Here is a 60,948-nt window from a genome sequence, read left to right as displayed (position 1 = left end):
AAGGATGGGGACTACAGAGGAGAGAGACGTGGTGGCCAGGTCAATGTATGTGAGTTCGGGAACCAACGTGCAGCGTGGGTTCGATTCAGTATGGGCGAGAGAGTGGTGAGAGTTCACCTCGCACGTTTTTATGACGCACACGATTTAAGGACGCGTGGCACGTTTTCTTGCTACGTGAACGATGCGCACATCAAGTCTACCTGGGCTGCGCACCGCTGCTGTTGTTATAGAAAATAGCGTCACATCAATGCCACGTTGCAAAAAACAGTACTCTAGGAAATAGGCATTTGTTTAGAACGTGTTCTAAGTTACGTCTTAAAAATCGGGAAGGCATGGCTTGGAGTAACACTGAATTTGGCATTTCCTGGAGTTGCAACTCGTTACTACCAACAGGGATGTGAGGTGGCAGCGATGTGGCATTGGATAATTGATACCAGTGTTGAAAACGTTTCCTTGAGCATTGGTACCAAATAGAAATAGTTGTTGTTACTCTAGGGAATGTCCTACCTATTAGCAATGATTCCAAACAAAAAGAATACACCATTTTCTCAAAAAAAAAAAAAAGTGCTTCCAACCCACACATCAACAGCATTGTTTTCTGAGAAAATGATGTTGTATCTGCAAGATCGATGCCACATGATTTTGTGGGTGAGTTGTGTAGTACCAACATGTGGGCTTGGGTGGACCGTGCTTGCTTGACCCAGAACCCTTTAAAGGTCCGGCCTGGTATGGCCTATGACATTAGTCCACGAGAACTCGGGCTGGGTCGTGGGTGGGGATGTGAAAGACATTTAGGCGGTATTTGGAATCGGTGCTATTGCTCCAGAAAACGGTGACAAATCAGCATCACATTGGAAAAAGCAGTGCTCCAAGAAACATCAATATTTTTGGAACCATTTTTCCATAAAAAATGGTGCTCCAAGTTATGTCTTGGAAATCGAGAAGGCGTGGTTTAAAGCAATGCCAAATTCGATGTTTTTCTCATATTGGAGCTCGTTACTATCAACGAGGACATAATGTGGTAGTGACATGGACTTCCTATAATGGGTACTAGTGTTGAAAACATGTATGGAGCACTGATATCAAACAGAAGGTGTTGTTGTTGCTCCGAGAAACGTCCTACCTGGCAACAACTTTTCCAAACAAAAAGAAAAACATTGTTTTCTCAAAAAACGATGTTGTATTTGTAGCACCAATGCCAAAAATATACTTAAATTTTTGAAAAAATAATGAAAATTTTAAAATAAATAAACAAAATAGACAATAAATTTAAAAAATCTTAAAATCTTATTCTATATGAATTTTGATGTATATAATTGTTTATATATGAAACAATAAAATGAAATTAAAAAATATAATACAATTGAAATAAAATAGTATAATTAAATTGAAAAGTTAAAGATACAATACAATAAAATTGAAAAGTTATAATATATATATGGTATTTTCAAAACTAGATTGGAAAAACTGGGAACTGGTCACCTAACTAGTTTTGTTTCACCCCCAAACTGCTTTTTGGCCAAAAACCATTATTTAGTCAATGAACCGTTGACCTAGACAATTGTTTTTGGCTTTTTTGTCAGAATAGGTTGTTCGTTTATACCAAATGGCCAGACCATTTGACTCAAGAATTGGTCCCCTAAATGGTTCCTAGTCCGATCCATTCCAGCCCGTAGGTCTCAAAAGCCAATCCCGGCATGGCCTAGGGGTATGGGCCAGGGCGCAGCACGACTCACTCTACAACTCTAATCAAACAACTTATACCATTTTAGGGTTGTTAATGGGTCGGGTTTGGGTTGACACTAGCTAGAACCGGAAAGCCGACCCAACATGAAATATTGGGGACTTGGAATTGAGTTGGACCCGATAGGGTATGTAACCTTTAGACCCAAAACCAAATTGATCGGTTCTTGAGACAATCGGGTCGAACTGGATGGATCCGATTATAATAAATAAATAATATAAATATATAAGTTTAATAAAATTCTCTCTCTCTCTCTATATATATATATAATATAGCTTGGGACAGGCCTGAATCGGTTTGGGACTAGGTGGAACCGGTTCTGGATTGATAATAACCAAGACACTATATCAGGACCCGAAGCCGATCCATTGGCTCTAATTCTTGAAACCAGAACCGGCCCAATCAGTTCGAATCCATTGAGTCCGTCGGATTGGACCCGATCCATTTACAGCCCTAACCTTTTTTCCGCATTAAATATGTACCCTTTTATCCACCAGAATGGTTGAATTATTTGGCCTGTAAGTCAGGCTATCAGTTCCGTTTCAACCCCAAATCACTTTTAGCCCGTAAATCAATCGAGACTCGGGTCGAGTCCAAATCGGATCAGGTTAAGGCTTTCCGGGTCATTCAAATCGAGTCAGCTATTGGGTTGTGACAGCAGATATTAGACTCAAACCTTAAATATTCAAGTTAGAATTGACTCATGGGTCAGACGGGTTAATGGTTCCATCGCCGGAGTCACTGGTTTTTAACAATCCAACAACTTTTTACCAAAAATATGGGTTTAAGTGTCCAGTTTCAATGATCGCCTAGGTCAATACCGGCCTGAAAATATTGAATGGAAAATAAGTGACCCGGGAGTGACCCATGGCATGATCAAACCCAACCCAAATTGTTTTAGGGTCGGGTCAGTCACCATCTAGTTTGTATGGAATATGGCCCGTTTTTCAGTTGGGCCGGATCGGGTTGACGTTTGCCAAGTGTATAACTAGGTTCTATTTATTGCAAATAGAGAGAGTTAGATAAATGGTATTAGATGATGATGGTTTTGTAACTTTGTTTAACGTGTTGGTCCTTGTGGTTTTAAAGTATCCGTGTCCGCGTAGGCTGCGTAGAAATAAGGGAATATCCAGTTCCATGATTCCACACCTCCACCCATCCATCGCCCACTTGTGCCGAATTCATGGGAAGAAAATAGAAAGCGCCCACCGAATTGCAGCTACAAAAACTACAACTATCATCCTTCAAACCCCTCTTCACTATGTGAGATACCTACAACTTTTGGGGTGATAGAGATGGATTTATGATTCCTACAAATCGATAAACAACATGCCACATCTGCCGGCAGTTCTCTCTTTTTCCTGATGGCAATTTGATCCATTCCGGTACGATTCTACTCCATTCAGATCTGCGCCCCACAGGGGGACGCCGCACAACGTTCTACAGTACATTCCCGTTGTATATTAAAAATATCTCCCCATAATAATATTAGTTATTGGGAGATGAGATATTTTTAATACACGGCGGAAACGTGCTATCTGTGGATTGTTGTGGGGTATAGATGTGAACTTTCGGTTTATTTTTACCACTTATCAAGTTTGAGTGGGAGGACCAAGATGAGAGGAGATGGTATTTGTTGACCCCACTTTAACTCTAGCTCCAGACCTGCCCCAATTATATTATATTATATTATAAATATAATACAGTTTTAAGTGAATTTCAAAAATTAAAAATAAATAAATTTATAAATATATATATATATATATATATATATATATATGTCAATGACCAAAATAGGAAAAAAGAAATTCGAGAATTCCATCCCCATACTCCCGTTAAAAAAAAGAAAAGGGATTGAAATTTATAGCCCTAATGAGGTTCAGGGTTTAAATTCAGGATCGGGGACGGGGCATACAAAACCCGGCCCCACCCTTTACCATTCATAAAGCCTTGTTATCATCATATCATTTCTTTAGTTTTAGGGGTTGGCTGGCTCGGGACACACACCACCGAGTCCGAGTGAAGGGTTTAATTAGTTGTAGCTAATTATGGATTTAGGACAGCTACTAACCGCTACCTCATCCTGATCTACATCTACATCCAGCGGTTAGCATTGAATGTTCTAAAAAATCAAAGGCAGAGGTGTCATTGCTGGCAGCTTCCACACCATTCTGTTTTTTGCTGTTTGTTAGTGGTTCCAGTTCCAAATCCAAATCAGTTTGCACTGGGTCTGCTAATCTGGTTCTCTCCCCCTATCTTTGGCATGCGGATATCATTCACGCCCTCGTCACTTCTCTCTATATATTCATCTCATTCAATTCTCTCTCTAATTCAATTTTTGTTTATAATTTTCTATTTATTTTCTCATTAGAAAAATAATAGAAAAAACAGGAATTATGGATTTCAGTAAGAAGACCGTCCACTCTTTTCTAAGCTTGTCCAGCTCCAATGACGAACAGTGGAGGAGAGAACCCCCCACCCTCCGCCGGAGTATCTCCTTACCCATCGGCAGCCTTTGCCTCCTAGCTGGTGATATGGGAAAGTCCCTTAATCCCACGCCCACCACCACCGTTGCCCATGGCAATAAACAGTCGGAAGGGATTGGGTTTCTTCATAATGATGTCGTCAATGGTGGTCTGGATAGGTTGACGTCGTGCACGGAGAGTTTGGGGTTCGAGAGCTTGGATGAGAGAGTTAACGATTACGATATGGATATCCAGGAGCCCTCTAGGTTTGTTGCTAGATCGCCGGCACCACGGTGGAGGAATACGGCGGAGAAGTTTAGGAGCAAGAGTATGAAATACCCACCACCTTTGACTTCCTTGAGCATGAACGGCCAACCTACTTTCTACCTCAAGCCGGTGAGGAAGGACGGAAGATTGGAGCTCACTGAGGTTAAGATCAACCGTCCAGAGATTCTCGTGGCTTCCCGTCAAGACGGTCGGCTGAGGTTGCAGTTTATCAAACCAGAACCCATCGATCAAGAGGAGCAGATGGTGGAAGAACAGAACGAAGAGAAGGAGGAGGAAAAGGGAGAAGCGGAGGATGAAGAAGTGAAGGACGACGAAGATGAAGAGGAGATTAAAGAAGAAAAAGAAGAAGGAACAAAAGATGGGGAGAAGAGTTGTATTGGGCAATGGCAATTTCCGGTTGGGAGTGGAGAAGGTTTCCGAAGATGTAACAAAGAAATCAACTATCACCGACACCGACACCACCACCACCAGGTGGAGCAACACCTGCCCCTCGGAGCCACCATTGCGTGACGACCAGGTGAAGTGTCTGCACGTATTTTGGAGGACAAGAGGGGTAAAGAAACAACGTCATCATCTTTTCACTAGACCACAATGAACAATCTCCTCTCTTTGCTAAATTTAGCCGACAAACCAGCAAATACAGAAGAAAGGATCAGGCTAAAATTACCAGGGCTTGAGAATATGGTCTCCATCTGGCGGCAAACGGTGGTGGAATTCGAATCCGACTTGAAATGGTGGATGGCTGCATCCCCATAAACATCAATCCAGAGCGCGGAAACAACAGACAGCAGTAGCCCAAGAAAGAAGAAGTTGGAACACCAAACAGTTTTTAAAGGCATTCATTCATCGACCAAATTTTGGGCTGCGCCGTCCGCGGACCGTGCTTGGCCTCGGGTTTCAGGTCTCCGGGCCGGCACTGCACGGCATGACCACGGGCAGGCTGGGCTCGGCCCGCTTGATGGACTAGTTATAAACAACTATATTGTATTTTTTATATTTTATTAATTTATTGAAATTTTTAATTTTTATATTTTATTTATTCATTCAAATTTAAATGAAATAAAATTCCTAATTTTTTTAATTTATTATTCATTTTGAGTTTTTGTTCTTTGACTTCTTATTTGATTAAGTTTTTTTTTTTGTTTCTTTGTTAGATTTCTTATTTTTGTAAATAGTTCTTAAAGAAAAATTAAATATTTTAGTTTTATTTAACAAAAAAATTAAAAAATAAAAAAAATGTCAAAAAAAAAAAAAAAAAATCAATCTAACCCAATTCGGCCTATGGCACGGCTTGCAGCCTGCTCGACCTAAGCCCAGGCATTGCACAGTACAACACGGGCCCGCATGAGCTTAAGCCATGAGCCATGCCAGGCTGACCCCCAAATTATCCCTATAGAGAGTAGCATGGCTGAAGACAGCCCATGACACAACCCGCTTTACACCTCCAAGCTGGAGCATGGTGGCTGACTGGTTGGTTGTGACTTGTGAATGGTGACTGAGTTGTGATTTATGAGCTGGGATACGGTGGTTGAGTCTGGACCAATAGAGAAAACAGAGAAAGCAAAAATTGTTTGGGAGAGAGACTTTCCTCATGAAACTGGAAAGCAACAAGTAATAATTGAAGTAAAGAAGCTTTATGGAACAGACTTTGTGTAGACCTGGAATTGATCTCCCTTTTTTTTTTCTTATTAATTCTTATGAACGAAATTTGAAAATATGAATATCGGATATTGCATTAAATATAAATAAAAATGAGTGAGTAGTAAAAATTTGTAAGTGTGCTTTGCCATACCTATCAGTGAACAGTGACGTTGGTTTGATGAATCATTTGGTGGTGTTCAATAATAACTTGCGTCATTGATGTATAGATGATGAGGCACTGGTCTTCATGCTCGGTGTAGAAGCATTATCCATCCCGCGTTGCGTTCGGCTTGCCAAATGCCAACCCCACCTCCTTACACCTTACTCCATATTACCTGCGTCCTCAAATAACTTCCATATAATAATAATAATAATAATAATAATAATAATAATAATAATAATAATAATAATAATAATAATAATAATAATTTCTGGATAAAGGTTAATATTTAACCCTCCGCTGTAGGGGCTAATTAAAAGACAAAGAAGCCTTAAATAAATACTTTTATTTAGTTAGGGGTCACAATATTATAAAACAATAATAATATTATTAATTACTTGAGTTGTTTATTTAATAATTTTGTTAGAAAAAGAAAATAAAAATATTAAATACTTTTAAAAATAAAATCCACGCAACCTCTCTCTCTCTCATATGACATTGTGCCCTATCGAATCCCACACAATTCTCTCTCTCTCCAACCCAATTGTGCCATTGAGTCTCACACAAACCCTCTCATCACACTGGGTCTCATATAACACATCTCTCTTTCTATCTCTCTTTCTATCTCTCTTCCCCCCTCCATTTTGGTCCATGTCTCGCCTAACCAAAACGGGTCTTTGGCATTGAAGTCTAAATGATGGAGTTCAATAAGTTAAAAATAAATAAATAAATAGAAATAACGAATATTAATTTTCTTAAAAATGCAAAAAAAAAAAAACAACTTCAATAATTTTCTTAAAAAAATCATTACTTCTTTTGTTTACATTAAAATACCATTTCTATAAATAATATCTCTCTCTCTTTCCTATGACATTGCACCCCACCAGATCCCACACAAACCCTCTCTCTCTCTCTCTCTCTCTCTCTCTCTCTCTCTCTCATTACACTAGGTCCCACATAACTTCTCTTTCTTTCTATCTCTCTTCTCCTCTCCATTTTGGTCCGTTTCTTGCCTAACCAAAGTGGACCTTTGGCATTGAAGTCTAAATGATGGAGATGAATAAGTAAAAAAAAAAACAAATAGAAAAAAAATAACATTAATTTTCTTAAAAATGGAAAAAAGTTAACAGCTTCAATAATTTTCTTAAAAAAGTAACTCCTTCTTTTGTTTACATTAAAACACCATTTCTATAAATAATCTCTCTCTCTCATTACTTTTACTCACCTTAGCATGCCTTGCACCTCAACTCGCCCTTACTTCTTTACTGACTTGATTGTGTCAGAGACTCCACCACCAGTATCTACCTCAAACCCACTATCATCTTCTTGTGATTTCAAGCTTGACCTTTAGGACTAGCAATTTTGACCTCAACCCATTTGACCCACCCAACCCACCCACCTTAGAATCCATCCATACCCACCCATTCTTTTGGCGGGTCAATATGGGTCGATTAACCCATTAGGGTTAGTGGAAAAGGATCAAAGTGGGTTGGGTCGAGGGTATCCATTAGGGTCAGGATGGGTTGATTCTATACTCGCCAAATCTCAAAAATACAATAGTTGAAATAATTCAAACCTAAGTCTCTTTGTGCATACATATCTATTACAATTCTAAACCACCATGCCACATTTCATTTTCTGATAAAAAATGAAATAAAATAGATTTGATCAACTTTCGTGTTCAAATGCAATTTTACACGAAAACACTTTTACAAAAGCAATTTTATAAAACAATTTTACAAAAAGTACTTTTACGAAAATACTTACAAAAGTACTTTTACGAAAGTACTTTTATAAAAGTGCTTTTACATGAAAGCACTTTATGAAAGTATTTTTACGAACACACTTATGAAAAGCATAAAAGCACTTTTGTAAAAGTACTTTTATGAAAGCATTTTTACAAAATTACTTTTACAAAAACACTTTTATGAAAGCATAAAAGCACTTTTGTAAAAGTACTTTGATGAAAGCATTTTTAAAAAAGTTCTTTTACACAAAAACACTTTTATAAAAGTACTTTTATGAAAGCATAAAAGCACTTTTATGAAAGTACTTTTATGAAAACACTTTTACGGAAGCACTTTTATAAAAGATATGCATTTTTTGCATTTTCTACAAATTTCTGCATTTTTGTAATTTTTTGGTATTTTCTGCTTTTTTTTGCAATTTTTTTTGTATTTTTCTACACTTTTTTGAAAAATTCTGGATTTTGTCTACAATTTTTGGTTCTTTTCTACATAATTTCTATATTTTTTTGTGTTTTCATGCATTTCCTTCAATTTTCTAGTTTTTTTTTGCATTTTTTTTGCAAAAGTTCTGCTTTTTTTGCAATTTTCTGGTTTTTTTTTAATTTCTACATTTTTTGGTATTTTTTTCTTCTATTTTTTGCATTTATCTACAATTTTTTCATTTTTGGGTATACGAGTTGACCTCACCCGTTTTTGTCACATGGTAGTCTTGAGAGATGATTCTCTCAAAAATGTTTTTCCAGATATACAAGTCAACCCAACCCGTTTCTATCACGTGGCAGTCTTAAGAGAGATGATTTTCTCAAAATGTTTTTTTTTCTTTTTCGGGTATATGTGTCGACCCAACCCGGTTCTTTCACGTAGCATCCTTAAGAGAGATTATTCTCTCAAAAATTGCTATTTTCGGGTATACAAGTTGCCCCAACCCATTTCTGCCACGTGACAGTCTTGAGGGATGTTTCTCTCAAAAATTTATTATTTTCAGTATATGGGTCAATTCGACCCATTTCTTCCACATGCCAATCTTGAGAGAGATGTTCCTCCTAAAAATTATTATTTCGGGTATACCAGTTCTCCCGACCCATTTTTGTATTTATAGGTGAGGGTAGATGGATCAGTATGGGTGAGGGTGGTTAAGGATCAATATGGGTGGGTTAGGGTTAAGGTGGGTTATGACCCTTTAACAAGGATTAATGATGGGTCATGGTAGGTTGGTGGGTCAATATGGGTGGGTTGGTATTACAGGTGTAAAACAGGTTGTGTCGCCCTCCCCAAGGATAATTTGGGAGGTCGGCCCAGCACGGCCCATGGCCCAAGCCCGCGTAGGCCCGTATAGTGTCATGCCAGGCCGCTGGCATGGGCTAGGCGGGCTATAGGTCGTGTCGAACTGGGCCACAAGTTGGGCCTTGGGCATGGGTTGAACTAGTCTAGACTAGTTTTTTTTTACATTTACTATTATTATTATTATTTCTTTGCTAAGTAAAACTAAAATATTTAACTTTCCTTTGGGAACTATTTGAAAAAATAAGAAATCTAACAAAGAAATGAAAAAAAAAACAACCAAATAAGAAGTCAAAGAAATAAAGACTCAAAGTGAATAACAAATTAGAAGAAAGTAAGAATTTTATTGCATTTAATTTTGAATGATACAAAGCATACAATGATTGGATGAATGAAATATGAAAATTGGAAAATGGAACAAATTAATAAAATATAAAAAATACAATATAGTTATAAATTGAAAATAAAAAAAAATTATGTTATTGAAAAATGTCAAATAAATTAAATAAAATTAAAACAAAATTTACAATAATTTGAAAAAATGTTATACAACTATTGAGTTTACAAAAAAAAAAAAATATTGATTTCATCATTTTCTCCTATTGTTCTTGACTTTTGGCATGCCCTCCTTTGTCTTGTAATTTATCTTCAGCATTCAGTCAGTCTTTAAAGTAGATGCACATCTCTAGATTTTCATCATTCATACAGTTTCTCTTGTAGTCCAACACATGGTACCCGCACTAAAACAAGGCTCTGATGAAATTGTAGACACTAGAGGGGTTAGTAAATCACGTGCCATGGCGACGAGAATTGGATAATCTTTTGCATATTCACTCCACTAGGCTAAAATATCAAAATTATATGTTCCCTCCGAGGTGAAGGAATAATCACCTAAAGTAGAAAAATTTGCTTGTAAATAAAAATTAAGTTCAGTAAATGAACTTGTTGTCGAGGTAGTGGACTCAAGTTCAGAAGCAGAATATGCAGCTATATAAGTTGTAGAATTTTTATTATTCCTTGTTACTTCAGATTCATATAAACTATACATTTCAAATAATAAACTATTAATTTCTTCTTTTTTATTTCCAATTTCAATATTCATATTTTCACAATATGTTTCAAATAAAATATCTAAACCATCTTTCCTAATCCTAGGATCTAATATTGTAGCTAAGCAATAAAGAGGAGAAATGTTCTCTCAATATTTTTTAAATTTATTTTCTATTATTTAAACAATACTTTTAAATTGTGGATTCTTTTTATATTTTGCAAAACATCACTAATCATTATTATTTGATAAGCTAAATTACAACTAGTTGGATAATAAATACCTGATAATTCATTAGTGCATCATAAAAACGTTTTTAAAAATCTTTTATACAAATTGCCATTTCCTAGTCATCCTCAAATATAATATTAGGCATTTTTGCTTTATAAAAATCACTAAGAATTTGTTTGTGAGAAATACAACTTTCTAACATAACATAGGTAAAATTCCATCTATGTTTAACATCTAATATAAAATGTTTATATTTTAAACCATAATTTTGACATAAATATTTAAATTCTTATTTTCTTGCTTCATAATTTTTAATATATATAATACAATTTTTAATTTAAACAATATAAGTAGAAATAATATTTAAAGCATCTTGAATACAAAAATTTAAGTTGTGATATGCACATCTGATATGAAATAATTTACCATTTAAACATGGTTTTAATTGAGATTTTAAAATATTTATTGTTGAATCATTATTAATAGCATTATCAAAACGAATAGAAAATAATTTATTGTCAATTCTATAAGCATAGAAAGTATTTAAAATACATGCAGCAATAGCTGGGCTAGTATATGGCCATTCAAACCTAGTAAAACTTAAAATCCTTTTATTTAAAGGCCAATTTTCATCAATAAAATGACAGATAACACAAATATAACTTATGTTAAATTTAGAAGTCCAAATATCAGAAGTAATTGTAACTTTAGAATTAAGATTTGGTAACATATAAATTAAATTTTGTTTATATGAATAAAAAATTTTTAAAGCATATGATCTAATAGTATTCATAGAAACCTTTTTAAATTGTGGATTTACAAAACTACGTAACCATTTTTCAAATTTAATATCTTTAGATAACAATAGCTAAAGTCTTTTCTACATTTTTGGCAAAAGCTCTTTTTCCTTTCCTTTGAACCTTTTCTACTTTAAATATTTTCCAAACCGGGCTAATCAACTTAGTGGCCTTCTTTTTCTTTCCCCTAGTATCAGTACTAGGGGCGGAAGTTCCATCAATATCAATAGCATCCATATATGTACTAATACTACCATGCTGCAACTAAATATCGTTGACATTGAACATGTTGGGGAATTGGTTTCAGGAGGAACTGACCATTTTTTTAATTTCTAAAAAAAATAAAAATTAATTTAATTGCACTTACCTGGATTTTCAACGGTTGAAGCCTTTCAATTCCAAGAATCCAAGCCTCCCAAATTGATAATTTGAAATACTTTAGTTATTGGGCAAGCATTCTTCTTGTTGAAACTTCAATAAAGTTGAGAATTAGAGATTTAGATAATGTATGAGAGATTGATAGATTGAGACTTAAGAGAGTATGAGAACTAGAGAAGAGATTAAGAGAATTGTTGAATTGGTGTGGTGAGAATGGTGGAAGATAGGGCTATTTATAGGAATTGAAAATAATTCAATTTCTCAAAATACCCTAAAAGCTAGTCATTTTTTTGTTGTTGGGAGGGGTATTTTGGTCATTGTAAAGTTATTTATCACTTTACCCAAAATGCCCCCCAAACTACCTATTGAGGGGCATTTGTGTCATTCTTTCCCCTCCAAACCAAAATACATAAATACCCCTATATAGTTCATAGTTGTGGGGGGGTATTTTTGTAAACCCCCCCAAAAAAGCTGAAACTAGCCGTTGTAAAAAAAAACCCCCAACAACTAGTTCATCGGGGCGAGTCGTGCTGTGTTGGCCTATGATGCGTGTCGTGTCGCGGGCTGGCCATGCTAGCACGTGGGCCGTAGATACTGTGTCATGTTGTGCTGGCCCGTAGACTTGGATCCCTAGGCCCAACATGGCCCGAACCATCGTGTCGGGCTTGGCACGGCCCGCTTCCGTCGTCCTGTGTCGGGCTGGGCTGTAGGTGGCATGGCCCGATTTACACCTCTAGTTGGTAATCAACCCTTATCCAACCCAACCCACCCATTTGCCACCCCTAGACCTTGTTGTGAGATTTGACATCAACAGTTAATTTGTTGGGTAAATTGCTGAAATCTCCCCTAAGTTTCTGATTGTTGATGAAACCTCCAAAAATTTGATAATTGCAATCACCTCTCCTATACTTTTTGACATTGTTGCAAGTAGACCCCCTTTATAGAACCTTCTAAAAAGGGGCATGAAAATGTCCAAAATACCCATATAGGTACTTTTGACTGAAATGTTTATTTTCTAAATTTTCTCTTCAAATGAATTGTTAGCCCAAACCCTTCCAATCTCTTTCTTGAAATTGATTTACTTTTCAAATTGTTCCTTTGACTCGGTTTGGAAGGAGTACAAATGCAAATTTGTAAAATGCAAAACCTTATATTTTATATTATTATACATGTATTTGTACTATACATATTTTGTATTTGTACTCTTTCCAAACTGAGCCTTCATATCAATTGCTCAAAGGTAAAGTTACATATTTAAATTCTCTCTTTTTTTATTGTTTCTAAAGTTTTGTATTGCTTTGTTATATAGAAGCCAGCTTCAATATTAATTGCATGGTATTTTGGGCACTTTGGTACGTCTCGTTAACAAATTCTAACAAAAGGGGTCTTCCTGTAATTACCAAACTTCAGAGGTGGTTCAGCAACAGTCAGGAACTTCAAGGGAGGTTTCAGCTATTTACCCCAATTCGTTTGCATCTATAGGCCAATAAAAGAAAGTATTCCAAGAGATTTGTGTTACTTTCTCACGCTGTGAATAGTTTTTCTATTTAATTTCTCTCTTTTCTTTGTGTTTGTGGCGGGGCGCGGGTTGAAATAAAAGGGCTTTGGGGTTTTAATCAGTTTGAGGGGTAGGCAGGCCTAGGACGGATCCTCCTTCAAAGCCGGAAGCTGCTGTGTGAAAGACTGAAAGTCATACCCAGAAGCTGAAAAAAAAAAAAAGATTTTTCCAATAAGCAGCTCAGTGAAAGTAGTTCAATCAAAACTTCAGCCGCCCCCCCCCCCCCCTAATTGGGCCCAAAATTTCAGCCCAACCCAAATCCGCCCAAATTGCACCCCTATAGTGTAACCAATAATTAAGGGTGTAAACGGATCAAATTCGAATCGGATCAGGCAATATCTGAATTCGAATCCGATTAAATATTTGAATATTTGATTTAATTCGAATTCAATTAATAAATATCTAAAATAAATATTTTATTGATATAAAGTATATAAATATATAAATTATTTATATAACTTAATTATTATATATATTATATAAAATATTTTATATATTATATATAAGAATTAAATAATCGGTCGAATTTGGATATTTATCGAATTGAATAAGGTCATATCCGAATTCGAATCTAATTAATTATTCGATAAGAATATAAAATAAAATCCGAATTCGACCAATTAGATATTCGAATTATCCGAATTCGATTTGATTATGTCGAATATCGAATTTGAAATCGGATTTTCGAATACCATTGACACCCCTACCAATAATAACACCCCACATCAGTCATACGTGCAAGTGAGATTTAGTGGTCGTGGGGTATGTACACTTTAGGGCTGATTAGGGCTTTTGTTATTGGTAGGGGTGTCAATTGGACTGGATTTGGTCCAATCCTATCCAGTCCAATGTGAATCCATTACAAATGGAACTGGTCCAATCCAGTCCAATGAATATTTTGGACCATTTTGGACCATTTTGGACCAGTCCAGTTCAATGTGTGGACCATCCAATCTGTTCAAGTTCATGTTAATTTAGATTGGTTCCAACTTCCAACTCAAACCTGGTCCATTTACACCTGTGTTCTTATCTTCTACCAATGGACCAGATATTGGCTCAATCCGATATAAATTCATTAGGGATGGACCAGGTCCAATTCAATATGTCTTATTGGTCTGTCCAATTCGTCCAAAGTGATTTTGATTTGGACGGAGTCCAACCCAAAAGTGGTCCATTGACACCCCTAATTATTGATTACACAGCCACCAGGTCCACCAAAAAGTAAACAACTAGGCACCCTGTTGTGTTCCCATTTCTGAAGATCACTAATGTGGTTGGCACATGCAACACAACAGTCATAAATGTAGCCATATACCAAGCTCCACTCAGCCCTGCTCATCTCCAACCATGACAAAATAAATGTTTTAGATATTCACAGGGTTTTGCTTTTAACATTTTCAACTTTGGAATTTTTAGGCTATTTATTCCAATTCTGATAAAATAGAATACATATACGTGGAAATATTTGGAAATTGAGAAGATCTCTGCTTCACAGCATTGTCAAAAACTTCCTGGTGTTTCATAAGGGATTCATTTTTGGTCCAGTCAAATAATCAGGAAAAGAAAAAAAGAAAAAAAAATGGGTCACTTAAAGTTGAACCAGAAAGAATTACCCAAACCTGTTATATTTAGCATTCCAGCATGAGGCACCAAAATGGCAAAATATTTCAGTCCCCCTAAACCTTTATTTGCATTGTTTGCATGGCATGAGACCTTGCCAATGGCACAGTAGAATAACACTCTGCACAGCTTTACTTACATAGGTTTTTCTGTTTGTATCCCGTCGATAACAAGGTTCTCATAATTCTTCTGCTGGCTCAGTGGGAGTTTCACTCATGACTTACTGTAATGCGCTAAATTGGGTGATTGGAAAGTTTCGAGGTAGGATCTCATCAATTCCATCCCATAAGTCACTTGCTGCTGAACATGCCACTTTCAATGATAATATGAAGAAATATACAAAATGCAGTATGAGAACTCATTAACAAATTTTTCGTTACATGGCAGTTGGAAGTGTATCTTTGCACCTACTGTTATACTCTCTTTTTATTCATCTGAGACTCCTACTTTTTCATCCTAGAAGAGGCTCAAGTTCTTTCAATTGAATATGTTTCAGTTATATTTCTATAAATTTTGCAGTGAAAACTTTGTTTTCTGGCCCATTTACATGGAAACAAATGCAGTCTTAGCAGACCAAACCAGAAAATGTGGAGCAATGTACTGATCTTCACAACTGGAAAATCCCCATCTCCAGATGAGTTTTCTTTCTTTCTTTCTTTTACACCTCTGCAAGACCTTTGACATAATTGGTGTTGTAGGGTGGGTACCTTTTCTCCTCGGCTAGTATAACCAGTTTGTGTGTGGACAACACTGTGTAGCAGTTGCTTTGTCAATTAGAATACCTCCCCTTTGGTTGGAGATATCTTGTCATATGATTCTGTTGTACTCTTTAAAGCTTGATTATGCAAAACACAGTAACAAAAAATAAAACAGAATTAAGTCAAATAAATATGGTGTAACTTAAGATGGCACCAGAGTATTTTTTTTCCTCTCTGGTCAGACTAATTATAGCATGGAAGTGTAAGCTTTTCTCCCTTTAAGAGGTGCCTTTGTGTGTTTTCTAATGCCATTACTAGCAAAAATGTACCAGAGGAAAACCAATTTGATTCTTAGGATGAAGCTAAGATTTTAGAGAGGCTATATTATGCTATAATTACAGGACTCTATAATCTAGAAATATCCATTCAATCATAGGAGACAGCAACTCAAATAAGCCTAGTCCCAACCATATGGGGTCAGTTACATGAATCCTGTTCCACCATTTTGCTGCCATATCCATTGTTGAGTTATGAGCCCTTGAATTATTTCTTACTACTCAACCTACATCTTTCTTCTGTCCTCCCCTAGCACTTCTATCCCTTTAACTTGTAACCAATCACTTCAAACTAGTATTCAAGAGAAGCAAGATGAAAATAAAAAGAGAAGATGAGTGGGCAAATAACAGATTGTGGTATTTTGAATGATGTTCCTTGATGGGGATATATTGTTACAAGAAAAGGTAGGGACTCTGGGAAAGAAAACTTTATGAATACTGCATACTCATAAACAACTGCAGAAAACCAAAAATACAAACTGAATCTCCCCATTCTTTAGTCTCTTTAAAAACCAATTTTATATGCAATATATGATTATTTACAAACAAGGTATGCAAGGGAAGAAGGAAGCAGGTTCAAATACATCCAGACTCCCCACCTCAACCATTCTCAAAAAGGAACTTGACCAAAATTAGAAGAATCTGTGCCTTGTGTATTTGTTTTCTATTTGTCTCTTGATGAAGAAGGGTTCGTCTTTAATACCTTGTGTTTCAGTTGCCTCTGTTGCATCACAACATTTTCTTGAGCATTGCACTCTACCTTTATGATATCAACTTTAACTATATGGTGATCAGAGGTCCCTTTTGAAGAAATGACCGAGTATGATCCAGGAACAAACTTGTATGGAGAGTCAGGTGATGCCAATATGTAATCTACTCGTGTCCCATACTTGCAAGTCCCCTGCACATCTGCATGATGAAATTCTCATTAAAACATTTATGGGATAACATAGTTTAAAACAACTGAATTTAGAATCAGTTAATCTTGGGTGGATTATACCTTGGCCTTTGGCAATCATGACCAAAGATTCACATTCCCCGGAAAAGTCCTTGGCATCTACATACTGCTTCCCCTTCAAGAACGTCATTACATCAACTTTGGGAGTTGGCTTTCCTATCTCTTCATAGTACTGAAATACATTCAATTTCTTGTTGTTATTGGAACTTAAAAGTAGTAATCCAACTTCTAAGAATTTGAATAAAAAATCAGAAAACCTCATTGTGTTTACCTTTACAATATCTGTCCATCTCTCTGTCGAGTAATCTGTTTTATCAAGAGAATTGAGACCTCCTGCTAAGATGTGGGGCCCATCATTTGATTGGACTATTGCATTTATCTGCTTCATTCTCCAGTTCTCATCCAAATGGTCAAGATGGGTGCAGTTGAAGTTCACTTCTCCTGCTTGGGGTACATCAACTGTGGCCTTCAGCACATTCCTATATCCCATGTGAAACACAACAAAGGCATTATAGTCTGTTCTGTTTAGCAGTCAGAAATCAGCAAGCACTGCCAAAAAGGGAATTTATGATAAATCTAAACAGAAGAGAACCAAACTCCCCATTCTTTATAGAATTATACACATTTGGTCATTATAATTCTTTTATGCATACCTATAATTTCAGAATGGTGGAACAGAAGCAGAATATCCAAACTGAAATAGTTGGAACAGGGTTGAGAAAATTATGACAGTTCGTAATAGTATTTATGTAATTTCCACTTAAAATATCAAGGGCCAATTTTGTCAAGCATAAGGTGTTTTAGATCAAGCAATCAGGGTGTACCCATGATTATTCTTTAAGTTGGTGAAATGAATATAATAATGTTAAAGTGAGATGGTGTAGTAACATTAAATGATTTTATTTGAATCACAGACTACTCTAACTGCATGTAGATTTGGGAGAAGTGTTTTAAAAGCGCAAGGCACAAAAAAAGCGCAGGGGGATATTTGCGACTGAGGCACAAGGCAAGGCGTGCACCTTTTTGAAGCAAGGCACAAAAATACAAAAAAAAAAGCTGAAAAATAAAAATAAAAAGTAAGAAAATTCCAAAAAAAAATGCAAAAAATAAAAAAGATTAAACATAAAGTGCAAAGGACAATTTGCGACTAAGGAACAAGGCAAGGCATGCGCCTTTTGAAGCAAGGTGTGAAGATACAAAAAAATTCTAAAAAATAAAAAAAAATTCAAAAAATTAAAAAAAGTGCCAAAAATTAAAAAAATGCAGAAAATAAAAAATATATTAATAAAAATATAAACTTAAATTTTAAAATAAACGTTTTAAAAAACCTATTATCTAAATTTAAAATACATAAACATAACATGTAAAGCGTATTCAAATGAAAATTTAAAAATAAAATAAAAAATATAAAGCATTTTCAAGCATGTAAAACCCACAATCTCTTTTTTTTCTTCAATTGCATTACTTCAAACAGCTAATGTGATGTAAAACATATTGTATTCCTGATTCTACGAGCCACCTTTGTACCATGCCCCTTGCGGCAAGCTGAAACAAATCCATATTAGGATCTTAAATTCTTAATTCTCACATAAAAACTTAATGATTTTATAACTTTAATTTCCTTTTAAAAAGATATTTTATTAAAATGAATGAATGAATGAACAACATTAGCAAATAGTGGGTTCTCGAAGCTTCAGTGAGTGAGCGAAGCGAGTGAACCGGAGAGGCGTTGTTAACTTGCCCCCTAAACACAGAAAAGACCATCCAGACTGAATTGCTTTGGCCAACCCCAAAAGCAAATAACATTCTTTGGAGACTGATGGAGTAAGGTTAGTTCCATTTCTACTTGGATGCATATGGCTATTTCCCAGTCAGAGGTAGATCTCAAGAAAAGTAATCATCTACTGCATAATAAGAATTACATATACGCAATAATGAATCCTTATAAGGCATCTGTTAAATCTTATTGTTTTAAAATATAATTGATCATGGTTTAAATAATCATCTTGTGCTTCTCTTGATTGGCTTGCTAATACCACAGTAAAATAAGAATAGCCAAGCAGAGTTTGCAGGAAAAAGACAGCAGAATTATGTGCAGAAAATCTATTCCTAGATTTAGTTTCCCATTGATAACATTATAAAATGTGTTACACATCTACACAGATCTTCAGTGATTCATCTGATGAAAAACAGAAGTTGGTGATTAATGGGAGTTTTTGATCTTCTTTTCTTTTCCAATGGATCATGATAGGGAAACGATATGTAATTACAACACAGTGGACCATAATTGAATAGCATGTTCAAACAAGATGGTTCAGAGATCACACCAGGAATTGACAGTCATATAAGGCATATTGTGTTTGGAAAGTGTTCTTTCCTTCATCCAGGATACCATCTAAAAGGGGAACCAACTAAAGAGACAACCCGGAAGACTATAATAAATTTCAAACCAATTTTACATCTAAGGATAAGAAAGGATGTGCACCTGAAATCTGTATCGTCACATATTTTCTGAACATGACACCTTTTAATTGGCCACTTGGACAGGACAGCATTCCCATACTCAGGAGCCCAGCTCTCTGCAAAAACATAATTCATTCCCAAGGCATCAGCCAAATCAGAGAGAGGTTTCATGCCCTTCTCTTCCTCTGCCTTGACATCTTGCAAAGCCAGGATATCTGCATCCACCTCTCTTAGGACTTCCAGAATGGTTCTACTGCTCCTCCAGCTCTCGCCATCTCTACCAACTGTCACACTGCTAGGGAGGCTCTCACAGTTCACCGCGTCCTTGCCTCTCTGGCTCCTGATTGCGCTCTTGCTCGAAGACCCCTCACCTTCTTCATCCAAACTAAACCGTCTACTCCGCTTTAATGAGATCTCATTATCAGGGAGATTGATAGAAACCCTTAATTTCGACCTTGGAAACTTCTGTTGCCTGGAGAGATGCTCAGGACTACTCATGGAGTTGGACTTCAGTGGAGATTGTTTAAGTATACTCTTGGGTCGATCATTAACAGACTTCGCTCTGATATCAACCTCCACAACATGCTTAACCTTCATGTAATCTTCTTCTCCATAGTCAAAGACAATCGTTTTCTCAGCCTTCAGGACAGCGGGAGCCATGGAGAACATGGCAGCATTGAAAGTCGCAATTCGAATTGGCCTTTCAGATTTACAACTACCCATCTGGCCATTTACACGGATCATTGACCCACTGGTGTTGGATTCTTCTTTAGGCGCCTGAAATTTCGAGTCTGAGTTTCCAAACTTCCTGATTACGACTTTTGACTTGGAATGCCACCGAACTGGCCACCGTAGTTTTGAGCAGAGGCGTCGGAGCTTACAATTAAGAACACTAAGCATTGCAGAGAGCTTGGGGCTGCAGGAAATTTCTTGAGCCCCTCTTGATTGCATTGCGAGAAGAAGAAAAAGTAGTTGGAATGCTATCGTCAATTCTCTGTTTATCTCCCAAATCTCTTTGATTGGCATGAGCTTGAAAGTAAGAGAATTTAGAATTTACATCTGATTTTAGTTGGAAAAAGATGGAGTGGTAGGTTGTGAAGAGAGAAAAAAAATCACAGGAACATGAGAGGGATAAGGGATTGGACTGATGAGTCTGAGGGAGGGAGGTCCCAACCGCTCCAGGCAGAGTCTGCAGAGACGAGGGCACCATGCAACTAGGAGCAGGATTCTTGCTTGGAACGCCACGTCACTCAAAACACGCCGTATCCAGCTCCCAATGCACTTAAGATGGACCCCAAAAGCGCACTAGAAAGATTAGTTGGCTTCTGCATTTCTTTATATCTTTCTCAGTTTCTCTCTCTCTGGTCTCCGCCCAAGTAGCCATTAAAAAAGCATAAAGTTTCTCTCTCTGAAATCCAATCTTCAAAGCTTGTACTTGCCATCAAGTCTAAACCTTAAAGCTCAAATTTTTATGAGTATCCAGCACTCCTTTTACTTCGTAACTAATCCCCAAAACAACTTTTGTTAAAAGAAAAGTGAAGGGACCAGGAAGGTGTTGGAAAATGAAAACCCATCTTTAGACTTGGTTAATTTATGGATTAAAGTCAAAGCATTGATGGTTTACTGGGCTTCACAAGATTCCCCTTTGTTATTTTATCATTTCTCTGAACGCGTTTCATGGGCATAGCTGGAGCTAGAATTGCAGTTGAGAGACTTCAGAGCCCACCTTGGCTGTTGTCTTGATTGTCAATTCTACTCTCATCACGTTTTATATCAGAAGGATAAAGGTATAACAGGGCAACGTCAAGATGGTTGACGAATATTGTAATACTTTATGCCTTTAGTGTCTTCTTCGCTGTGTATAATTGTGTCGGGTGTTGATCTCTTTATGCTTCAACTGGATGCGGGTCGAGCTGGACAAATTTGCTTTACCACATAGTCTGCCGCAAACCCAAGAAACAGGTAGAAGGACAGCATTCCAGTGATAAGGGTCCCATGGGATGCCGGCGACATGAAACCAAATGCAGCAAAGAGGATGGTGACAACCCCCATTCCAAGTATCTGAACACCATCTCCTCCAAATACACACAAGAGATCAGCATTTGAAGAAGCACGAAAGACATCCCCAACAACAAGTTTCCAACCAGATAGTTCCACATTTATATCAGCCTGAGCTTCCCTATCAATCTCCTCATACTGTGACAGATCGCGGCGGACTGTCTTCAGGAAGATGACTAGAACGATCCCGGCAAGTAAAGCCACAACCATCAGAGAATTCAGAGTGGAGAACGGTGCATCATTGATCCTCCCATCTCGATAGCCACTGTATGTTGCTCTCCTCAAAGGAAACCTCATAAGAGAACACAATGGGCTCTCCTTCCTTCACTGTCTTGGCAAGAGACAAGGGATCACAGATGATTGCTGAAGAGAACCTGTTATACATCTTGAGCTTGTTGGGGTGCTCCACATTGTGTTGGTAGCTGCAGGGGACAACTTCAAAACCGACCACCATATATTCAGGAGGACTATTCTTAGTCTTTTTTGAGCCAGGGATATGATCAATTGCATCTCCTGTCGACCCCACCACACCAGGGGTTAGTGCAGATTCATTGTACCTGTGCACCAAAATCTTGAACTTGAGATGGTTGAAGACATAATGGGCATTGTGAAAATTGAGACCAATTGGATACCCAGTCCACCGGAGATTGAACCCATTCTTTTCTGTGTATCGTATAGCCGGTAGATGATCAAGAATGAGATTCACCTGGTACAGTTGATCAATACGAAGCTTCATCAACTTCACCTGTTCTGCTGTTAATGGGCCCGTGGAGCAGAGAAAGATATCCGTCTCATTCACATGGGTCCTGAACCGGTAAGGAGAGCTTTCAATCCTGTCGCCCATCAGAATCTCACCAAGATTTTCTCTGCTGTTCTTGATGCTACCCATTGGCCTGCAAAAGGGAAGGGTGTAGTAACCAAAAGGCATCTCTGTCTCAATTGATGTAATAGAATTCACCTTCACCCAGAGAGATTCTCCACCGGCATACCGATGTGGGTGGCTACCAGGGAGATGGAAGCAATCGATGGGTAATGCAGTCAGCAGAATACCAGTGAACCCAGACAAAGGACATGTCTCTGATCCATCCTGTGTACTCAACTCACAAATTAACCACCCAATTCGTCTCTATCTATTTACCTTGGTATGATTATGATAAAAGATAAAACTCAATATTGATGGACTAGAAAACCAGTTGGGAACCAGAGAAAGAACAATGATGACATGTACAATAAGATTCACTAACACTAACAGAGTAACAGATCTTTCAGTTCAATCCATACGAATTTATGTGAGAGAAAATGAGGGGAGAGGGAATGTATTTTGTTGTAGTAAGTTGAGAGTTTACGTGGAAGGGAGGCCTGGTCTACATTCCGTTTTTGAATCGAATCAAAACGAAGGACTGCATGAAGATGCAAGCAAGTGGCGCAGCTCACATTTTCTGATCCGTCCAAGCTCTCATCGTCATCGCTGGTTCTGGTTCTCACTCCACAACCTGCTGTTCTCTCCAGTCTTTGGTAATGTGATAGTGGGCCCACCTTCAGTGTACTTATGTAAATTCTAATTGACTTATTTACTCTTACCAATGTTTTAAAAATCGACCGGGAACCGGAACCCTTTTGGCCACCAGTTTCCCGTCAACGGTTCGAATGGACGGTTCATTCTAAATTAAATAAATAACGACCCAAACCGTTGTTTAGCTCATCGCAATTATTTTGGCCACCAGTTTTCGGGTCAGCGGTTCGAATAGACAGCCCATTCTAAATTAAAAATATAGTTAAAATAAAGAACGGCTAAAACCATTGTTTAGGTTAAATGGGTTGATGGTTCGATCACACTGGTCAATAGGTTGTTGACCAAGTCAACGGTTTTTGGCCAAATAATGGGTAAACGGTGAAACAGAATCAATTACCTGAATAGTTCCTAAGTCAAATGGTCCAACCATCCGGGTCAACTATGGTTGAAAACACTGACTTTTACATCTATGACAAAGTTATTCTTGTCAAAATAATATTCATTTTCCATTCATGTATTTAGTTAAGGAAAAATTCCTTTATCAGTACCCTGAACTTTAGGGGTTGTGTAAAGTCAATCCCTGAACTTCATAACATTTCTGAAGTACCCCCAAATTCTCAAAACTTTTAAAATATCAAAACTACCCTTGAAAGAAAACACTGTTCATTGTCTTCTACCTTGAGACTGAAGATCTGCACCATTGCTATGATAATGTCAAGGACTGATGATGATGGCAAGAATAGATTTGAACAAACCAACAATGGTGTCGGGAACTGACCAAGTTTCTGGTGATGGTTGAAACAGCCATTGCTACAGTCATGTATATTCTTTAATTTCTTTTAATTTTATGTATTTCATGAAAATTTCCTGTATATCTTGGATAATTGCTGCAACCTTCCTATCTCAACTAGGATGCAAGGGGAAATCATGTTGATCTTAGCATTTACAAGGGAAAGGTTTTGTTGATTGTTAATGTTGCATCACAATGGTATAATTTAGTTTTTTCTTTGCTTATTTCAGAATTTACTTGTGTTTGAGTTTGACTTTATTAACCATAGATTCATCATCATTAACTAGTAATCTATCACTCCACAAGCCAGAAAGCAAGATTGCTTGCAATCAAGGTGGAATGACAGCATCGATTACTAGAATCAAGACTTAAACGGAAGGAATTTTGTTTAAATTGGTTTATGTGTAAGTGGTAGATAAAGAAAATTAGATGATACCTTATGGGTAGTTTTGACATTTCCAAATTTAACTGACAGATTGTTAATGGCAGGGACCTATTAGACACATTCTGAAACTTCAGGATACTGCATAAACACATTTTGAAATTTGGGGACTGATCAGAAATTTTCCTTTTAGGTAAATTGCAAAATTTAATTTAACACCCTTTGGCCATAGAAAAATGTTATGGATGTTTGAAATGAAAGGGTAAAATAGTATAGACACTACTTAGGGTCCCTTTTGATTTGCAATCAGAATTGGAATCAAAATCTATCAGGATCTGAATTAGAATGGTCTATTCCCATAATTTGTTTGGTGCAAACAAGAATAGGAATGGGAATTGAAATCAGCTGAAATAGGATTTCATTCCCGAGGAAGGGGGAGAGAATGACCATTTCCTCAATGGGAGAATGCCATTACACTAGGAATGAGAATGTGATTTTGATTCTGCTCAATCAAACAATTGGAATCAGGATGGTCGATTCCAATTCCAAACCCCTATTCATGCAAACCAAACGGACCCTTAATGTCAAAAATTCAAAAATAGGGCTGTCAATGGTCTGGTTTAACCCGACACAGCCCTTCGATATACATTTTTAGTATTTTTGAGTCCTAATCAATTATGGTAGAGATGGGGACTTATATCTTTTTTTTTACGGCTAAAATGCCCTTATAAACACTACATGTTTAATGGGAAAAAGGAGATATGTCCTTGTTCCTTAATGTGTATTAACTATTAACACATGATAAAAACATTCACATTTAAAATTTTTTATACATGTTTTTCACAATTCACTTCCAATAACTTCACATAAGATGCCTAAAATTGTTACTCTATGAAATTACTGAAGATTTTTGAAAGAAAATAGAGCAAGAGAATTGAATTGTTCAATGTCAAATTAAAAAAGCATGTGTTTTATTTTGTGGACATTTCGTAATAGGTGTTTATCAAAATATTGATATATTATCACTAAATCAGCACTTTTCTCATCATGTTCATCCATACACATTCACAAATTGGGTTTTGATTTATATACACACCATTAACACGTTTCCCAACGATTGAGTGTTTTTTCATTATTCCGCTGATGTGACACCTAATTGTCAATAAACAGTTTATCAAGTACTTTTCTCAGCTTTGAAGGCAAATCAAGTACAAACATTTATTTAATAAGCATAAGTTATATCAAACACATCGAGATAAGCATCTGTCATCTGTTTATTCATTGTTCCGCTGATGTGGCGTGTAATTGTCAATAAACGGTTTATCTACTTTTCTTGGTTTTGAAGACAAATCAAGTATAAGCGTTTATTTAATAAACAGAAGATATACCAAACACATCGAGATAAGCATCTGTCATCCGTAATTGGCCCCCATCTGGTCTGACTCGATGAACCTGAATACCCGATTTATAGCTAAGGTCATTTCTGGGCCTATTACTTAGGAGCTGAGTTACAGACACTAATCCTGAAAGGGTCTGAGTTGGGATTGGCCGTCAGGTTTATTTTGTATGGTGTCTTATTGATCATGGCCTTGTGGGATCAGTTCAGAGTCTACCCTGACCATGACCAGATCCAACCCATTGTTAACCCTCATTATGTTTACTATAGTTGTTTCTACAATTTTTTTTCTTGACCTTGCAATGATATATTTTCAGAAGTGATTAATTAGGAGCATGGTTTCAGCAATTAAAACTGAAGCAGCCTCGGTCAGGGTACTAATTCTAAAGTCTGAAGTCTACTAATTCTAAAGGTGATGTAACAACACTTCACACATCTCTCTCACCAATTTCAATTTGTATTGATGAACCTAATTAGTTAAAACGTTTCAGCCTTTCAGGTAGAAATAGCAATGATACCAAACTTCACCATTGATAACAGAACACAGCAGGCACCATAAATGATAGAATCAATGGTCTATACTCTATAACAGCCTTTTTTTGAAAGATATGACAGCCATTGATCACCTGCATAATTATCACATATTAATAGTCTATAACAGTAAAGTTACAGAATAAAAACAGAATTGCTATTGTATCAAGTCATGACTTGATTACCAAAAAACAGAAGTCACAACCTAATAAATTTGACATTGTGGAATTGGAAATCAAGTATGCTGTTTCCAGCCACTGGCTACTAAGTCAGACCTTGCCAGTGACACCGGTTTTTTGTTTTTAACATGAAATATGGTCTGATCAAACCTCCACGTCATAATTTTTATATGGAACAGAAAATTTCATACAGACGGTTGTGATCACAACAATCACCATGATGAAACCTTTAAGGTCCAGGATTCCACATGGTAACCAAGGTGATTCTCTCAGCCCATGGATTGAAAACAACACCCTTTTTTCCAGCATCACTGCTGGCTCATAGGCAGTCATATCCCTCTTTGATAGGAAATTAAATATGGAACCCCAATGCTTGATAATGTCATATGTCAAAGGCCTCCTTCAAATTTTGAGAAAAGTCAGAAAAATGTCACTTGTGCCCTTCTAATTCTATATCTAACCACCAAACAATGTATCCAGCATTGATGAGGAATCATCACTTCCATTCATATCAAAGAAAGTATGAGAAGCATTTTCTTTCCTAATTTTTCGCTCCTCAATAACTGACTCAGCTGTATCTGCACAGTAGTTTCGTCTAACCTGTTTCGCGGGTTTCTCAGCCACCACAAACTTGTTTCCATCACGAGTTCTTTCAGGGAAGCCTGCCCAGACTGAAAAAAAAAAATGAAAGAAAATGAGAAAGGCCATGCACTTGGACTAGGGGATCAACTTACTAAAACTTAACATTGTACCTAGATGGTTTAGTCCATGATGATTCCAAGCACAGAAGGTAGCATTATATCACTCATTTAAAATAACTTTTCTTGATCAGCACTCATTTTATTAGATATTAAAAGAAACACATGCACAAAAATTGACAAAGAAAAAATCCTTCCCTTTATATTGCTCTCCTGATTCTGGGAAATTAATGACAGATGATTAAAAAAGAAAATGTAAGAACAGTTGCACTGTGAAAATGAACAAGATCTGCTAATGATTGCAACCCACAAATGAACATAACAAGACAAGAGCTTATTTCTCTTACATTTAATCTAAGAGATATTGCTAAAAACAAGAAAACAAAGAAAATATTGCAGTTGGACAGCTAGAGAACTGAATCCTCAATTTATAATGAGTAGAATTAAGGCAAACACCACTAATCAATTAAAATAAAAAGTTTTAACTTAAATTTCAAAAGAACATAATGGAGCAAATGTTTGAACCAACATAACTGTTGATTTGTTTTAAATTCAGGCTTTGACATGGATATCATTGGGTTGTTGGTTTTATGTTGTGAGAAGCAAAAAGGAAGATAAGAAACAAAAAACAGAAATGCAACTTTAAAGCTTGATCACATGAAAGAGTTGATGTACTACCCCTAAGCTCTTAAGCAGTTTTATGCCAACATTTGCTAAGTTGTTAAACATAAATACATAATGATAAAACAGGGAAAAAAACACTTCAGCCTTTAGAAGAATTAGTCCCATAGGCCACCCCCCCCCAACACACACACAAAAAAAAGAAAAGAAAACACAATATAGATCCATGTATATTCCTAATTGGATCAAGATGGCATAGCAGTTGGGACAAGACTTAATGATGATGATCAAAATGGCTGAAGAGATCCACCTTGTAGGCTTCCTACATGTGCACTTCTCACACCAGAGTTTTACATTTGATACAAACATAAAATGAAAAACCACCAATCCCCTCTAAATATATCACACAAAAAAATGCATTTAATGTCTCACAATCTCCTCCCACAGTCCTATAATATCAGATCTTTACATGTCTTTAAACTCTTTGAAGACTAAAACTCAAACAAAGACAAAAGAACATACATCTTGACAAATTCTCTCAGTTGGTCCTACTTTGCTTCAACTATCTTGAAAAAATAACTCTGTGGGTCAAGTAAGGCAACTCCCTTAACAATCCCACATATTTCTGCCACAAGCAGAATCATGTGGCAAACCCAGACTCTATACTTTAGGTAGGGGACCCACTGGCCATGTGTTAACAGCTGCAGTTCATGTCGGTCTATAACCAACCTTGTATTACAATTTTGCTCCATAATAACTATTTACTTTCATTTGCTTTAATTTAAAAATTAAAACATTCCCATAAAGAGAATTTATATTGAGCACGCATCAAAGTCTTTTTAAAGCTAAATTTATTCCCGAATGAAGGGTAGGGAGAGAGACTTGAGTTTCCTCCTCCAAATAAAGTTCCCACTGGAAGATTCTCAGGCTTAGACTTCTTCGCTAAATGATCTGACTGTCTAACCATGCAAGTTGAAAGCAACTGAAGCTCAAACTTAATCCAACTTTTCCAGTGGCAGCACCAAAAGGGTTTAAGGTGTAGCAATCTGATTGGCTTTCACTTACCACAGAACTTTTAGGTGTTGGTTTTGTTATCATGAAAAGGAAAATAGAGTAGCATACCAGCATGGATATGGATATCACATGCAACTTCTGATATCCAAGACCCAGGTAAGCTCATCTATCCAATGAAATGGCAACATGCTGTCAATTATACGTCTTCCAAGAAATGTATTAATCTTGTCCATAACTATGCTTAATTTAATTTAAAAAATCATTATCTTTAAAGTTGTTACCATAAGGGTCTTTACAACGTACTACTTTGCAATTTTGTTTAACCATGCAAGAAAAAGTCCACTATGTACAAAAGGTAATAATTGATGCATCTGACAAAGGTCAAACAGCATCCTGCAAGTAGTCATCAAAACCTACTTTGATACAAAGTCCACTATCCAAAAGTATAGAAAAAAGCATAATCAAGATATATATAGGAAACTCGATCAAAAGTTCCTATCATCTACATTGAATTAAAATTACAGAAAGTGTCTTGAAATTACCTCCAAAATGGTGCAGAACAATTGAAGCTGCTATAGTGACATTCAATGATGCAGTGCCAGACCCATATTGCGGAATGTAAACAAAGAAGTCACATATCTCACATTCCTTAGTTGAAAGACCAGTCCCCTAACAATACAACAACATTATCAATGAGAACCATGTAAATTTTGATGATTGAGAGAGAGAGAGAGAGAGAGAGAAAAGAGCGCCAAGTACATACAGAACATTCCAACTTTCAATTTCCTTACTCCACTAAGATATAAGGAAATGCTTTTTTTTTTCTTTTTTGAGCAAAGGTAAAGTATAATTGTATTGATGTAAAAGGTCCTTTGTACAAAGAGAAGCTGTACACACCAAATCAGAAGGACCTCAAAAAAAAAGGTCATCCTCAAAAAATTACGATCAGAAGTAACCTCTTCAAAGTCAGTAAGACAACCAACTACTAACACAACCTAAAGCCGTATTGATGACTTCAGCTTCAGTAGAGATCTTAAGATCAAAGACCCTGCTGTTCCCTTCTGTCCAAAGACTCCAAACTGTCCACAATTGCTAAGGGAATAGAAGACCAGAAAATCTTTCCTTTCTTAGTCATCCCTCAGATCTGCCAAGTCTCCAGGCAGGCTTTAACTGAGGCTGGCATATACCAGCTTAACCTCAGACTACTTAAGAAGTGGCTCCAGATCTTTGAGGCAAAAGTTGCAATGTAAAAACAGATGGTTGACTTATTCTGTATCCACAAAACAGAAGTTACACCTTAGGTCATTCCAATTAAAACCTTTTCTCACCAACATCTCTTTCGTGAGACACTTCTCTAAAGCTGCCACCCATACAAAAAACTTCACTTTTGAGGGTGCCACTGTCCTCCAAATCGCCCGGCTTGGGAAGAGGGCTTCAAAACCTCCCCTTATGGCACTGTAGAAGGATTTAACTGAAAACTCCCCACTTCTGTTCCATTTCCACAATAGGGAATCCTCGGGTTGCAGATTCAAAACCTGACTGAAGCAAAACTAGGACATTTCCCACCTGCTGAATCTCCCGGTCATTGAAGTCCCTTCTAAAGGCTGGAGCCCAGCATATAGCATTATCCCTTATCACAAATGTATCCGCTACCAAGGCTTCTTTGTCTTCTGCCAAGCTGAACAGGGTGGGAAACAGTTCCTTAAGGCTATGTTTGGTTTGAAGGAAAAAAGTAGTGAAAGGAAGGGAAAGACAAAGAAACCTATACAAGATTTGTAAAGGTTTTCCCTACCTCTTCCTTTCCCTACCTTTTCCTTCGAACCAAACACAGACTAAGGGAATTCTCCCCAGTCCAAGGATCCAATCAGAACCTGATCCTTCTCCCATTCCCTACTTTGAAGACAGAAAAGGTTTGAAGCTCTGCATATTCCTTTCCACAGACTGCATCCATAGGTCAGCATGGGTGGACGTGGACCACTACCCAACCACTTTCGTCCAACCCATAAGGAAATAGAACTATAGATTTCTAAGATTTTCAGCAACAGCTTTAGTTACATGCCAAACTGTTAAATCAAATACTTAATAGTGCTCAAATTATTCCAAATCTCATTCAAATTATGAAAAACAAATGGCAAGGCTTTAGTTTCATGCCAAACTTTTAAGATTAGTGCATCTTAATTTCCAGATTGGTCCTGATGTCAATCCGAATACGAAAAGCAAATGGTAAATTCCACGATAACAAACGAAAAAAAAAAAAAAGAAAAGAAAAGCAGTAGGAGTATAAGCAGCCACTATAACAGCATATATTCCTCAAACCGTATAGCTCAAGACCGATTCTGAAGGCTACAAAGTTAACTAAGGAATTTATCTAATAATCGTCGTTCTGTTTCTCTCTTCTCAATTTCTCTCTCTTTTTTTCCCTAAATCTATTATCCAAACCCTAAATCGCTTAGACCAATTATAATTGGAGTTACCCACAGAAGAAAAAAAAAAAAAAAAAAGAAAACTGAAGTGGGGATGAGACTTGGTACCTCGTTACCGAGAAGGAAAGCGGTACTCTTCCGAAAAGGATGTTGATTTACAGCAACCGCCCCATCAGTAATCTCAACACCACAGATATCGCAATCTCTCTCCTGCAACATCACACCAAAGCTTTCTGAGTGAACTTAGTTCTAGCTGCTAGGCGTCTAAACTGAAGTACTAACGAAGGAGATGGATGACGTACCGGACCTTGAGGTGGAGGCGAGCGTCGTGCAGGGAGTGGAAATGTCGGAAGCGAAGATGAGAGGTGGAGCCATGACTGCCGAAAGCATTGAAGTCTCTCCTGCCCACGAGAATGAGCTCCGAAACCCCGAATGCCGTCGCACTTCGAGCCAGCGTCCCCACGTTGTGCCTCTTAGCTATGTTGTGCACCATCACAAAGCTCTCTACCCTCGGATCCATGCCGCCGGCAACCAACAGTTTCAGCAGCAACCCCACAAAACAATAGTTGTGGGCTAGTGGCCGCCTGGTGTTAGTTACTACGGTCCATGGATCTCTCCAATTTCAATTTCAGGCAGTGAGAGTTGGAGTTAACTCAAAAGTGAAAAAAAAATGGGGGAAAAGGTAGGAGAATGAATCAGAGCGTCGACAGCAGGGCTCGAACCTGCGCGGGCAGAGCCCAACAGATTTCAAGTCTGTCTCCTTAACCAATCGGAGTTAGACGTTAAATAAGTTTCATGATTTTGTTTAGAACCTTAGAACTTGAAAGAAGTTAAGGTCCACCTATTTCGGCTTCGATTTTTGTTGATTTTTGGTTAAATCGGTTCGGCATTTCGGTTTTTGGAATTAGAATTTCAGTTAGTCAAATTAATATATAATATATTATATATAAATATATATTTATATATTAATATATAATATATATATTAAAATTATATATTTATATATTAATATATAATATATTATATGTTTATATATTAATATATAATATACTGAAATTCGATTTCATAATATATATAATAAAGTATATATTATTAAAATTTGGTTTTAATAGAAATAACCAAAAACCAAACCAAAAATTTTGGTTTTTATTTTTTTAGTTTAGTTTTTAAAATTTTGGTTTATTCCATTCAATTTTTAACTAAATAAACCAAATGCTCACCCCTAATCTTACAAAAAAAATATTTTATACAATAAATTTAAGATTTAGGATTAGAGTTTAAGGGTTTAGGCTTTAGAGCATAAGTGTTTAAAATTTAGATTTGAGGTTTAAGGTTTAAGATTTATGGTATCTTTGGTTGCCACGAAAGGGAAGGTAAAGGAAGCATATTGGTGGAATATTCCACTTTTTAGTGTGTATTTGCAAGAAGCTTTATATTTGAAATAGAAAGGAGAGGGATGCGGGATTTGAAAAGCGAGAACACGAGGTCAATCCAAAATAGTGAAAACCTCGCTGAGAAAATAAAATAGTGGGTTAAGCTTGAAAATTTTATCAAGGTTATCGTAACACCAAACTCGGGTCTTCACCCTCCGCCTACACATCCTCCAACGATATTCTCCAGCAACATTTCTAATGAGGGCGGATTTGGCCCTCTAGTGAAATTGTGACACCTGACACCTCATGCAAACCAAGTGTAGCTTTTTGACAACTGGGCAGCTCGGCAGAGCTTGCCACAGCTTGCCACTTAAAGACAGCTCGGCATGGCTCACCACAGGCAGCTCGGCAGAGCTCGCCACAAGCAACTCGGCATAGCTCGGGGAGCTTGGTATAGCTAGGGGTAGCTCGGCATAGGCAGCTTGCCACAGGCAGCTGGCCACTCCGCAGGCAGTCTGGTGTCTTACAAAGAGCTCGCCACTTAGGGGCAGCTCGGCACTTACAGGTAGCTCGGCATAGGTAGCTCGACACTTAGGAGTAGCTCGGCGTATCGTAGGAAGATTTCCTGACAGACAACCGTACTTGACAGATCCAGAGACCTGCGTCCACGTCTCTCGCTAGGCGGCATCGTGCCTGCCAGTCCTGAGAGCTGTCCCTTGACTGGCAGAGCCGTACTCTGTAGCAGCCGCCTGCACCCGCCATCTCAGCTCTGGCAGTAACGGCTGCGACAGAGAGACAGAGGCGGTTACGCCTGACTTGACAAAGGTTGTTACGCCTAATTTGACAGGACACCACTATATAAGGACTTTGACCCCTAAAGACAAGGGGGGAGAATGAAAAAATGGAGGTAATCCCTGCTCTCTAGCTCTCTCATTTCTCTCCAAGCTCCCTACAATCAGAATGCTAACTTAGGCATCGGAGAGTCCCCACCGGGAAAATACCCCCGGGTCCTCTGATTCAATTCTTGCAGGTTCCTCAGCTCCTGCCGCCTACAAAGAGGAGGAAAAGATGGAGTTCTCACAGGTTTCTCATACAGAGGGCAGTTGTGTTGTGCTACACTAGGGAGCTCTACCATCCCCTGAGTTACAGGCCGCCTAGGAGCAGGTCAAATGACGAGTCCACCACGTAGCTCGTCACTAAGTAGCTCACCACCAGGGAGCTCATCACCAGGTAGTTCATCACCAGATAGCTCACCACCAGGGAGCTTGTCACCAAGTAGCTCACCACGCAGGGAGCTCCACCATCCTCTCCTGGGAGCAGGTCAAATGGCGAGGCACTTAGCCAAAAAAAAAATTGATACATCACAAAAAATTGGTACTTGACCAGAAATGATTATATCAATTTCCAACTGTTTCTTGTGATGGTAAGTATAGATCTAACATCCTCTAGCATTTTGCTTTTATTTTTGCACCATTTTCATAATGCTTTGTTGATTTATTCTCCTTTCAATTCCATCGTCTTGCCTCTTCAACCATGGTCGACCAAACCATTTTTTCGTCGTCGACAAGCAAAAACATAACATATGCATTTGGAACCGTGGGCATTTTATTCACTAAATGTTTATACTTGATTTGTTTACAAAACCTATAAAAATAATAATGAGCCAGTTTATTGGCACTTAGACACCATTAGGCACCACATTAGCAAAACGGTGAATGCCTACTCATTGAGGGAAGCACTAAAATGAAACTTCCCCCATCAGTAGGCACATGCATAAATCAAGGCCTCTAAATTTTCTCCTTCCTTTTCCCCCATCAGTAGGCACATGCATAAAATGAAACTTCCCCCATTAGTAGGCACATGAAACTTCCCTCCACCGGTATGCATACTCAAGAAAATTTTCTCCTTCCTTTTGTGACAATGCCTCTAAATCAGCTCAGTCGGGAACTAGTTCCAAGTTAAAGGAGTAATGATCAAAAAAGGCTTTAGAAACTTGCTTCCAGGACTTCTTCTTCATAGGGTCCAACATGACGAACCAGGTTCGTACATCTCCTGTCAAACTCTTTTGGAACACTTGGACAAAGAGCCTCTCATCTGATCTGTATTTGAACATATCTCCTGTGGGCATCCTTTTCTTGGAGTACTACATCAGGGTATAAGCATAATTCTTTAAAGTTTGTAGTTCCCAGGTTATGAATACCTTTTAGCTTATGGATTTCTTCCTTCATTTTCTCTATTTCCTCTTTCATAGGATCACACGCAATTGAGGCTGGCTTGTTTGGGAGAATAGACTGGGAGACACGAGGGTCTTCTTCTTCAAAGCCATTGACTTGGTTAACTATTGGAGTTGTGGGTTGCTTGGTGAAAATGGTAGGTTGTGGACTTGGGGTTGGCGACGTGGTACCTGCAGTGAATGGAACGGGGTAGGAATCCCAATAGTGGTGGGGATGGCAAAGGTTTGAGCTTGGGCAGTGGCTTGGGGGTTGGTAGAATTTATTTCTGAGTGTGAATCCACCCGAGTAGACATTTCTGAAAGCCTTTCTTGAAGATGCACAAATTCGCTATATGAAACAGTAGCAGCTATAGCGGTCTCCACATTAGTCGTGTCTTGCTGCCTTTTGTAGGTAAAAAATTATTCACTGGTTGCAAGAGAGAAGATAAAGAAATTGATTTTCAACATTTGATGAGATTAATTTGACTCTCTTTTGTTTTTTATTCTTTATTCTTGATTTTCTTTTTTTTTTGGATTTTTTAATTTGATTTTGATGAATTTTTTTTTTGGGGGGGGGGATTTTGATTCTATTTTATGGGTTGATTTGATGAACATTGTAAACTTAATTTTGGTTTTTTTTATTCTTTGATTTTTTATTTTCGATGAATTGGCTTGAAGATTTTGGTAAATTTGATCTCGATTTTTGATGATTTGATTGGATGAGTTGATTTGACAACTTAGCTTTGATTTTACTTTTTGCTATTTGATGCTTTGATTATGCTATTTGTTATTTGATGAGTTAATTTGCCAAATTTTGATGCTTTGATTATGATATTTGTTATTTGATGAGTTAATTTGCCAAATTTGATATTTGATGAGTTGATTTGATGAATTCAATGATTTTGTTAATATTTGAGTGAGACAATAATGGCACAAAACAAAATATAGCTCCTTCATTAACGTTCATTACATCTACTTTTTCCAAAACGAAAAAGTAGATACAACAAAGTTATCAGTTGGGAGGAATGCCAATGCCATAGTAAGTCAAAGTGCTTTCGAGTATCGCCATTCGATTTACCACTTGCATTGTTTATGCTTTCATGCGGTTGACTAACTCTTCGTATCTGATGTTGGCACTAGTAGCCTCATTCCTAGCTTGATGGAGCTGGCAGCGAGTTTCCTTGGTTTCGACATCCAACCTTTGCTTCTCTTGAAGTGCCTTTGATAATTTCTCCATTGTTTTAAAATGACTTGCTTGGGCTTTACTCAACTTTTTCCTTTGACTTTCCAATCTCTCTTTTAATTCCATCATTTCCTTCCTTAAGTCTAACTCTTCTATTTCCATTTTTCGTTTTTGCTTGATGTGTTCTCTTATCTATTTTCTTATAGAATCATTGTGCCTCCCGATGCTTACTTCATGTTCCTCGTTTAACCTGTTTTGCTCGTGAAATTCTAGTTTTGCTTTCAAGTATAGATCATCTAAAGGGCGCTTGGGAGATTCCTTTGATATGGTACCTTTGGAGGGAGGCCTTATTGAGGTGGGGAGCTCAGGTGGTGGCGTTAGGGGTGACGGGAAACCTTGACTGCACACCCAATCCTTGTATGTATGATCACACATCGGCTTGGAGGTTGGCAACAGGATAGAGAATTCCCTTTTACTGGAAGCCCAGTGCTCTTTGAACCTTCTTTCCATGTTCGCACAATACTTGATAAAATCAACCATGTCCCCTTTAATGTCATCGACGATTGGAATGAATTGTAAGAAGCCTAGTTGCCTTAGGACTCGTACTGTGACGTATGGTGTTGATCCATATAAGCCTGCTAGAACCATGCCCTGTCTTCCTTCTGCGGCTAAGCGAGGTTGATTGCACCCTTCTTGGATAGACAACCCAATGTTCCAATTAGCATTTCCTTTTGCGACCCTTTGCAATAACACCAAGTTTTGTTTCTTTGTCAAGGTAGCTACTTGTGGATTAGTGCTCAATATTTCTTTTACCTTGTATGTGGACTGAGATAAAAACTTTACGGTGTGGATGACTAAATGTGGTAAATGTTGTATCAACCATAACTGCAAGATCTGGAGGGATCCACGAAACGACCATGCTCTATGTGTCTACAACATAATTAGACCCTCAGAATTTCTACTAAGATCATGGGAACCAAGGTGACTGATGATGCTTCTTGTATGAATCCTTTTGCGGTCAAATGGAAAGAGGAGATGTCCTACGATGGCCATGAACAATGCATTTTTCTGTCCTTCCCTATTTTTCTCCGGCTTATCTAATTTGAAGACTTGGGTGCTGCGGTTTAGAAGAAATTAGACTATAATGGATTCTTCATCTGCCATCTGTAGTTGGGGATTTTTGTATGCTAAGAATTGGCATAGGTTGGCTTTGTACCCCTGCTTGGCAACTGGGAAGGCAATCTCATCTTCGATGAGCATTCACAGGAGATAAGCTATTTTTTCTAATGTCAGACACATCTTAATTCCCCCAAAAGAGAAGACCATTTTTTCTGTATCCCAACATTCAAAAGCCGCCTTAGTGTCCTACGACGGCCATGAACAAGGCATTTTTTTGTCTTTTCCTATTTTTCTCTAGTTTATCTAATTTGAAGACTTGGGTGTTAGAAGAAATTAGACTGTAATGGATTCTTCATCTACCATCTGTAGTTGGGAATTTTTGTATGCTAAGAATTGGCATAGGTTGGCCTTGTACCCCTGCTTGGCAACTGGGAAGGCAATCTCATCTTCGATGGGCATTCACAGGAGATAAGCTACCTCTTCTAATATCAGACACATCTTAATTCCCGCAAAAGAGAAGACCATTTTTTTCTGGATCCCAACATTCAAAAGCCGCCCTACTGTCCTACGACGGCCATTAACAAGGCATTTTTTTGTCCTTCCCTATTTTTCTCTAGCTTATCTAATTTGAAGACTTGGGTGTTGCAGTTTATAAGAAACTAGATTGTAATGGATTCTTCACCTGTCATCTGTAGTTGGGGCTTTTTGTATGCTAAGAATTGGCATAGGTTGGCCTTGTACCCCTGCTTGGCAACTGAGAAGGCAATCTCATCTTTGATGGGCATTCACAGGAGATAAGCTACCTCTTCTAATGTCAGACACATCTTAGTTCCTTCAAAAGAGAAGACCATTTTTTCTGGATCCCAACATTCAAAAGCCGCCTTAAGCATTGGTCATTCCAACTACACCAATAATAAGCTCATAACATTTTCCCAATGGGGTGCCCCTCCAATGGCTCTAATGTCATATGCTTTTGTGAGAATCCGGTCTTTGAGGGGTGTACAACATCCTAGATATTTGAAAAAGGCTTGATCCATTTTCTATCAAAAACAAGGAGATGATTAGTAGGCCATTATTATAACACCCTTAGTTTTTAACTAGAAGAATATGAACAATGAAGTATCGTTTAATACTGATTAAATGATGATTGGTCCTGTAGTCATATTTGTACTTACTAGATACCTCTAGACGAAGGTTATGCAGAATATCTTTTGGTATTGGTCAAAGGGAGGTTAGGCCCTTAACCATACACATACCTACTAGACATCCTAGAATTCAAAAGCCACAGGGCAAAGCCAAAGTGCACCAACTGAGAGATGAAATGTCTTTTAATATTGGTCAAGAGAGGGTTAGATTCGTGCCACATGCATACCTACTAAATACTCTAGGAAATTGTCTTTTGGTACTACTTCTCAAGAATTGAACTCTTAGAGTTATGCATTTACTTTTCCTTGAAATGGACATGGGATGAACAATAGTAGAAGCTAAAATGGCATTTTTTATGCTATTTCTCAATAGTTGAGCTCATAGAGTCTTGCATCTACTTAGCCTTGAGATGGGCACATGATGAAGCACATAAAGATTCAAAATTGGCCTTTTAAAGCTTCTTCCCAAAAGCTAATCTCATAAGGGAATGCAGCCTTAAGAACAACAACCTTGAGTGGCAAGATAGGCTTTATGAGATCTTTAGATTTGGAGAAATCAATGAATTTTGATCTTGATTTCAGATTTGATTAAGTTTTTTAATCTTTGACCTTGGGTGTAACATTGACAGCTTAATGGCTACTTTGATGTTTTTTTTTTTTTTGAGATTAAGCTTTTTTTAAGGGATTTAAAGTTTATCTTGATCATACTTCCAAGGACGACAACCACATAGTGCAATACTCTTAGTGTCCTAGCCCTAATTATGCTAAGGTCCTTCTATCCTACTTTCATCTAAGGCTCCTATGTATGGATACTCTAGGTGCAACACATGAAGTTGTTGGGGGAGTTCTGGACTTTAAGGTTCCAACAAGGTTGCTAGCCTTCAAACCTCCCCACCCATGGACAAATGGGCTTCTTTGGTTGGTGGCTAGTTTGAAGGTTTTGGATCCTTTAAGGACCAAAATTAAGGGGCACACACCTACTACCCTTTAACAGGTGAAATGGGATTCTAATTTTATTTACATGAGTGTGTGTGATTGTGAGTATTCAAACATGCAAGAGAATTGAATAGAAAAGCAGTAAAACAAAAAAACAATGGAAGAATGCAGCCACGTGTTTAAGTTTTCGAGCAATTCTACAAGTCTCCAAATGGTCACATCTGGGGACCTAATAGAAGCTAAGTTTTCTTGATGCATTTTAACTAAACAAAGAGGAGAAAAGAGTAGAACAAGGAACAAAAACAACTTACTACTACCAACAACTAAGCTAAACACATTCAGTTATAAAGAAAGTGAAAACTACAATTTTTGAGAGACCACAAAAGGAAAAGAAGAAGAAGGAAACGCCCCCCCCCCAAAAAAAAAAAACAAAAAAGAAAGAAAAAAACAAAAAAAGGGGGGAAAACAAGGGGCTTGTTAAGGGGCCTGGCATTCGGAAACTGTACGATTTTTTTGCTATACCGAAGTCTGGTCGCGATAGACACTTAGTGCACTACAACAGGGGTACGATGCGATAACATGGTATGGAAAGGGTAGATGAGTGTGGCTTTGGTGCGATGAGTAGGAAGGAGGTGCGTTGAGTATGTTTTAGTTTGCAATGATGTTGCGAAGAAGTTGGGTTGTGATGGAGCTCTAGGCTGCGATGAAGTTAGGTTGCGATGGAGTTGGACAGTGATGAAGTTGCAATGAAGTTAGGCTGCGATGAGGTTGCAATGAAGTTGGGTTACGATGGAGTTGGGTTGTGATGGAGTTGGGTTGTGATGAAGTTGGGTTGTGATGGAGTTGGATGGCGATGAAGTTGGGTTGTGACGAGGTCTTGAGTTGCGATGAGACTGAACTAGGTTGCGATAAAGGTAGGGTTCTATGTGAAGTTTTAGGCGTGATTTAGCCCAATGATGGTTTTGAGCATACAAGGAGGAGATTACCCACGCCAAAGAGTGTTAAAACATGGTTTTGAACCGTGCTGAGAAGGTTTTGTGCCCAGCCTTCTTGAGGTAAGATTTTCAATCGCCAACGAAAGAAAAAAAAAACAAACTAAACTTTAAAGTGCATGACAATTGAGCAAGAACTTGAGCCAAAACATCTCCCAGCAAAGGTCTTTAAAACTCACCAATGGAGTCGCCAACTATGGGCTCCAGGAAGCTCAGGGCCAACTCAAAGGAGTGGGAGTCGCCACCCATTTTTTAGAGGAAATGGGTCTTCACTTTCGAGTTTGAAAAACGGTTTACTAGCCTTGATAGCGACTCCGTTCTCCGCCAAGGAAAGGCATTGAACCGAAAGGCTTTGGGTTCAAAGGATTGGGAGAGGGAAGGTGTTAGGCACTCCTCTCCAAGCTACTATTGCAGCCCACTATGGGAGTAATTTAGGCTCAAGTTCTGGCAGAAACACGCACTAGCAAGATTGTTCGAAGCTCCTAAAATCTGGCAAAAATGTTTCCAACTTCGCCTAGAATTGATTTGATGTGATATTATCGGGTCTCAGGTACTAGTTTCCCTAAGACCGTTGCCTCTTTACCTCTTTTTCTCAATCTGGAGGAAGATGGGAATGCAAATTTCCTAAGATTTTAGAGCTTTAAGCAACCTGAAACTAAAATAAAAGCAAAGAGATGATGGAATGGGAGGCTTACCTCTCATGTATGACCTTGAAACAAGCTTTCCAACAGCCTAAAGGATTTCAAATGAAACTTGAACAAGGCAGGAGTTAGGTTGGGCATTTTTGGTGTTGAGGCTAGAAAACAGAGGATGAGGCTTGAGCTTGGCTACAAGGATATCGAGATTTCAAGCAAGCTGGGTGTGTTACAGGAGTTGGAAAGCTCTCCCCCCTCTTTTTAAGCTCAAGTTGAGCCTCTGTTTATAGAGAAAATTGAAAAAGATGGGTTTGAAACTCGTCCAGCTACAGTGTCTATAGCTCAGTAGAGTTTTTTCACAGAAATGGGCAAGGATTTTAAGAGAAAGAGACTTGTAGTTGACTAATCATTCTTTGTGCAACAAATCTTCTCGGTTTTGGGGGGTTTCTCATGGGTTTTGTGCGTCTAATGAGGGATCTGACGTCAGCCCCGACCCACTTAAGATCCTAGGTTGGACAACCGATGTGGTGGTTCAATCGAGTCCATAAAAAAAGTACCTCTCTAATTTAATGGTCAAACAGATCGAGATCTGTGGCTGACAAGTTCGGATCAATAAGATCTGTTGAAATAGAATCTTTGTTTAACGAAGGGTCAAACAGGAGAATTTTGGAATGAAATTTGGTGGGTAGGCATTTTCAAACATCCCAAATCTGATGGAAGTGACGGATCTTTGATCAGAGGTGTGAATTGATTGATTTAGTTTAGATCATGGCCTTAGCTTATGGTTTTTCAATGAATGAGAGGGTCTGAATTGGAATCTTGCTTTTTCAACGGTCAAATGGAGGTGTTTAGTCATGAAATTTGATGTACTGGGATTATTTGAGTCACTGAACATAGTGGTGGGGTCTAATTGGTCAAATAGAGTTTGGATGATGGAGATTTGTGATAGGTGAGCTTTTGATCAATAAGATTCGTTAAAACAGAATACAGACTTGTTGTTGGGTCAAACGAGGGAATTTTGGGATAAAATTTGGTGGGTTGGTATGGGTTGAGATTATGAGGCTGTTGAAAGGGTTTCGTCATGTTAGGTGTGTACAGATCACGAGTTTTAGGTTTGAGGAGCATCGTAGTGTTATATGCATTGAAATGGGATCTTTGATGGATGATTGGATATATCCAAGAATTTGGGGTTGGAATTTTTGCATGATTGGTTGTTTGAGGATTTTGTTTCATGTGATAGATTTTCATCGGGGATCAGGTATGGTGATGTGGTATAATTAAGACCATCAAAAGAGAATTAAGTAGATTTAACAGTGGATTTATGGGCATTTGAGCTAAAAGGTGTGCAAATAACATAACACACTGCAGATTCACAGTTGCCAAACATAGTAGCACAGAGTGCTCAAAGGTGTCAGCTTCACAATACATAAAAAACAGGTTTGCCAAGTGATTCCAAGCAACACAGATTATGGAGTTAAACCCCAGAAAAGCACCAAGTTCTACAGACAACCAAGAGACAAAAATATAGAGTTACTGAGAACATACAAAATAAGAAAGAAAAATAACCACAAGTTGTCGTGGTTCGGCCTTTGGCCTACATCCACAGGCGATGGTAGGGTTTTAGATTTTAATGGGAAATCTGGGAATGGTATAAACATTACATAGTTGATGAACTTGCCTTTGTCGACTCCTCAAATCACATCTGATCAGCTTCTTGGAATGATTTCGAATGCCTCGACTTCTCGACTTCTCTGTTCAATTACAGAGTTCTCAATGCTTCTCTGAATGACTTGGAATCTCTCTCAATCAGCGACAATACTTCAGTGTTGTAGCTTTCCATTTTTGGGTAGGAGACGAAGTGGAGAAGAGGAGTTGTTCCTCTCTCGAAAACGAAGTGGAGAAGAGGAGTCATTCCTCTCTCAAAAACGAAGCAGAGAAGTGGCGCCCACTTACCACGCACACATCAATGTTTTGGAGGGAAATTAAATTTGGGCCCGTTTGGCACGTCTTTCCATGCGGTATTCGGCCCGTTTGGCACGTCTCTCAAAAACGAATCAGTTAGTGGATCTGATTACTACCTATCATATCTCTAATAACTTTAACTTTATCCAGCCCGAGAATGGACAATATCTATGGAGCTATAGAAAGAACGAGGTTTGTGTCTTCGGAAATCCTCATTGCTGGGCTCCACTTTCCCCTTCATCCATTTATTTGTGAAATCCTCTAACACTATGGTTTGGCACTAGATCAACTACACCCGAACACAATCAGGATCATTTTAGGCACCATTTCTCTTAACTATCACCTCGGTTTCCCTTTAGATATAGAGATCTTCAGCGGGATATGTCACGTAAAGCGAGTGCCAAACGAAATCTAATGCTTCTAAATCAGCTATCGACCTGGGTTTAGGCTTCTAGGTGGTTTTCCATCCAAGATTACAAACTGGAAGACGAAGCTCTTCTTTTTGAGCAGCAAGAAAGGCTGGCCTATGACAATGACCTGGAGGGTAGAGGCAATAAGGTATGAAGTCAAGTTTGATGAGGAATTGTTGAACGACCTTAGACTCCTCATTGAATGATGCTCCTTGGTCGATGAGTTCCTGGCCAAACCGATGCTCTCCAAGGCCGGCCTTAGCCCCGTAGGTAGGTCGCACTATATTCATTACCTTTGAATTTTATTTCTTGTCCTTCGTGCCGTATAACTAGCGATCCTTTCGTGCCATATAACTACCCTTCAAATTTACAACTGGTGAGCGCGTCCCACTTTGAGGAAGCCACAACTCCTTACGACCCAGAGATCCCTTTGTTCATTCCCTGGGTCAATTGTTTGATCATTGATCGGATTCATGACCCATATGTGGCGCTTTGTATGGGAAGGGGTATTCTCCTTCCTAAAGATGTTTGTGTTTATCATGAGTTGGATCCCTCTAAACTCGGCGCTCGAATTATTCGAAATGCCATGCAGGTAGGCATCTTTGCGACACTTGCTTTGCTGTTTTATTTGTCCCTTACCAAGCTTTTTTTTTTATTCGTAGATCAACCCGATGGGTCAAGTCATGTTGGATCAGGTTACCGCCTCAAGGCATGAGTCCCATGAGATGAGGGCCAATGCAGAGACCCTCCAATCTCAGCTAGAGGCAGCCTATTTCAGCATCAAGGAGGATTGCCAGTAGTTATATTCCCTTAGTGCAAGTATGAACCACAAGCTAGAGGAAGCTAGGGGGACGTTTGCCAGTCTGAGTAGCAAGCTTCAGGAATAGTGGGCTAGGCACTCTAAAGATATTCATTGAGCCAAATTTGCTTTTGTTGAGCACTTTTTCCGATTTCCAGAGTTTTGAACATGAGAGAATTGAAGTGGCAGTACCTTCTCTAATGAGGGGCTTTAAATTGTGCTGCCGCTTTTTTCGACGGTAGTACTCGAACCTTGACTTGAGCTCTATCTCACTTAGGTCGGTCCCAGGTGATCTAACCTGAGAGGTTGAGGAAGAGGCAACTACTCCGGAGGAGGTAGACAGTGATGAGGATGAAGGTGAGAGCACCGACGAGAATGATGACTAGTACCAAACTCTTTTTTTTTACTACTATACACCGGGCCTACGAGCTTAGTAAAACTTGAATATGTTGCAACATGTTCTCTATTTCACTGGTTGTAGGGAATTCTCTCTTGAATGGAACTTCTGAATTATTCCCTTCATCTCAGTTTCTTTTTTTTTATCAGGTCAGCGGTGAGATACTGACATCCTTTGAGATCGGTTCAAGTGTGGTAGTGGCAAAGTCAAAACGCTATTGAGCTAGATAGATGGGGGTCAACCTGTATAGATCGGTCTACCCGTTGCCAACTCATTTCGAGGTCGGCTTGAGGGGCCTTAAAGCTGAAAGCGATTTAGTTTCCCCTTAGAGTTTGGTTTGACTAGGTTGCCAAAGTGGATGGTTATTCTATAGTAGTTTTTTTTTGCCAAACTTCAGTTAGACATATGTAAGATTTAGGGGTGGTCATGAGTTGAGCTGCTCACAAGCTATTCGAGCTCGACCCGTGAAAAGCTTGGCTCGGTTCGGTTTAAACTGAACTTTGAGCCAAGCTTGAGACTGATATATAGGCTCTTTTGCTAATTGAGCCAAGCTCGAGCCCAGTGAAGCTCGATTCATGAGGTTCACAAGCCTAGTATAATAAATAAATAATTTTTTATTATATACATATATACATATACATATAAATATAAATATATATAATAAATAATTTTGATTTTATATAATAATATTTTTATTTTTATATATAATAGTAAATATTTTTTATAATTCTTAAACTTTTGTATGTAAAATAAAAAATATTTATATATATATATATATATATATATATATATATTTTTTTTATTTTTTAGAAAAAAAACTTGGCATGTAGTCGAGCTTGAGCCGAGCTCAAGTTTCTAGCTTAAATCAAGTTCGAGCTTGAGCCTAACACTATTTCAGCAAGCCGAGCTTGAATAGCCAAGTATTCGGATCGGCTCGATTCGAATCCACCCTTAATAAGAATTATACTGGCCCTATTAGACAATGTATGCCCTAAGCTCCAATCAGATTGATGTACAGATCCATTTATTGTAAATGAGTGAAAGTACATAATTGATTCGTGTTATATTTGGTGTGTTTCTGTGTAATTACCCTTAAATTGGACACTTATGAGACTTGTGTTAGTTTATAATGTTCTCAGCCGTTGGATAGACTTGGGGAAGTTTATCCTGCCAAGGCTGACACTAATGTGCTGCAAAGTCGGTTGGGGTTGCTTGTCTCGGCTGGCAGGGTTAGACCTGAAGCACATGTAGTATGTGCTTGTTTGAAACACTAAACCCAAACCAATTTTTAGTTATGTTGTAGACCTTGGAAACTGGTGGGGAAAAACTAGAAAGTTACACCTAACCCCTAGACTCGATTATGATATTACATTGGGTTTCGGATTAGGTTGCCTTTGATATGTCAATTAGTGAGATCCTTTGGGGGTCAAAACCTAGGTGTGTTGGGGCAGTCTGATAATTCCCTCAAGTGGGTGATCATAGTGACAGGATCAACCCCTTTCTCTAAAGGAAACCAAAATTGTCGGCAATCGATTTCAAACTTGTTTGAGATTTTTTTTTTTTGCAAAATATATTTATATGAATATATATATATATATATATATATTTATATTTATATATATTATGTTTTAAGAAAAAGGTTTGCAAAATGTTTTAATTCCCGGGATCCATCCAAGTAAAGAGTGCAACACTGCACCTTGCAGCCAGGGGAGAGGTCCTCTCTTGTTGGGCAGTGTTTGATCATTAAGGGCTGAGAGATTAACTGTAAGATCATTTAGGGCTATTATACCTAATGAGCTAATTCACTTAAGACCATTGTCCTTGGGCCTTCATAGGATGGTTGGACTCAATGACCATTTAGTGTAAAGGTTGGGCCCATTAAGAGTCCATACTAATGGACTAAGGGGTTCACTGTGATTGATAGTGAATTCGGCTAGGCTTTTTCACAGAAGCTGGGCTGAACCCATATGAGCTTATGTGAGGTCATTGTTGGGGTTCCACGCCATACAAAGAGAGCCAAATTGGTCAGCAACTAAAAGGGGACGTGAGCTACTTGTTAAATGGGCCTAAGGCCCATGATTAATTGGATTAATCAAGATGTCTCATGACAATTTAAAGCAGTCATGTGACATGTGATATGGGCTTAGATCAGCAATAGGATAAAAGGGTAACTCTTATCCAGTTAAAGAGTCCAGATCCAAATAAAGATTTGGATTAGGAAGCTCCTAATTGGATTAGGAGGGTAGATCTTTAAGGCTTATAAATAGGAGAGGGCGAACTGCTCTAGAATATACACATCACTACTCTCAGTTCTCCCTCTCTCCTTCTGCTCTTGCCGCCATACATACCTAATCTGTTCTCCACCTTTTGGACTAATAGAGATCAGTTTCTACCTCTGATTTTACAAGAAAATCATATCAGATTTCGTGCTCATCTCCCTTGCTCAATCCAAGTTGTTGGATTGCAGTTCTTGCTGAAGGACTGTATTGCTGAACCTGCTTCATTCTAAGCTGCGCCATCTTCAGTGGAAGTAGATTTTGATACCCTCTTTGGGTGTGAACACCTACTTTGGGAAGTACACGTGTGGATTCTGTATCAGGTATTCCTCTCCCTTTCTTTTGGTTTTAGATTTGGTCCGGATTGGTTCAAGAATGATCATTGAAAAATGCAGTTTTTCTAAAACTGGGAATGCGATTCCCGGAAGGGAGAAAATAAATTTTTGAAATTTCGCTCAACCATCTAGCATGGTTTGGCCATCCATCTGATGGATTTCTCCTTCCTTCACTCCGTGGGCTAAGCATTTGTACTGCAGCTGCAGGTGCACCTGAAGCATTTAGGAACGAGGTATGAAATGCAGTTGCATTTATGCCATCGCGAGGGAGTGACTCTCCTGGGTCTGCGTTTGCGGGTCATTGCCACACGTGCTGCACCTATTCCTGGAACTGCTGGCCATCCACTCCTACTATAGCCATGGGGGGCTAACCTTGAGGGGGTGGCTCTGCTGTTTGCAGGTCGCCTACTCTCACGTAGAGGTGTAAATTGGGTCGTGCCTCTCGTGCCCCAGCATGGCTCGACATGACTTTGGACTGGCCCGACCTGGCACGACACGACAGTCCACGGGCCATGCCAGGCCCGACGCGATGGTCTGTGCCGTGCTGGGCCTGGGGTTCGAAGTCCACTAGCCATATATAGTATTTATATATTATATAAATTATAATTATATAATAATATATAGTATATAATATATTAATAAAATAAACAATTTTTTTATTATACTAATTTATTTAATTATAGTATATATAAGCAATTGTATACATCAAAATTCATATAAAATTAAAAATTTAAGTTTTTTTTTCAAAATTTTCAAATCAATAGGCAAAAATAGCTTTGTAGTTAGAATTGGGAGACTATCTGGGCTAGATCGTTGAAGCTTTCCCTAGCTAGTTGTTCAAATTCTACTCCCCTTGTGATAGCATTGTTAGTACGAGCATTGCTATTGGCATTGGATAGTGGGCTAGTGCCACGGCTGCACTGCGTCAGCCCTTGAAGATGCTGGCTGTCTACTCCTACGATAGCCATAGGGAGCTCAAACGATGGGGGCAACTCTACTAACTGTAGGCCGCCTATTTGCATGGGAGCCTTGAAAGGCTTGACCTGCAAGGGCGATTGCATAGTCCATTGGCCGCCAACTCCTGCGAAAGCCACGAAGGGCTCGACCTGTAGAGGCAACCTCACGAATAGAGCGAATGAGGCTCGTCTAGGCTGATTACCGTTGAGTGCAAATTTAAAATGAGAGTTGAGAACATAGCTTTTAAGTAGTAGTTTCCACAAACGACGCTAATTGATGATGCACGATAAGCTCCCTACTGGAGGGAAGCTCGGATGTCGAGCTGGCGAGTTCGCCGAGTCGATATGCAAAAAGACAGTATCAAAATGCTTGGGCTGCTTTACTCGGGGTGGGCACTCTGATGGTTAAGTCAACAAACTAAAGATTTTGGAGAGAGCTAAAGTGCGAAAGAACTAGAGAGCTGCGAGAACTAAAACACACATACCTCTTAAAGTTGGAAATGAGACTTTATATAAGTATTGATTAGTGTGAGCTCCATGCACCACGTCCGAGATCTCCGAGAAGACGTGGCTAACCGGTCTGACGCCCTCAGAGGTAGTTTCTCATGCAGACTATTAGGCTTTTGTGCCTTCCTCTGGAACATTCGGTGTAGGAGGTGACTTCTAGGAGAACCGAGAGTGACGATATGCACATAGAGGAGGTTGGTGAGCACATATTGTAGGTCGCCACTTGGACCTCAGTCAGGTTGGCAAGTTCTCGAGGGAGGTCGCTCTCCACATCGATGTCACTTCAACTGGTACTGACAAGGTACCACAGGTCAACAAGTCCTTGAGGAGGTCTTTCCTCATGCTAAGGTCCGTTGGTCCGATACCAACAAGGTACCATAGGTCGGCCCTAAACAAGATACTGCTAGCCGCCTGCCAAGGTGCCCGAGCTATGTATAAGATGCTCTGGACTAATTATTAATGATTTTTCCTTTGTGGGTGTGTTGTTGTTCATGTATATAACGACAACTTCATGGGCATAGGTACATATTAATTAGGATTTAGACATGGTGAGGCTATTTGGCTTCCATTAGGCAGTTTGGGCTTTATTGGCTTATGGTCTGATTTCAACCTCTAATGTCTTAAAGCAAAAGACTTTAGACATTATGTTATTCTTTTAGTACCTCTTATTTTTTAGACATTAGACATTAGACCTGACACCATTTTTATCGTTTGTGCCCAAAATACCCTTTGCGCATTATATTCGTTATTTATTATTAGTAATACACTTGTACTATACTAAAACTATATAAAAAAATACTATTTAAATATTGTCGTTTATTGGCATAATAATATTTATTAATAAAATAATGATCATATTATTATTTAATTATCTATTATTAAAATAAAAATAATAATTTATGATTATGTAATAATTTTATTAGTTATTTAATATTTACTATTGTTATTATTGCTTTCATTATTTTAAATATTTTATTAATTGTATTATTTTACGTGCATATTTTATTATGATTTAAGTATTATCTAATTATTCGAATTATTATTTTAAATATGTTATATATAAATTTGTTATCTTTAATTATATTTTAATTATTGTAATGATTTTATTAATTTTATATTATTTATTTAATTACGATTGTTTTTAATTATCTATTATTGAAATTATAGTAATGTATTGTTATTTTATTATTTAATTATTCATAGTTATTATTTTAATTATTTTAATAATATAATAATAATAATATTATTATTATTTATTATTTAGTATGTCTATTATTTTTTTAATATGAATTTTATTCTAAAAATAATGATTAATGTCAATTTAATAATTTTAATTATAATTATAATAAATATCCATTCTCATAATCAATTATGGAGGAAAAATTGTAAAATAACCATACTCAACATTCAACCTGAAGGTTTCAGCTTAACATTCTTATCAGATAAAGTAAAAAAAAAAATTATCAATTTCAAAGTACCTTTTCAGAGCTTTTTTTTTGTTTTTTTTTTCAAAGATCAAACTTGAGACCCAAATAATGACACCTTAGTCTTGGACCTAGCTAGTTCTAAACTAATACGCTTTGATCTTAAGCTTGACCACATCATCAAAAATAAAATAACATTCTTGAACTCAAATTTTGTTTTGAAAAGAAAAAAGGAGTTAGATAATGTTTTCTGAAACCATCAAAATAATGCTTTTTAAGACAAAAGCAAATATTGTAATATAAATATGATATGATTTATTCAACATAATATTAAATATTTAGATTAAGACGATGGGCCTTAGCGCCACAATTAGGTTGCTCTATTACGATCTAGGTGACCATGGTTCGAAGTAGGGCTGTCAACGGATCCAGTCTTGGTTGGGTCTAGGTAGAATTGTCTGACAAGAAATATTATGGAACCGAAATCAAGCCAGACCGTATAGGGGCTATAATTTTAGTCTCAAAACCAAAAGGATCAACTCTGGGGACAATCAGTTTTGAATGAATGGAGTCGATTATAATATACCTACTAAAAATATTATACAATAGATCAAGAATCGGAATCAACCCCATCAATACGATATCCTGGAATCAAAACTGGCGAATGACCTAATTGGTTCGGGTCCATTAGGTCAAACCCAAGCCACTAACAACCCTAGTTCAAATCTTAGGAATAGCATACCTTTGTCCCTCCCTAAACCCTACATTAATGGGAGGCTTGTGTATTGGGGTAGGGATCTGCTACCAACCTTATCCCAATCGGCCACTGCATCCTCACATTTGGAACATCTCCTTTGTCATTCATTGGGACATTGTTGGCACCATGTGTTAGTAACTAATTCATCCTCTATTTAGTGGGTTGCCCTATATACTAGTTAGTGTGTATTTGCTTTGCACATGGCAACTTTTGATGATGATAATAGTAAATAATATGTTTTTGAAATTTTCTACAATTCTTTTTTATATTTCTATGTCTATAAAAATTAATCTTATTTGTCACACTTATTTTTGCTTAATATGATGAATATATGATATTAAAGATGTGTCCAAATGTTTTCTATAATTTTTATATTTTCGTGTGTTTTCATCTTTTCTAATTATTATTATTTACTTATGATACAAAGGGTTAGAGCTGTAAATGGATTGAATTTAGCAAAACTTGAAATCAATTCATAATCCAATCGAATTTGAAGACCTCATATTTGAATTCAAATCCTAACAGACTTGGATCATATTCAAATTTAATACCATTCAACTTTTATATATAATAAATTAATGTAAATATAACATACTGAGTTTATCATTTACATATAACTTCAAATATAATATAATATATAAAAATATATTTTGTATAATTTTAAATATAATTATATAAATTTTACAATAAATCAATAACTATTGTAATATAGTTGGATTTGAATTTTAATAAGATCAAATGGAATTAAATCCAAATCCGATTTGATGATTAATTGGATGTAGATTGCAAAATCTAAATTTGATTCGATTAGATAAACACATCATCTGAATCCAAGATAATCGGATGCCGTATCAGGACACAAAGTTTTTGGTATCTTTGACAAGCCTATCAAGGGTTTACACATTTGTCCCAAAAGGTTGAATTGTTGTGTTGGTTTTAAATTTGTATATAATTTCTATCATCAATAAAAAAATATTTTTATCACATTTATTTTTCTTTAATATAGTTAATTAATGTAGGATTCAATGAAAGAATGAGAGTTAATGTCCTAAATATAATCTATTGTCTCCATTCAGCTTCCTTTATAGGCTAACACAATGCCAAACAAACTAGTTTGGAAGTTGACACCTCATGGACGCCATACTACAACATCAGGTTACAAATTTTTAACCTCTTTGGTGCCCGCTTCTTCAAGACACACTTTCTAGCTTCTAACATTACTTAGGCGTCAATTATGGAGTCTCAAGAATGTCAGTCCTAAATTGCTCTTCTTCATTTGGAGGTTGCTCCAAAATGCTTTATCCACCAAAAGTAAACTCCATAAAATTCTTCGTTTCTATAAAGACATATGTCCTTTGTGTTAATCGACTACAAAGACAATGGATCATTTATTTCTACACTGCTAAATTTCTAGATCGGTGTGGTTTGGTTCCTCTATGAGCTTTAAGCCTGATTCATACCCAGAGCGAAGCCTATCATAATAGATTGCTGAATGGATTTTTCTTGATTTGCATAATAGACAATCTTCTGGTTTGATTTGTGATCACTGGTCAGTATTTCAATATCCTTTGGCACATTTGGCTTGCCCGGAATGCCCTCATTTTCAATCATCAAACATATATCACAATGGATTTGTTAGCCAAGTCGTTTGGTGAATTAATCCAAACTTGTAAAGAACCATACAACAACAGATAGTGGATTTTATCCTAAATACTAAGAACCATTGTTCATGTTAGAAATTCCTTATTTGTGTTTTAGACAGAACAAGGACTCTGTCATGTGGATGCATACTGCATCTGGGGATGGAATCCTAAATATGTATTATCAACAGGTTCCATACTCTAACAAAAAAAAACGAAAAAAAAAAGAAAAAAAGGAATAAGAATTTGGAAAACATCAGAAGATGCTTATAAATGACCTCTTGTATCTCCATCCATACAAAGAACATACACGTACAACGATCAAGAACCAGAAATTCATTATAACAGCCATAGCTTAATAGATCATGACTAAAGCAAGTCAGCTTGGTAATTCAAGCAAATAAAGATTTACTTATGAAACAAACTCTTAATGAAGAGAACTCTTTTAGAGAAATGTTGTCTTGTGGAAGAACTGCATTTCACCACACCACGAGAATTGCAGCGGTGAGGGAGGGTTACAGAGCTGGCCAAATACAGCACAAGAGAGGGTTGCACTAGAGAGGGTTGTAGCGGCGAAGTTGAATTTCAGAGTCGTCGCGATACATGTTGGTGGGGTGGGAGTCGAAGAGAAAAGAGAGGGACTTCAAGGGTCGCCTCCGATGATGGTTAATGATATTCACGTTTGGACGACAGTGAAGGTGAAGGGGCGGGGTGGGTTGAAAGAGGAAGGAGGGGAAGAGAATAATCAGCAGGAACAATGGAATTGAATGAAAGGAGATGTAGGTTTGGGTTAAACAAATTTGATAAAAATTGGCATCCACACTGCCGTCACTTTTAGACCTGGCAATTAGGTTGGGTGGATCGGGTTTAGGTTGGGTCAATACATTGGTTATCAAATGTTAGACTCTAACCCTAAACGTTTGGGTTAAGATTGACCTATGGGTTAATTCAAGTCATCCTAAAAAATAGCTGAAATTAAAAAGAAAAATAAACAAAAATTAACCCTAAAATAGAAAATGCCAAAATAAAAAATTTAACCCTAAAATTCCAATCCATTTTTTTTTTCTAAATTAAATGGATCGAATCATTCATTCTCACATTCTGATAATTAAATATGAGACCATAACCCTTTTTCGGATTGGATTGGATCGAAGGTTGGGTCAACTTTTTGCCAAATCTCACTTCCATCGGGGCAAATCCGAGGGTTGAGATTGGTGAATGCCTTTCCGGACCCCGGTATCATATTTTGCCTTTATTCCCATGATTGATTGATACAATTCAATTCAATCAGGTCTAATTAATACGTCCCTTCGCACGTTACTGCTAACCGACCGATAATATTCTCTTGATCGTGGGATCGAAGGCCATCGGTTCGACAAGACACCACCGTGCAGTTGGTGATTTACGATCCAACGAGCGCGCTCCCATTAACAACTCCCCTACCTATCGGTAAGTCATTGGGTTCACTATAATGTCTGACTTTTCGAGCAATGAATGGCACACAACGCAGCGCTCTCATGACTGATCCAACGAGAGCAAGCTCATTGAATCAATGTTTCCAGAATTCTTCCACATTCTCTTGGCCCTGGCTAATACTGAATGATGACACGTCATGATTCCATAATCTATATCGTATCGTAAGGGGGCTGTCAGTCTGTCCTTGTCTCATCGACGCAATAAAATCCAAACGCAACGTGCTTCCTGAAGACCTCCGGTGATCGACTCAACTCGTATGAGGATACACAGCCCATAACAATTTCAAAATAAAACTATCCACCAATTCAAGAGTAAAAAAAGTTGTACTACAAAAGATAAAGGAGAAGAATCAATTATAATATTTATTAAATTAATTTTGTGGTAGCATAATTTATTGCACTATTTATTTTAGGTTCCTTCTAATTTATTTGCATCAGAACGAATGTATAGGAATGAATACAAATGGAAAAAATACAACTTCTGATTCACTATTCCTTCATGTTTTATTTTATTTTATTAAATAAACAAAATAAAATAAACCCCAAGATTAATCTAAACCAGAATATGCACTAAGTCTATTTGTACTATATACCAACGTTTTAAAAAACGATCCATAAACTGATTTTTAACGGTTTTTGAGTCAATAGTCCGATCGTCCAGATCGAATGAATGGCCCGTTCTGACAGTAAAATTAAAAAAATTCAAAAATAATTAAAAAAATAAGAAAGGTCAAAACCGTTGAACGAATTAACAAGATGATGATTCAACTGCTCGGATCAACAGTTTATTGATCCGTTTTTTATCAGATTATAGGTTTTGAATAAAATGGAACCAATTGCTTGGACGGTCAGGATTCATTCCCTGTACGGGTGGAGATAAAAAATTCAGTCAATCTCCCTAAATTCAAATTGAAAGACAGATGGCAGATAAAGAGGGAATAACCCCCCAAAAACAATTTATGGTGTTCTCTTTTGAAGAATCAAAGAATAGAAGTTAAAGAACCAAATAAGTAATTAACCTTGGCCTTAACTTAATGCAGTCCTAATTGATCTCTTTGTTGGTGCAAACAATTAATTAAGCTTGGTACTTAGCTTATTCGGGTAAATTGTACCTCCCTCTCTCTCTCTCTAATGAACATGTATATATAATTAAACGACCACCAGAAATCAATATCAGATATAGACGGAGAGGAGTTGGAGAAGTTGATGAGTTGTACTTTATGCATGTAACGATGTCGGGGGTGTTGATATTCAGAAAGAACGGCGTGGTGCAGTTCATCTCCAATCCAACCAAGGAATCATTCCAGCAGGAAGCAGAGGCAGAGTCAACTTATTTTGGGGTTGGAGGAGGAACGGCAACGGCACCAGGCGCCCGTCCACGAGTGTTGGTGTACGTCCCTTCGAACCATGTTATCAAATCCTACGCCGAGCTGGAGCAACGCCTCCAGGAGCTCGGCTGGACGCGCTACCACAACGGCCGGAGCCGGAGCTCCAACCTCATCCAGTACCACCGCTCTGATGCTTCAGCCCACCTCATTTCTCTCCCCACCAACTTCAACGACATCAGCTCCATCCACATGTACGACATCGTCGTCAAGAACCCCTCTTACTTTCATGTCCGTCTCCTATGATCCTATATCTACGTGCCCTCATCATTCGTCATCCCATCTCCCTTATTCTTCGAGTCTTTGGGCTATGTTTGGGAGTGCACCAATAAGTGCTTATTTGTGTCTGATTAACTGCTTATTCAATAGATTCAAAGTTTTCGTTTATTTTTAAGTGATTATCCAATAAGGTTTATTAATTAGAGCCCATTTGGCATGTTTTTCGATGCAGTATTTCGGTTGTTTACAAGTTGGGAAGACCGATTTTTGGTCTATTTCCGTTTGGCGCACAAAAAAGATTTAACCGTCAAAAGACAGAACACTGAAAAGACATGAAAAGCCCATTTGGGGTTGATTGAAGCTCTAAATGAAACTTTTTGCGTCTTTCGCATTTTAATCTTGCACGAAAAGATGCGCGTCTGCCAAACAGTCTTCGGACTGCCCAGATTTTATGTCAAAAGCTCAATGCATGAAGATCTTCTCAAACAAATGTGCCAAACAGACCCTTACTTTCTAGCCTGTCTTGGCCCATCACGTTGCTTTTAAAATACCTATATTATCTATGTTTGAAATAAGTGATTTTTTACAAGGGCTTATTAAAGTAAGTACTTATTTTTAAGCATTTAATCAATAAGCACTTTTTTTTCTTCAAATAATCACTCCTAAGCTAGGCCTTAGCTAGCCTTGCTCCGCTCTACCAATAATGGCACAATAGTGTTAAAGACATTGTTTGGCACTCGCGATGATCCTATATCTTCTCACTTTCTTTGGGCTTCTCGTTTGTTTTTTTAATACAATGTGATGGCGATGGCGATGGCGATGGCGATGAGTTCACTTTTGCTAAAGACATTGTTTTAATGCATCATGGACATTAGAGATGCAACTGTTGGGATTTTGTTAAAATTTTAATGGGCCTGATTCAAAACCCGAGTCCGAAATAGTGTAAAATATGTTAATTTGGGCTAACTTGAGTTGCACCCTTAATAGTCATTAATGCAGTGTTGCGATCAGATAACCACAACACATTGCTGGTCACATTCATCTAGTCCCACATTGGAAAATGGGAACACATCTTGGATTATATATAGCTGATGTTCCTATTGTGTGTCTAACTAAAAAGCTTGGATTTCTTGGTTTTAAGATTTTAATGATGTAGCCAAAGTAGGGGTGGCAACGAGCTGAGCTTTTCACGAGCTGCTCGAGCTCGGTTCGGCTTGGTCTCAGTCGAATTCAAGCCCAATTCAGTGGCTCGATTATTAAACGAGCCGAGCTTTATTAAACGAGCCAAGCTCGAGCATACTAGAGCTCGGCTCGTTAGGCTTGCGAGCCGGCTCAAATATATATATATATATATATATATATATATATATATATATATATATATATATATAATAAAAATATTATAATTCTTAATTTTTTAAATATAAAATAAAAATAAATTTATATATAATTTTTATTTTTAAAAATTATTTTTATAAAATATAAAACGAGTCGAGCTTGAGCTTATGAACTCTTGACTCAAGCCAAGCTCGAGCTCAAGGTTCTAGCTCGAACCGAGCTCGAGCCTGAGACTATTCGACTCGGCTCGACTCGAATCCACCCCTAAGCCGAAGCCTGTTGCGTACTGATTTTTCTTGATGGATAAACTAGAAAGACAACATTACAACAAAAAGAGAGGTTCTATACAACTAGGCGGATGGGCTACATGAGTCCTAGATCTATTAATATATTTGAACTTTACATTCACATGTAAAAGTAGGAATAAGAGACATAATTCTGTCCATCCAAATAGCTAAGGCTATATTTGGTTGCAATATAAATAAATTTGTACTTATGACAGTTCAAATGATTTGAGTGTAAATTCTGATCTATTTTTGTTTGATTGCAATATAAGTGAAGTAAATTAAGACATAAAACAGAATAAAGTAAAACTCAAAATAAAATTAAACAAAAATTTACATTTTTTACTTTTGCACTCCCATACATCTATACTAGTACAAATAAATTTACACTGCAACCAAACACAACCTGAAGACCAAGAAAGCCGAGATGATCCTGAGTTCAGAGCATCAATTACAATCTTTGCGTCGGGCACTATGAGAATAGAATCCCAACTTTGTTCTTGAGCTAGAGATAATTCATAGAGAAGCACAAAAAGTTCGGCTACCAAATGTGAAGAACAGAAACCACGTTTGCCTCCTGCAGCCATTACAAAAGAGTTTGCTAGAGTTATGAAAAACACACAAACCAAAAGATATCTATACCTCCATCCTGTAATATCCCACTATCACAACCATAACAAATCTCCACCTTGGCTTGAATTCTCTCAAGCATCACAAAATAGTAATTTCCCTCCACCTTCTCCAACAAAAGCCCCAATGGGAAAACTCAAATGCTGCAAACACCAATCAAGTCCAAGCAATGCTTGAACTTAGCCACGGGAAGAGGCTTTGTTAACATATCAGCTGGGTTATCTGTAGTACCAATCTTCTTCACAATGATATCTCCTTGTTCTACAACATCACGAACAAAATGGTACCTCACGTCAATGTGTTTTGTTCTCTCATGGTACATTTGATCCTTAGTCAAATGAATAGTACTCTGACTATCACAGTAAACAACAGTCACCTTTGGACCCAAACTGAGTTCACCAAACAAACATCTCAACCAAATAGCTTCTGTAACTGCATCAGTTACTGCCATTTACTTAGCTTCAGTAGTAGATAAAGCAACTGTAGACTGTAAAATAGCTTTCCAACTAACATCACAACCACCAATAGAAAATACATAACATATGAGTGATCTTCTCCTAACAAGATCACCTGCATAATCTGAATCAACATAACCATCAAACTGTCACAATTCCTCCTAAACTCCAAACAAGTATCTGATATACCTTTCAAGTATCTGAGAATCCACTTCATTGCTTGCCAATGTGTCTTGTTAGGACATGACATATATCTACTCACCATACTAACTACATGTGAAATGTTCGGTCGTGTGCAAACCACGACATACATAATACTCCCAACTGCACTGGAGTAGGGGACATGTGACATATTTTTCTTCTTCATCTGTCTGTGGTGACAAATTTGCTGAAAGTCTGAAGTGGACTACAATAGGAGTATTTACTGGTTTAGCATCTTTCATGCTAAAGTGCTCTAAGACCTTTTCAACATACTTCTGTTGTGTCAAATACAACTTCCCTACTTTTCGGTCCCTCTAAATCTCCATGCCAAGAATTTTCTTTGTTGCACCCATATCTTTCATTTCAAACTCACCACTCAACAGTGTTTTTAATTTGTTGATATCAGATATTTCTCTTGTTGCAATGAGCATATCATCAACATAAAGTAGCAAGTAAACAAAAGAATCATCTGCAAGTTTCCTAAAATAAGTACAACTATCATACTTGCATCTAGAATAACCAAGAGCCACTATAAAAGAGTCAAATCTTCTATACCATTGTCTAGGAGACTGTTTTAAGTCATATAGAGATTTCTTTAACAAGTAAACATGGTCTTCCATCCCTTCAACAACAAAACCCTTAGAGTGATGCATATAAATCTATTCATCAAGTTCTCCATGCAAAAAAATAGTTTTAACATCTAACTATTCTAATTCCAAATTATGCATGGCAACCAAAGCAAGAAAAACACAAATGGAGCTACGTCTAACAACTGGTGAGAAAACATCATTAAAATCAACACCTTGTACCTGACTGTAGCCTTTTGCAATCAATTGTGCCTTATATCTAGCATCATCTACACCTAGAGTACCTTCTTTTTTTTTGAAAACCCATTTGCATCCAACAATCTTCTTTCCTTTAGGTGGTCTTACTAACTCCAAAGTCTGGTTCTTATGCAATGATTCAATCTTGTCATGCATAACTGTCAACCACTTAGTAGAATTAATAGATGAGATAGTTTCTACATAAGTATTGGGTTCTATAACATCAACATTCTCTACAACTGACAATGCATAGGCAACCAGATTAGCATAACCATATCTCTAGGATGGTCTAATCTCTCTCCTTGTTTTTCTTGTAGCAATAGAATACTGCTCCTCCTCCTCTTCTTCTTGTACATGTTCTTCTATCTCAGTAGAAATGGGCACCTGAACTGATGTAAGCTGAGGTGAGGAAACACTTTTAACTTCTAACTCCACCTTCTTTCTTGAACCTTGTGTTTTATTTGCATCACAAGAATTTGAAGACTTCTTTATTGGGTTAAGCATAGATGATTCATCAAAAGTAACATCTCTGCTAACTATGAATTTTGGTGATATAGGATTAGGACACCATAATCTGTATCCCTTCACTCCTGAAGCATAACCAAGAAATATGCACTTCTTAGCCCTAGGATTAAGCTTGCCTTCATTAACATGTGTATATACTGGACAACCAAATATTTTCAAATTTGAATAATTAGGAGGGTTTCTAGGCCATACATCTTCTGAAGTCTTACATTCAATGGCTATAGATGGAGATCGAATTACCATGTGACAAGCCATATTAACTGCTTCCACCCAAAATTCCTTTGAGAAATCAACATTTGACAACATGCACCTTGCTGTCTCTAGTAGAGTTCTATTCATATGTTCTACAACTCCATTCTGCTGCGGTGTTTTGACAACAATATGATACCTTACAATGCCTTCATTTTTGCAAAACTCATTAAATTCATTTTCACAAAACTCTAAACCATTTTTTGTTCTCAACCGCTTGATCGGTTTTCCTGTTTGCTTTTCAAGCAAAGTTTTTCACTGTTTAAAAGTCACAAATACATCATTCTTATGCTTTAGAAAATAAACCCATACCTTCTTGGAGTAATCATCAATGATGGCAAGAAGATATCAAGCACCACCCTTTGATGGAACTTGTGAAGGTCCCCATAGATCTAAGTGAACATAATCCAAAGTGCCCTTTGTCCTGTGAACGACTGTACTGAAACTGGTTCTTTTCTGTTTCCCAAAAACATAATGTTCACAAAAGTTAAAATTTCATGTACTTTGACTACAAAAAAGACCTCTCCTACTTTACATAGTAAGTCAGCTTTCACTCATATGTCCTAGCCTCATGTGCCATAACTTGATGGTGTCAAACTCAGATAGAGATGATGTAGAAATTGCAACTGAACCTGTGATAGTAGTACCCTGTTGCACATACAGACTTCCTATCCTCATGCCTTTCATTACAACAAGAGCACCCTTATTGATTTTCAGAACTCCACCTTCAACTGAATATTTACATCCTTCAACATCTAGAGTGCCAAGAGAAAATGGGATTTTTCTTTAAGTCTGGTACATGTCGTACATTTGTTAATGTTCTCACAACACCATCATGCATTCTGATTCAAATTGTTCATTTTTGCATAGTTTGACATGAGGCATTATTACCCATCAATACAACTCCACCATTAATAGATTTGTAGGTGGAGAACCAGTCCTTGTTGGGACACATATGGTAGGAACAACTCGAATTTAGAATCCATTCATCCTTGGATCTGGTTCTATCATCTATCACTAAGAGAATATCCACATTCTCATCCTCAACCACACTAGCCTCTGTAGAGTTATTCTTTTTCTTTTTTTCATTATGGTTTTTATTTTTCAACTTATAACATTCTGACTTAATGTGCCCTTTCTTGTGACAATAGTTACAGGTCAAATTCTTATGTATAGATTTTTATCTAGGCTTTGGTTTACTATTTGAGCCCTTATCCTTAGACCTCCCTCTTGCAAACAATCCAGAGTCTTGACTATCACCCATATTCATAGTTAAATCTTTATCAA

The 60,948-nt window shown here is 37.6% G+C and overlaps 3 protein-coding genes and 1 pseudogene across 4 annotated transcripts; 1 reads left to right on the top strand and 3 right to left on the bottom strand.

Annotated features, from left to right (window-relative positions):
• The first annotated feature begins 3,913 nt into the window (after positions 1-3,913).
• LOC148867281 (uncharacterized) lies at positions 3,914-5,585 on the top strand. The gene has a single exon (XM_088980180.1). It carries the CDS (start codon positions 4,141-4,143, stop codon positions 5,005-5,007), a length of 867 nt encoding a protein of 288 aa, XP_088836306.1. The 5' UTR covers positions 3,914-4,140; the 3' UTR covers positions 5,008-5,585.
• Positions 5,586-16,328: 10,743 nt separating this feature from the next.
• On the bottom strand, positions 16,329-21,135 carry LOC148867280 (uncharacterized). The gene is made up of 4 exons (XM_088979128.1): positions 19,436-21,135; positions 17,222-17,429; positions 16,993-17,122; positions 16,329-16,901 (listed from the first exon to the last, which is right to left on the bottom strand). Exons 1-4 carry the CDS (start codon positions 20,437-20,439, stop codon positions 16,657-16,659), a joined length of 1,587 nt encoding a protein of 528 aa, XP_088835254.1. The 5' UTR covers positions 20,440-21,135; the 3' UTR covers positions 16,329-16,656.
• Positions 21,136-21,158: 23 nt separating this feature from the next.
• On the bottom strand, positions 21,159-23,792 carry LOC148867279 (transmembrane 9 superfamily member 11 pseudogene; annotated as a pseudogene).
• Positions 23,793-25,989: 2,197 nt separating this feature from the next.
• Positions 25,990-31,779, bottom strand: LOC148867278 (tRNA/rRNA methyltransferase (SpoU) family protein). 2 transcript variants are annotated; one of them, XM_088979131.1, is made up of 5 exons: positions 31,326-31,779; positions 31,127-31,228; positions 29,138-29,264; positions 26,863-26,933; positions 25,990-26,178 (listed from the first exon to the last, which is right to left on the bottom strand). In XM_088979131.1, exons 1-5 carry the CDS (start codon positions 31,536-31,538, stop codon positions 26,077-26,079), a joined length of 615 nt encoding a protein of 204 aa, XP_088835257.1. In that variant the 5' UTR covers positions 31,539-31,779; the 3' UTR covers positions 25,990-26,076. The 2 variants fall into 2 exon arrangements, with proteins under 2 accessions (XP_088835257.1, XP_088835255.1); XM_088979129.1 differs by lacking the exon at positions 25,990-26,178 and having other exon boundaries at positions 26,244-26,933.
• Between the last annotated feature and the right edge of the window lie 29,169 nt (positions 31,780-60,948).

This window comes from Nelumbo lutea, chromosome 3, assembly GCF_056320005.1.
Source record: "Nelumbo lutea isolate HS-2025 chromosome 3, American lotus-T2T, whole genome shotgun sequence".
Lineage (NCBI taxonomy): Eukaryota > Viridiplantae > Streptophyta > Magnoliopsida > Proteales > Nelumbonaceae > Nelumbo > Nelumbo lutea.
Note: the sequence above shows the minus strand (reverse complement) of the source record. Positions and strands in the feature narration are given on the sequence as shown.

What these genes read in the sequence shown, in the direction of transcription:
- LOC148867281 (XM_088980180.1), top strand. Translation starts at nt 4,141, where the DNA reads ATGGATTTCAGTAAGAAGACCGTCCACTCTTTTCTAAGCTTGTCCAGC.
- LOC148867280 (XM_088979128.1), bottom strand. Translation starts at nt 20,439, where the DNA reads ATGCCAATCAAAGAGATTTGGGAGATAAACAGAGAATTGACGATAGCA. An exon ending in TGTGACGATACAGATTTCAG is followed by an intron (nt 17,430 to 19,435) that starts GTGCACATCCTT and finishes CATGGGATATAG; the next exon opens with GAATGTGCTGAAGGCCACAG. An exon ending in GATGGACAGATATTGTAAAG is followed by an intron (nt 17,123 to 17,221) that starts GTAAACACAATG and finishes AATGTATTTCAG; the next exon opens with TACTATGAAGAGATAGGAAA.
- LOC148867278 (XM_088979129.1), bottom strand. Translation starts at nt 31,538, where the DNA reads ATGGATCCGAGGGTAGAGAGCTTTGTGATGGTGCACAACATAGCTAAG. An exon ending in CTTTCCTTCTCGGTAACGAG is followed by an intron (nt 29,265 to 31,126) that starts GTACCAAGTCTC and finishes TTGTATTGTTAG; the next exon opens with GGGACTGGTCTTTCAACTAA. An exon ending in TGTTCTGCACCATTTTGGAG is followed by an intron (nt 26,934 to 29,137) that starts GTAATTTCAAGA and finishes TTTTTTTTTCAG; the next exon opens with TCTGGGCAGGCTTCCCTGAA.